This window comes from Chiloscyllium plagiosum, unplaced genomic scaffold (genome assembly GCF_037043375.1).
Source record: "Chiloscyllium plagiosum isolate Xiang-an unplaced genomic scaffold, Cpla_swu_hap1 HiC_scaffold_42, whole genome shotgun sequence".
In the NCBI taxonomy this organism is placed as follows: Eukaryota; Metazoa; Chordata; class Chondrichthyes; order Orectolobiformes; family Hemiscylliidae; genus Chiloscyllium; species Chiloscyllium plagiosum.
Genome location: NW_028270180.1, coordinates 91,779,236 through 91,851,324, shown reverse-complemented (window position 1 = coordinate 91,851,324; position 72,089 = coordinate 91,779,236). Strand labels below are relative to the sequence as shown.

General features: G+C 45.8%; 1 long non-coding RNA gene across 2 annotated transcripts; it reads left to right on the top strand.

Moving 5' to 3' along the window:
* The first annotated feature begins 32,954 nt into the window (after positions 1–32,954).
* On the top strand, positions 32,955–65,840 carry LOC148137995 (uncharacterized). 2 transcript variants are annotated; one of them, XR_015754105.1, is made up of 6 exons: positions 32,955–33,006; positions 33,645–33,751; positions 36,453–36,535; positions 40,368–40,454; positions 44,096–44,200; positions 61,395–65,840. It is a non-coding gene; the product is annotated as an uncharacterized LOC148137995 (long non-coding RNA). The 2 variants fall into 2 exon arrangements; XR_015754106.1 differs by lacking the exon at positions 44,096–44,200 and having other exon boundaries at positions 61,395–65,839.
* The last annotated feature ends 6,249 nt before the right edge of the window (positions 65,841–72,089 follow it).

Below are 72,089 nucleotides of genomic sequence, written 5' to 3'. Positions count from 1 at the left end.
GGACACGCACACACACAGCGAGGGAGGGACACGCACACACACAACGAGGGAGGGACAGGCACACACACAACGAGGGAGGGACAGGCACACACACAACGAGGGAGGGACAGGCACACACACAGCGAGGGAGGGACAGGCACACACACAGCGAGGGAGGGACACACACACACAGCGAGGGAGGGACAGGCACACACACAACGAGGGAGGGACAGGCACACACACAGCGAGGGAGGGACAGGCACATACACAGCGAGGGAGGGACACACACACACAGCGAGGGTGGGACACGCACACAGCGAGGGTGGGACACGCACACAGCGAGGGTGGGACACGCACACAGCGAGGGTGGGACACGCACACACACAGCGAGGGTGGGACACGCACACACACAGCCTGGGTGGGACACGCACACACACAGCGAGGGTGGGACACGCACACACACAGCGAGGGTGGGACACGCACACACATAGCGAGGGTGGGACACGCACACACACAGCGAGGGAGGGACAGGCACACACACAACGAGGGAGGGACAGGCACACACACAGCGAGGGAGGGACAGGCACACACACAGCGAGGGAGGGACACACACACACAGCGAGGGAGGGACAGGCACACACACAACGAGGGAGGGACAGGCACACACACAGCGAGGGAGGGACAGGCACACACACAGCGAGGGAGGGACACACACACACAGCGAGGGAGGGACAGGCACACACACAGCGAAGGAGGGACACACACACAGCGAAGGAGGGACACACACACAGCGAGGGAGGGACACACACACAGCGAGGGAGGGACACGCACACAGCGAGGGTGGGACACGCACACAGCGAGGGTGGGACACGCACACACACAGCTAGGGTGGGACACGCACACACACAGCGAGGGTGGGACACGCACTCACACAGCGAGGGTGGGACACGCACACACACAGCGAGGGTGGGACACGCACACACATAGCGAGGGTGGGACACGCACACACACAGCGAGGGTGGGACACGCACACACACAGCGAGGGTGGGACACGCACACACACAGCGAGGGAGGGACACGCACACACACAGCGAGGGTGGGACACGCACACACACAGCGAGGGTGGGACACGCACACACACAGCGAGGGTGGGACACGCACACACACAGCGAGGGTGGGACACGCACACACACAGCGAGGGTGGGACACGCACACACACAGCGAGGGTGGGACACGCACACACACAGCGAGGGTGGGACACGCACACACACAGCGAGGGTGGGACACGCACACACACGCAGAGGGAGGGACACACGCACACACAGTGAGGGAGGGACACACGCACACACAGCGAGGGAGGGACACACACACACACAGCGAGGGAGGGACACGCACACACACAGCGAGGGAGGGACACACACGCACACGCACAGCGAGGGAGGGACACACACGCACACACACAGCGAGGGAGGGACACACACACAGCGAGGGAGGGACACACACACAGCGAGGGAGGGACACACACACAGCGAGGGAGGGACACACACACAACGAGGGAGGGACACACACACAACGAGGGAGGGACACACACACACACAGCGAAGGAGGGACACACACACAACGAGGGAGGGACACACACACACAGCGAGGGAGGGACACACACACACACAGCGAGGGAGGGACACACACACACAACGAGGGAGGGACACACACACAACGAGGGAGGGACACGCACACACACAGCGAGGGAGGGACACGCACACACACAGCGAGGGAGGGACAGGCACACACACAGCGAGGGAGGGACACGCACACACACAACGAGGGAGGGACACGCACACACACAACGAGGGAGGGACACGCACACACACAACGAGGGAGGGACAGGCACACACACAACGAGGGAGGGACAGGCACACACACAGCGAGGGAGGGACACACACACACAGCGAGGGAGGGACAGGCACACACACAGCGAGGGAGGGACAGGCACACACACAACGAGGCAGGGAAACGCACACACACAACGAGGGAGGGACAGGCACACACACAACGAGGGAGGGACAGGCACACACACAGCGAGGGTGGGACACACACACAGCGAGGGTGGGACACACACACAGCGAGGGAGGGACACACACACAGCGAGGGAGGGAGACACACACAGCGAGGGAGGGACACACACACAGCGAGGGAGGGACACACACACAGCGAGGGAGGGACACGCACACAGCGAGGGAGGGACACGCACACAGCGAGGGAGGGACACGCACACAGCGAGGGAGGGACACGCACACAGCGAGGGAGGGACACGCACACAGCGAGGGAGGGAAACGCACACAGCGAGGGTGGGACACGCACACACACAGCGAGGGTGGGACACGCACACAGCGAGGGTGGGACACGCACACATCGAGGGTGGGACACGCACACACACAGCGAGTGTGGGACACGCACACACACAGCGAGGGTGGGACACGCACACACACAGCGAGGGTGGGACACGCACACACACAGCGAGGGTGGGACACGCACACACACACAGAGGGAGGGACACGCATACACACACAGAGGGAGGGACACACGCACACACAGTGAGGGAGGGACACACGCACACACAGCGAGGGAGGGACACACGCACACACAGCGAGGGAGGGACACACGCACACACAGCGAGGGAGGGACACACACACACAGCGAGGGAGTGACACACACACACAGCGAGGGAGGGACACACACACACAGCGAGAGAGTGACACACACTCACAGCGAGAGAGTGACACATACACACACACAGCATGAGGGACACGCACACGCACAGCGAGTGGGGACACTCAGACGCACAGTGAGTGGGGGACACGCACACACACAGCGAGTGGGGGACAAGCACACGCACAGCGAGGGAGGGACACACACACACACAGTGAGTGGGACACGCACACACTGCAAGAGTGAGAGACATGCACTCACAGCGAGGGAGGGACACACACACACACACAGCGAGGGAGGGACACACACACACACACAGCGAGGGAGGGACACACACATCGAGGGAGGGACACACACACACACACAGCGAGGGAGGGACACACACAGACAGCGAGGGAGGGACACGCACACACACAGCGAGGGAGGGACACACACACACAGACAGCGAGGGAGGGACACGCACACACACAGCGAGGGAGGGACACGCACACACACAGCGAGGGAGGGACACGCACACACACAGCGAGGGAGGGACACACACACACACAGCGAGGGAGGGACACACACACACACAGCGAGGGAGGGACACGCACACACACACACAGCGAGGGAGGAACACACACACACAGACAGCGAGGGAGGGACACGCACACACACAGCGAGGGAGGGACACGCACACACACAGCGAGGGAGGGACACGCACACACACAGCGAGGGAGGGACACGCACACACACAGCGAGGGAGGGACACGCACACACACACAGCGAGGGAGGGACACACACACAGCGAGGGAGGGACACACACACAGCGAGGGAGGGACACACACACACACACAGCGAGGGAGGGACACACACAGACAGCGAGGGAGGGACACGCACACACACAGCGAGGGAGGGACACGCACACACACAGCGAGGGAGGGACACGCACACACAACGAGGGAGGGACACGCACACACAACGAGGGAGGGACACTCACACACAGCGAGGGAGGGACAGGCACACACACAGCGAGGGAGGGACACGCACACACACAGCGAGGGAGGGACACGCACACACACAGCGAGGGAGGGACACGCACACACACAGCGAGGGAGGGACACACACACGGCGAGGGAAGGAGACACACACACACACAACGAGGGAGGGACACGCACACACACACACAGCGTGGGAGGGACAGGCACACACACAGCGAGGGAGGGACACACACACACAACGAGGGAGGGTCACGCACACACACAGCGAGGGAGGGACACGCACACAAACAGCGAGGGAGGGACACGCACACACACAGCGAGGGAGGGACACACACACGGCGAGGGAAGGAGACACACACACACACAACGAGGGAGGGACACGCACACACACACACAGCGTGGGAGGGACAGGCACACACACAGCGAGGGAGGGACACACACACACACAACGAGGGAGGGACACGCACACACACAGCGAGGGAGGGACACACACATACACACACACACACAACGAGGGAGGGACACGCACACACACACAGCGTGGGAGGGACAGGCACACACACAGCGAGGGAGGGACACGCACACACACACAACGAGGGAGGGACACGCACACACACACAGCGTGGGAGGGACAGGCACACACACAGCGAGGGAGGGACACGCACACACACAGCGAGGGAGGGACACGCACACACACAGCGAGGGAGGGACACGCACACAATCAGCGAGGGAGTGACACATACACACACACACACAGCATGAGGGACACACACACAGCAACAGCGACGCGCACACAGTGAGAGAGGGACATGCACACACACATACTCACACAGCGAGTGAGGGAACACAGACACACAGTGAGTGAGTGATACGCATATACACACACCCATACAGAGCGAGTGGAGGACACCCTCACACACTGCAATAGGGGCACACACACTAACAGCAAGAGGGACAGGCACACACACAGCGAGGGTAGGACATGTGCTCAGAAAGCGAGAGGGGACACATACACAGCGAGGGGATACACACACACAAAGTGAGGGAGGGAGACACGCAGACATACGCACACACAAACACACACACAGTGAGGGAGGGACATGCTCACACAGTGAGGAGAGTTACACACACACACAGCAAGGGAACGGGACACACATGCATACACACACACACAAACACAGAACAATGGAGGGACACGTGCACACACAGTGATGTGCCTACTCGGACGTGTAATCGTCCAGCTCTCACTCCAGTCTGCTCCCTCACAGGGTCACCGTCTCTGTGACTCCCATTTACAACTTGGCCTCGATCCTCAGTGCTGATTTATATTCTCCCAGGTCTGAGTCAGTCTCAAGCTCCTGCTCCAAGTTGTTCCCTCACACGGTCACTCCCTCTGTGACTCGGTGCTGGTTTCGAGCCTCCTGCTCTGCTTTTTATCCAAATCCAAGTCCCAGTCGGCCTTGACCCTCGCTGCTGATTTATATTCTCCCGCTCTGTGCTGCACTCGCTCAGGGTCTCTCCCCTTGTGACTCCCAGGTAATGGTCAGCATCAAGCCTGAGCTGAGATTTATAACATCCCATTCCGCACTGCTCTCTTACAGCATCGCCGCTGTGCCTGAGGACAGTGGGAAAGAGGAGGATTAGACAGAGCAGAGGGTGTTACAGTGATTGAGGGAGCTGTTGGGGATGGAACAGGTTATCTCGGGAGCTAGGCACACCTGCAGTAACTAAAGAACGTTACTGGAGCGAGAGTTGCAGACACCGAAGAAGGCAAAGGAAATAGAGAGATGGTGGCTTGTTCATGACGGAGCTTTGGAGAGTCTAAAGGGCTTCAAAGTTGGGGAGAAGACTTGTAGCTCGGGTGCTCATTGTTGTGGTTCTGTTCGCCGAGTTGGGAATTTGTGTTGCAGACGTTTCGTCCCCTGTCTAGGTGACATCCTCAGTGCTTGGGAGCCTCCTGTGAAGCCCTTCTGTGATGTTTCCTCTGGCAACTATAGTGATTTGTCTCTGCCGCTTCCGTTTGTCAGTTCAGCTCTCCGTTGCAGTGGCCGGTATATTGGGTTCAGGTCGATGTGCTTATTGATTGAAACTGTGGATGAGTGCCATGCCTCCAGGAATTCCCTGGCTGTTTGGCTTGTCCTATAATGGTAGAGTTGTCCCAGTCGAACTCACGTTGCTTGTCATCTGCATGTGTGGCTACTAGGGATAGCTGGTCATGTCGTTTCGTAGCTAGTTGGTGTTCATGGATGCGGATCGTTAGCTGTATTCCTGTTGGTCCTATGTAGTGTTTTGTGCAGTCCTTGCATGGGATTTTGTACACTACATTGGTTTTGCTCATGCTGGGTATCGGGTCCTTCGTCCTGGTGAGTTGTTGTCTGAGAGTGGCTGTTGGTTTGTGTGCTGTTATGAGTCCTAGTGGTCGCAGTAGTCTGGCTGTCAGTTCGGAGATGTCCTTGATGTAAGGTAGTGTGGCGAGTCCTTTGGGTCGTGGCATGTCTTCATTCCGTTGTCTTTCCCTGAGGCATCTGTGGATGAAATTGCGTGGAGTTTGACCCCACCCCGCAGCTCACCAATAGGATAAACAACACAGTGAGAAACCTACAAAAAAAGACGGACAGATAACCAGGTTTGACCGACAGAGAATGAAAACTGAAAGCAACAACACCCCCAGATTCTATGGACTACCTAAAGTGCACAAACCAGACATCCCACTCAGACCTATCGTATCACTACCCGGGACACCATCACACAAACTGGCTAAAGAACTACAGCAGAAACTGAAATACCTGATCAGTGGATTCAGCCACTCGACACAGTCAACACAGGAATTCTTGGACATCATCAGAAATATACACATAGACAAGGAAGAAACTATGGTCTCTTTCAATGTAACGGCACTGTTCACCTCTATCGACAAAACCCTAGCCAGAGAAACAATAGCCAACCTGCTGGACATACAGAACAGACAACAGGACGTTGAACCTATCAACAAAGACGGCATACTTAAACTACTGGACCTATGCCTCACAACACACTTCACATTCAACAACCAAATATATGAACAAATCAACGGCACACCCATGGGCTCACCCATCTCTGGACTCATAGCAGAAGCGGTAATGCAAAGATTAGAACAAACAGTCTTACCGCAAATTCAATCCAAACTCTGCGTCAGATATGTAGATGACACCTTTGCAATCATTAAAACACAGAAATAGAGAACACACACCGGATCATCAATGCCACACTCACAGGAATCCGATTCACGAGAGAGGAAGAAAAGGACAACCAACTCCCATTCCTAGACGTGATGGTACAGAGAACACCGAACGGAGAATTCACCACAAAGGTACACAGGAAAGCCACACACACAGACCGACTTCTGAACTACAAAAGCAACCACCCAACACACACAAAAGAAGTTGCATCAAGACACTGTTCAAAAGGGCCACAACACACTGCAGTACCCCAGAACTGCAAAAAGAGGAAGAAGAACACCGATACAATATATTCGCCAAAAACGGATACCCCGCAATTTCATTAGGGATTGTCTGTATGGATTTGCTAGACGACTGTCCTCTGAAATTGATCAGGGCCGTGCAGATGATGTGGTTTATATGGAGTTCATTAAGGTCTTTGACAAGGTCCCACACGGAACGCTGGTCCAAAAGGGAACAGCCCATGGGATCCAAGGCAAGTTGGCAAATTGGCTCCACAATTGGTGGAGGGTTGGTTTTGTGATTGAAAGCCATTGTCCAGCGAGTGTACCACAGGGACCTGTGCAGGAACCATCGCTGTTTATTATGGGCATTAATCACTCGGATGTGAAAGCAGAAGGTAACATTAGCAGGTTTGCGGATAACATGAAAGGTGAGGGTGTTGTCAACAGTGAGGGGGATGCACTCAGGCTGCAGTCTGATATCGATCAGATGATAAACTGAGCAGAGTAATGGCAGACAGAGTTTACTTCTGATCACTGTGAGGTAATGCACTATGGGAAGTCTAATCAGCAAATGATATACATCATGAATGGTAGGTCCTCCTGGAGTACTGAGGAACACAGGGACCTTGATGGGCAAGTTCCTGGATGTCTGAAGGTGTCAGCACAGGTAGACAGGGTGGGGAATACACCTAAACTGGGAGCAGGAGGGGGACCCACATCCTGGTGGGGAGCGTTGCTGGAGCTGCTTGAGAGGATTAAAACTCGTCTGGCAGGGCTGTGTGACCCCAAAGAGTCTTAAGGCCAGAAAGAAAGTTGAGGCTGGTACAAATGTTCAAGAGAGCAATATAAGTAGACAAGGCAGGCAAGAACATAGCAGACAATGAGGGAAAACTGGTGGATTAAACTGCAGTTATTTCAATGCAAAGGGCCAGACAGATAAGGCAGATGAACCCAGAGCGTGGATGGGAACATGGGATTGGGATACCATAGGTATGACAGAAACACAGCTGAGGGAGCAACAGGACCAGCAGCTCAATGTTTCAGAGACAGATGTTACAGGAAGGATTGAACAGGAGGCAAAACAGGAGGAGGGATGGTGGTTTTGATTGGGGGAAACATCCCAGCAATACCTAGAGGGAGTATTCATGCAGGATCGCCTAGTTAAGCGATATTAGTGCAACTGAGAAATAAAAATTGGTCATTAGTTTTCTACAGTCGGACTACAGCGATAGGCAATGGGAGATGAAGGAGCAAATATGTCAGGAGATTTCAGATATCCCTTAGAATAATAGGGTTGTAATGAAAGGGGATCTGAACCGTTCCAAACCTGGACTGGGATTGCTACTCAGTTAAGCATTTGGATGGAAGGAATTTGTTAAGTGTGTTCCGAAAACGCCCAGTCATTATGTAAGTGGCCCAACTGGAGAATGGGGCTAAACCTGACCTCCCCTTGGGAAACAAGGTCGGGAACGGGACTGAGGTGTTAGTGGGGGAGCACTTTGGAAAGTTACCAGAATTGTATTAGTTTGAAAATAACGATGGAAAAGGACAGGCCTGGTCCACAAGTTAAAGTTATTTAATAGAGCAAGATAGTATTAGACATGAATTTTTAAAGTAGATCTGGGGAGGCCATTTGCAGATAAAGGGAAGTCTGGCAAGTAGGAATATTTTAAAACCGAGATAAAAGGAGCGTTCAGCGCCAGCGTGTTCCTGTTAGTGTGCAGCTCAATGCTGACTGAATTTGGAAACACTGGCTGAGATTCGAGGCTGTGGTCAAGAAGAAAAAGGGGTCACATGTCAGATATAACTGGCTGACTCAGGGGAATCCCTTCAGGAGCATCGGGGCTGTAGAAATACACTTAGGATGGAAATCAGGAATGTAAAAAGGGGACACGAGATAGATTTGGCAGAGAAAGTTAAGGAGAATCCAAAGAGACTCTACAAGTGTATTAAGAGCAAAAGTAGAGCTAGGGACAAACCCAGTATCCTTAATGATCAATGAAGCCGACGATGTGTGAAACTACAAGATCCGAAACAAATATTTCACTTTGGAAATTACTGTGGATAAAGACTGGGGCGCTCTGCGAACGAAACAGTGGTTGGCCTGACTACTATTGGAATACTGTGTGCAATTCCGGTCTCAATGCCATCGGGAGGATGTCGTGGAACATGGAAGGATTCAGAAGAAATGACCAAAGATGTTGCCAGGGTTGGAGGGCTTGCGCTTCAGGGAAACGCCTGAATAGGCTGGGGCTGTTTTCACTTGAACATGGGAGGCTGAGGAGTTAACTGATTAAAGGTGTTTAAAATCATGATGGTCATCGACAGGGTCAATAGACAAGGTCATTTCGCCAGGCGAGGGAAACTTTTCAAAGGGATCTAAAGGACAACTGGCTCCCGCAGAGTGGATGGAATAAGCTGCCAGAGCAATAGTGGAGGCTGATAGAAATACATTTAAAAGGCATGTGGATGGGTGTATGAATAGCAAAGGTTCAGAGGGATATTGGCAAAATTGTGACAAATGTGACTAGAAACGCCATGCAGGAGTTGGTCCGAAGGGCCTGTTTCCGTGCTGTACATCTCTATGACTCAATGTCTTGAAATGAGTCCACATTATAGAAAAGGAGGTGCTGGAGGTTTTAAAACACAAAGGTAGATAAATCCCCAGGACCTGATCAAATGTATCTCAGGACATTATGGGAAACTGGTGAAGAAATTGTAGGGCCCCTCGCAGAGATACGTGTACCATAGAGACCTACGTGTGATAGGCTGGTGGACTGGAAGGTGGCATTGTGGACAGTGAAGAAGGATTTCTGAGATTACAAACGGATCCTGATGAAATGTGTGAATGGCTGAGAAACTATCGATTGAGTTCAATCTGAATAAATGCGAGGTAATGCATTTGGTACAACAAACACGGGCAGGACTTATACAATTAATGGCAAGACCTTCGGTAGTGTTGTAGAACAGAGGGGCCTCAGGGTTCAGCTACATAATTCTTTGAAGTTTGCAACATGGAGAGACAGGATAGTTTAAAAAAAGGTGCTTGCCTCACTTGCTTTCATTGCTCAGTCCTTTGGATACAGGAGTTGGGAAGTCGCATTGAGATTATACAGGCCATTGGTGAGTCCTCTTCTGGAATACTGTGTCCAGTTCTGGTCGCCCAGTTATAGGAAGGATATTATTAAGCTGGAAAGGGTCGGGAGGAGATTTACTGGGATGTGGGTTTTTTTTTTTAGATATTTTTATTAGAAATTTAACATTTTTACAAGTTTACAAAAATAAACAAAACTCTCAGATATAAACATTGATATACAATTAGCTCAAATATACAATAGCCAAAATTTGACAACAAAAAAAAACAAAACAAAACAAAACAACAAAAAAAAACCCAAAAAAAAACAACAAAAAAAAACAAACAGACAAAACTCAACTATCTACTAATCTAACCTACAACTAACCAGGGTGTATATTTAAGTCTCTTACATGCTCGGGATGTGTTAACATCAGATATGATAAAACCCGTATTCGTGCGGGATTCCTCCCCCGAGGGGCCGCGGACCAGCCAGGTTCGTAGTCTCAATTAAATAAAAGCCCTTGTTAGGATAGCCGAAATATCTGTATTTATGTAATTCAAAAAAGGCTGCCATATTTTATAAAATAATTCGGTCTTTCAGTGCACCATATTTGTAAGGAAGTCAAGGGGAATACATTCCATAATTAGTCTGTGCCAATTTGAAAGTCCAGGGGGGCCCTCCGCCACCCAGTTCATCAAAATATTTTTCCTTGCACAGAAAGAAAGAATAGAAAATAGTCTCTTCCCGTACGTGTCCAGGGAGGGAAAGTTCGAAAAGCCTAAGAGGAGAGATACGGGGTCCACTTTTATTTCCGTTCCTAAAATTTCTGTCAGGGTACTTGCTACTTTAGTCCAATATCCACGGATCTTATGACAGGTCCATAAGCAATGTACAAGAGTGCCCACCTCTATTTTGCATTTAGGACACATTGGAGATGCTCCTGCCTTAAATTTTGCCAATCGAACCGGTGCTATATGGGCCCTATGAAGTATCTTCAGCTGGATAGCCTGGGTTCTGTTACAAATAGTAATTCTTCTAGCATTTTCCCAGATATCATTCCACGTTTCTGTGGAGATTTCTAGTCCCAGATCCTGATCCCATGTTTTAAGCAGATTATCCATATCTCCCGATACTTCATCATGTAGTAAATGATAAATATTACTGACGGAAGATACCCCCACTGGTCGTAGGACACTACATTCTCTATCGGATTTATAAAGACTATCTAATAACGTAGTCTTCTTCTGTATAAAATCTCGAATTTGGAAGTATCGAAAGAGGTCTCCATTGGGTAATCCGAATTTCTGACGCAGCTGTCCGAAAGACATCAGGACCCCATCTTTAAATAAATCCCCAAGACATGAGATACCCCTGGCTCTCCAGAGTTTAAAAGTGGCATCTGTTAACCCCGGTTGGAATCCCCATGCTCCCACTATCGGTGCATAGGGGGATGTTTTATGTGAATTACCCTCATTTTGCCGCATTATATTCCAAGCCTTGATTGTATTCAGTATTATAGGGTTTTTACAGTGATCTGTAATGATTTTCCTCTTGTCTGAGAATAAAAGGTTAATAAGTGGGTATTTTACTTGAGAAGCCTCGATGTCCAACCAGATTGATTGTGGATCAGACAAGACCCAATCAGCTATATAACTTAATAGGGAACTTAATTGATATTTCCTAAAATCTGGGAAGTCCAATCCACCCCTTGCCTGTGGAAGCTGTAGCTTCTTCAGCTTAATGAGGGGTCGCCTATGGTTCTAGATAAAGGAACTCAGCCAGCCGTATAATTTACATAAAGCTGTCCTCGGCAGCATCACCGGAAGCATTCTCATAGGATATAGGAGACGGGGCAGGATATTCATTTTGATTAATGCTATTCTACCCAGCCAGGAAATTGGCAGGTCTCCCCATCGCTGGAGGTCCTGCCTTATCCTTTCCAATAAATACACAAAATTAGCCTTATACAACTGACCAAATACTGGAGTAATAAAAATGCCTAAATATAAGAAACCCTCCAGGGACCAGCGAAAGGGAAAAAGGGAACCGTCCGCTAAGCGGGGTATCACAGCAAGGCCACCCATTGGCATAGCTTCCGATTTTGAAAAATTAATTTTATAGCCTGAGAATGCACTAAATGTATTAATAACTTGGATTAAGCGAGGTATGGACATCAAAGGGTTACTGAGGAATAGAAGAACATCATCTGCATAAAGGGTAATTTTATGTTTACCTGTACCAATCCTTGGGGCCACTATGTTAGGATCAGCTCGTATAGCTTCTGCTAGTGGTTCAATTATTAGCGTGAATAACAATGGCGAGAGGGGACATCCCTGACGGCAGCCCCTACCCACACTGAAGCTATCCGAGCCTAATCCATTGGTAACCACAACTGCTTTGGGATCACTATACAATGTTGAGATCCATTTGGTAAACACCTGTCCAACACCAAACCTCTCCAATGTGTAAAACAAATATGACCATTCGACCCTATCAAATGCCTTTTCCGCGTCTAATGAAACCACTACTCCTGGTATCTTTCCCTGATGACAAGCTTGTACTGGGATGTGGTTTTGTACGAAAGGCTTCAGTATAAAGAAAGGCTGAATAGGTTGGTATTTTTCACTGAAACCTGAATGTTGACAGATGACCTCATAGAAGTTTATAAAATCATGAGGAGGATAGATAGAGTTAATGGGAGTTGCCTTTTCCCATGGACAGGGGAGTCTCAAGACAAGGCACTACATTTTTAAGTTAGAGGAGAGACATATAAAATTAAAGACATGAGAGGCACATTGTTACACAGAGGGTGGGTTGTGTGTGAAATGAACTTCCCAAGGAAGGGGTGAACATGGGGACAATTACCATGTTCAGAAGACATTTGGATTAATACAGGAATAGGAAAGTTTGAAGGGATATGATCCAGGAACAGGCAGGTGGAATGAGATCAGTTTTAGAGTATGGTTAGCGTTAACCAAACAGTGCGGTATAACTCTGACTATGATTATAATTTTGTGTCATCAATTAAGAAAGGCTGCAAGAGAAAGCCAGGGAACTACAGACTGATAAGCGAGACATCATGGTGGGTCAGTTGTTGGAGGTCATTCTGAGAGGTAGGCCTTACATGCATTTGGAAAGATAAGGCCTGTTTACGGACAGCCAGCATGGCTTTGTGCATGGGAAAACATGTCCCACAAACTTGACTGGAGTTTTCTCAAGATGTGACCAAAAAGATAGATGAAAGCAGAGCAACAGACATTGTTTCTGGCTTCCGCAAACCCTTGTTCAGGATGTAGCATGATACATTGGTTAGTAGGGGTAGATCACAAGGGATCAGGGAGAGCTTGCCAACTGGATACAAAATGGAATGACAGTGGGAGACAGAGGGTGGTGGGAGAGGGTTGTTGTTCAGGCTGGAGGCCTCTGACCAGCAGTGTGCTTTCAGGATTGGTGCTAGGACCACTGTTGTGCACCACTTTCATAAACAATTTGAGTGAAAATATTGGAGTCCCTGTTAATATGTTTATAGATACCAAGATTAGTGGAAAAGTGGGCAGGGAATATAGTTATCGAAGGGGATGTTAATCAACTGGGCCAAGGAATGAAAGATGGAGTTTAATTCAGGTGTTGGATTTAGTTCAGACAAACCAGGGAGGACTAACACGGGTAATGGTTGGGCCCTGGACAGTGTTGTAGAAAAGAGAGAGACCAAGGGGTGCAGTTACATTGTTCCTTGGACTGGCATCACAGGGCGACAGGGTGTTGAAAGCAGCAATTGGCACACTTGTCTTCATTGGTCAGAGCATTGAGTACATGAGTTGGAGATATTGGTAACACTGTCGTCAATATTTCTCCTGGGCAGAGGAGGCCACGGGGTGACCTTATAAAGGTTTATGAAACCATGTAGGGTCTAAGTAAGGTGAATTGCCAAGGGTAGGTGAGTCCAAAGCTAGAGGCATAAACGTGAGGTGAGAGCAAGGATTTGAAGAGGGAGCTGTGGGGCAACATTATCCACAGAGGATGGTGCCTAGACGGAACGGGCCACCAGAGGAAATGGTAAAAACAAGTACAATTACAACATGGAAAAGACACTCGGGCAGGTATGTGGAGAGGAGAAGGTTTGAAGGGATATGAGTCAAACACAGGCAAACGCGACTCATTCCATTTAGGAAACCTCGGCCGAAGAGTCATGCCGCACAGAAACACTCCCGATGTCTCCAGTTATTGGAGGAGGAGACTATCGCGACAAGGCATGTTGTAGAGACTGAAGCAAGTTACAGCGATAAGGATGGTCCTCTGGACTGGAGGTTTCAAATATGTAAAATAATTGTTGAGGGGGAGGAGATGACAGAGATAGGAACTGTTATAGGAGTTAGAATGATTGAAGACACTGGTCCTCAATAGAAGCCATAGATACAGTGTTGGAGAGGGAATAGGGAACAGAAAGATCCCAGGCAGCATTCCACCCTCTCGTGGAGGGCCTGCTTTGCCCTCAGTTGTTCTGATGCTCCCTAAGAAAGCACAGGCCTGGACTGATATCTGGGAACTCCTGATGCTGTCTCATTACAACAAAACTTGCAGCAGGCGTGGTGATTGAGCCTGGGGTGTATCTGTACTATGCTCCCCCTCCAGCAATTTCTCTATGTCATGTCTTGTTAGCTGATGTTTGGATCCCCCTTATTACTTTCTGCTCTGTGCACTGGAATGATCTTACCTGGCAGCAGGATTTATTGAAAACTCCCGACCTCCTTGACTTTGTCTTTCTGGCTGGCCAACCATCGTCCCAACCAGCAGTTGGAGAGCCTATTGAGACAGGAACTCCATGAGTACCTGTAGAAAACGCAGAAATAGGCAGAATGGGAAATTAGACTAATACTTTGAGGGTGACACATATAGAATGGCACTGAGCCCACAGAGATCTGGAAAAACCCAGTCTACATTCCTGACCTGTGCTGCCTCATCTCTCTGGAGTGGAGAATTCTGTTGGCTCATGATCTGGAGTAGCTTCAAGAGTGAGAGACGCTGACAGAGGCAGCAATTAGACCCACACAGTGAGGATACCACATGGAGAGGTACTGAGTCACATCACCAGAGTGCCAGGTCAAACAATTGTGCAGGAAGCAAGACTTTTGATTCATGTTGCACTGGGATATACAAACTGTGAGCAGGCGAAGTGATGGCCTAGTGGCATTATTGTGTGACAATTTATCCAGAAACTCAGCAAGTGTTCTCTGGACACAGGTCCAAATCCCAGCATTGCAAATGATTGAATGTGAAGTGAATGCTTCAAAAACGATGTAATTAAAAACCTGTAAGTGAATATTAAACAATTGCTGATGTTAAGAAAAATCCATCGGGTGCATTCCTGTCTTTAGTGAAGTAACCTAAGATGGGACTGGGATATCACAGGTATTCCAGAACAACAGCTGAGGGAGGGACAGGACAGGCAGCTCAATGTCCCAGGGGACAGATGCTGCAGGAAGGACAGAAGGGGAGCTGAGAGAGGAGGAGAGCTGCTGGTTCTGACTGGGTGAACCATCCCAGCAGGACTGAGAGAGGATATTCCTGCGGGACCGCCCAGTGACGCTGTGTCCGTGGGATTAATCAGTAACAATGGGTCTTCCCTTTCCTCTGATTGTTCTACAGACCCCGAGAGCCCCGCCCTCCTGCACCTTGACCTTCTCAAGATGGCGGCCCTGAGGCCCGCGCTCCCTCTTCCCTCAAACAAATGGCGGCCGTGACCCTGGGCCGCTTCCCTGATCAGAGACCGCCACCTCCTTACCCGGGCCTGGAGGGTCTTTATCGAGTTATTTTTAAACTTTATCCGGGATTTGTGAATTCTCTCCGCTCCTTTCTCCCAGCGAGACTCCCACACACCGGCTCTGAGCGCCGCTCTCTGAAGCCGATCGCAGCCGCTGCCAGAGAAAGCAGCTCCAAGTCTCTCTGTGTGTGACCTGACCAATGTGACACTGCGCATGCTCCACATGGAAACCAAACTGCGCGTGCGTCTGAGTTATCAGTGAGTTTATAGAGAATATTCATATCTGCACAGGATCATGGGTGAAATATTAGTCATTAACAATTGCTCTGTCGAGTTACAATCATTAAGATGCTTACTATGCAAATAGATTGTTCGTTCCAACTTAACCATACCGGCCAGGAGTTTGAAAATGTTTCTTACTCGAGTTGTGTAAACTGACCTGTGAATTATTCTCAGCTCGTCCCCCTACATTATTGCAAAATCACCCATGTGTTTATCTAACGATTGTTTAAATCTCCCTAATGTACGTTATCAGATTTACATCTCAACTATTTCTTAAAAATCTCACATTGATTCATGGGAGAGGTGTAATGCTCCACTATGTAGTGAGAATGACCAATCCAGCAAAATAGTTTGCTTTCTGACCAAGCCTGAAGCGTTCACTCCCCGAGAATGCTTTGGCCCCGGTCATCACTCACTCTGGTTGGCGGACCGGCCGCTGCTCGGTCCTCCTGTTCCGCCCCTTCCTCCCAATTGCGGAGTTGATTCAGGCGCGACTCAGCAGGCTGAGAGACAAGGGAAGTTAGAGTCGATGCCTTGTGATGTGAAAATATCCCGAATCTTGGATCGAGACGCCTGAGTTCATTTCACAGCTTGTTCGGGTGTGTGTAATGACAACTTTATTAAGAGAAAACAAGGGAAGGCAGGAACAGAGTAAAAACAATAGAACATGCACACAATGTGGTGGGGCTCTCAATGCTCTGGTGATTTTAGTCTTTACCATGTGTTTCAGGGCGCCAGGGCCTCCCAGTACAGACTATGCCACTCCTCCTTGTGCACAGCCAGATACCACGATTGTGGGGCAAAGTGATGTGGTGGGGTACAGATTCTGGATTAGTGGTGTTGGAAGAGCACAGCAGTTCAGGCAGCATCTGAGGAGCAGTAAAATCGACGTTTCGGGCAAAAGCCCTTCATCAGGATTAAAGGCAGAGAGCCTGAAGCGTAGAGGATGGGGGTGGGGAGAAAGTAGCATAGAGTACAATAGGTGAGTGGGGGAGGGGATGAAGGTGATAGGTCGGGGGCGGTCGGAGGATGGAGTGGTTGGTGGAAAAGAAGATAGGCAGGTAGGACAAGTCAGGGGGACAGTGCTGAGCTGGAAGTTTGGAACTGGGATGAGGTCGGGAAAGGGGAAATGAGGAAACTGTTGAAGTCCACATTGATGCCCTGGGGTTAAAGTGTTGCGAGGTGGAACATGACGCGTTCTTTCTCCAGGCGTCTGGTGGTGAGGGAGTGGTGGTGAGGGAGGCCCAGGGCCTCCATGTCCTCGGCAGAGTGGGAGGGAGAGTTGAAATGTGTGCCACAGGTCAATGGGGTTGATTGGTGTGGGTGTCCCGGAAATGTTCCCTAATGCGCTCTGCTAGGAGGTGTCCAGTCTCCCCAATGTAGAGGAGACGGCATCGGGAGCAACGGATACAATAAATGATATTAGTGGATGTGCAGGTAAAACTTTGATGGATGTGGAAGGCTCCTTTAGGGCCTTGGATAGAGGTGAGGGAGGAGGTGTGGGCGCAGGTTTTGTAATTCCTGCGGTGGCAGGGGAAGGTGCCAAGTTGGGAGGGTGGGTTGTAGGGGGCGTGGACGTGACCAGGTAGTCACAGAGGGAACGGTCTTTGCGGAAGGCAGAAAGGGGTGGGGAGGGAAATATATCCCTGGTGGTGGGGTCTGTTTGGAGGTGGCGGGAATGTCAGCGGATGATTTGGTTTATGTGAAGATTATTGGGATGGAAGGTGAGCACCAGGGGCGTTCTGTCCTTGTTACGGTTGAAGGGGTGGGGTCTAAGTGTGGAGGTGCGGGATGTGGACGAGATGCGTTGAGGGCATCTTTAACCACGTGGGAAGGGAAATTGCGGTCTCTAAAGAAGGAGGCTACCTGGTGTGTTCTGTGGTGGAACTGATCCTCCTGGGAGCTGATACGGCGGAGGCGGAGGATTTGGGAATACAGGATGGCAATTTTGCAAGAGGTAGGGTGGGAAGTGGTGTCATCCAGGTGGCTGTGGGAGTCGGTGGGTTTGTAAAAAATGTCAGTGTCAAGTCGGTCGTCACTAATGGAGATGGAGAGGTCCAGGAAGGGGAGAGTGGTATCAGAGATGGTCCAAGTAAATTTAAGATCAGGGTGGAATGTGTTGGTGAAGTTGATGAATTGCTCAACCTCCTCGAAGGAGCACGAGGTGGCGCCAATGCAGTCATCAATGTAGCGGAGGAAGACGTGGGGAGTGGTGCCGGTGTAATTACGGAAGATCAACTGTTCTACGTAGCCAACAAAGAGACAGGCATAGCTGGGGCCCATACGTGTGCCCATGGCTACTCCTTTGGTCTGGAGGAAGTGGGAGGATTCGAAGGAGAAATTGTTTAGGGTGAGGACCACATCGGCCAAACGAATGAGACTTTGGTGGAAGGGTATTGTTGGGGATGTCGGGAGAGGAAAAAACAGAGGGCTTGGAGGCCCTGGTCATGACGGATGGAGGTGTAGAGGGATTGGATATCCATGGTGAAGATGAGGCGTTGGGGGCCGGGGAAACTCAAGTCTTGGAGGAGGTGAAGAGCGTGGGTGGTGTCTCGAACGTATGTGGGGAGTTCCTGGACGAGGGGGGATAGGACAATGTCGAGGTAGGTAGAGATGAGTTCAGTGGGGCAGGAGCATGCTGAGACAATGGGTCAGCCAGGGTGGTCAGGCTTGTGGATCTTGGGAAGGAGGTAGAACCAGGCAGTGCGGGGTTCCCGGACTGTGAGGTTGGAAGCTGTGGGTGGGAGATCTCCTGAGGTGATGAGGTTCTATATGGTCTGGGAGATTATGGTTTGGTGAGGGGGGTGGGGTCATGGTCGAGGGGCGGTAGGAAGAGTTGTCCTCGAGTTGGGGTTTGGCTTCAGCGGTGTAGAGGTCAGTGTGCCAGACTACCACTGCACCCCCTTTATCTGCAGGCGAAATGGTGAGGTTGGGATTGGAGCAGAGGGATTGGAGGGCTGCGTGTTGTGAGGGTGAGAGGTTGGTGTGGGGGAGGGGTGTAGACAGGTTGAGGCGGTTAATGTCCCAGCGGCAGTTGGAAATGAAGAGGTCGAGGGCAGGTAATAGGCCAGTGCGTGGTGTCCAGGTGGATGCAGTGTGTTGGAGGTGGGCGAAGGGGTCCTCGGAAGGTGGGCAGGAGTCCTGATTGTGAAAGTAAGCTTGGAGACAGAGGCAACGGAAGAATTGTTCAACGTCACGGCATGTATTAAATTCATTGATGCGTGGACAGAGGGGATGAAGGTGAGGCCTTTGCTGATAACTGATCGTTCGTCCTCAGTGAGGGGAAGGTCTGGAGGGATGGTGAAAACTCGGCAGGGCTGGGAGCTGGGATCTGGTGTGAGTGTGGAGCTGGGAGTGGGGGCGGAGCCTGTAACTGGAGTGGGGGAAATGGAGGTGGAGTAATGAGCAGGGTTCCACCCCCATTCCCCCCACGCTGATGTCATCATCCTCGGAAAAATATTTCCATTGTCTACCTTTCTAATCCTCTGATCATCTTGTATGTCTCTATCAAATCCCCTCTAGCCTTATTCTTGCCAATGAGAAGAGTTTCAAGTCTCTCAGCCTTTCCTCACAAGACCTTCTCTCCAGACCAGGCAACGTTCTGGTAAATCTTCTCTGCACCTTTTCCAATGTTTCCAGATCCTTCTGAAAATATGGGCACCAGAACTGAACACAATATTCCAAGTGTGGCTGCACCAGCGTTTTGTATAGTTGCAGTATGGTATTTCAACTTCAGAACTCAATCCCTCCACGAATGAAACCTAACACACCGTTTGCCTTCTTAACAGCGCGATCAACCTGGGTGGCAACTTTCAGGGATCTATGTACATAGACTCAAAGATCCCTCTGCACACCACACTACCAAGAATTTTTCCATTGACCCAGTATTCAGCCTTCCTGTTATTCTTCTCAAAGTGCATCACCTCACATTTAGTTGCATTGAACTCTATTTGCCACATCTCAGCCCAATTCTGCAGTTTATCCAAGTCCCCTTGCAACCTGTAACATTCTTCTACACTGTCCACTACTACACTGACTTTAATGTCGTCTGCAAATTTCCTAATCCATTCACCTATACCTGCAGTGGTCCCAAAACAGATCCTGGTGGCACGTGTCTCGTAACTGGACTCCAGGCTGAATATTTTCCATCAACCACCACTCGCTGCCTTCTTTCAGAAAGCAAGTTTCTAATCCAAATTGCTAAATCACCCTCAATTCTATGCCTCTGCATTTTCTCCAACAGCCTACCATGTGGAACCTTGTCAAAGGCTTTACTTTTGTCCATGTATACCACGTCAAATGCCCTACCCTCATTTACAAGCTTGGTGACCTTCTCAAAAACCTCAATGAGGTTTGTGAGACATGACCTGCCCTTGGCAAAACCAAGTTGACTATCTGAAATCAAATTGATGTTTGCCAGATGATTATAAATCTTATCTCTTATAATCCTTTCCTAAACCATTCCTACAACAGAAGTAAGGCTCACTGGTCTATAATTACCTGGGTCATCTCTACACCCTTCTTGAACAAGGGCACAACATTTGCAATCTTCCAGTGCTCTGGTACCAAATATGCAGACAATGACAACTCAAATATCCAAGCCAAAGGCTATGCTACCTTCTCCCTAGCTTCCCAGAGAATCGTCGGTTAAATCCCATCCAGCCCAGGGCTCTTGTCTATTTTCACTCCTTCCAGCATTGATAACACCTGTTCGTAACTAACCTTGATAATTTCTAGTCTAATATTTCATACCTCATTCTCCTCCTCTACAATATTCTCCTTTTCCTGAGTGAAAACCGATGAGAAATGTTCATTTAGCATCTCTCCGATCTCCACAGGGTCAACACTTATCTTCCCATTCTGTCTGTGATTGGCCCTATTCCTACCCTAATCATCTTTTTTATTCCTCACATTCCTATAGAAAGCTTTCGGGTTCTCCTTTATTCTATTTGTTAAAGACTGCTCGTGTCCTCTCTTTGCTCTTCTTAACTCTCTCTTTAAATCCTTAGCTGATCTGTAATTCTCCATCGCCTCATCTGAACCATCTTACCTCATCAACACCTAAGCCTCCTTCTTCTTGGTAACAAGAGATGCAGTTTACGCAGTAAACCAAGGTTCCCTTACCTTATCACTTCCTCCAGCCTGACAGGGACATACCTATCAAGGACACGCAATATCTGTTCCTTAAACCAGCTCCACATTTCCATTGTCTGCAACCCCTGCATTTTGCTACCCCATTCTGTGCATCTAATTCTTGCCTAATAGCATTATAATTGCCCTTGCACCATCAATAACTCTTGACCTGTGGTATGTACTTATTCCTTTCCATCGCTAAACTAAACTTAACTGAATTATGGTCACTCTCTCCAAAGTGCTCACCTACAACTAAATCAAACACCTAGTCTGGTTCATTACCAAGGACCAGATCCAATGTGGCCTCCCCTTTGTCGGCCCTTCAACATATTGTGTCAGGAAACCTCCTGTACACATTGGATAAAAACCGATTCATCCAACGTATTAGAGTTATAGCATTCCAGTCAATTTTGGGGAAGTTGAAGCCCCCCATAATGACCACCCAGTTACTTTCACTCCTGTCCAGAATAATTTTGCTAATCCTCTCTTCCACCTCCCTGGAACTCTGCGGAGGCCGATTTTAAAAAAAACTCCAAGCAGTGTGACCTCTCCTCTTCTGTTTCTAACCTCAGCCCACGCTACCTCAGGAGACCAGTCCTCATCAAAAGTTCTCTCAGCCACCGTTATATTCTCCTCGACTAACATGACGTGTGGACCCATTGCAGAGCTTCAAACTCCATGAGGCAGCCATACTCTCTGACAGACAGACTCAGTCTGGAACCTCCTCTGTCCTTAAGACCTTATGCACTGCCTGTGCTCCTCCATTTCCCCTTTGCACATTCCCTTTCCAACCCACCCCACCTGCATCACTCCATGAATGGTGCTGTCAAGGGCAGAAGTCTGTGGAACAGCCTCCCTAACCTTCTCTATCCTCCTTTAAGATGTATTTTAAAATCATTCTCTTTAATCAACGTTTTGATCATCCACGAAGCACCTTAGGAGATTTGCCATTGTGAAAGATTCCATACAATGCAAGTAGTTGTTGTTATTGCTGTACATTAGGAGAAACGGGAAAGATGCATTCAAAATTCTAACAAGAAAGTCACTGACAGGTGTAGTGTGCAGGCCACCAAATAATAACATCACATTGGGATGGGCAATAAACAAAGAAATAACTATTGCCTGTAAAGATGGTACGGCTATGGGTGATTTTAATCTACTTGTAGATTGGTCGAACCAGCTCGGTCAGGGTAGTCTTGAGTTTATTCAGTGTATCCATGATAGTTTTTTTGACCAGGATGAAATGGAACTGACAAGGGAGCAATCGATCCAGCATCTGGCCTTGTGCAATAAGACAGGAATAATTAATGACCTCAGAGTTAGGGATCGTCTTGAAAGAAGTGATCACTGTATGGTTGAATTTAGAATACATATGGAGAGTGTAAAGATAAAATCTACTACCTGGGTCCTGTGCTTCAACACAGGGAACTACAATAGAATGAGGGAGAACCTGGATAAAGTAGACTGGAAACAAAGATTTTATGGTGGGACGGTTGATGAGCAGTGGAAGATTTTCAAAGGCACTTTACAAAGTGCTCAGCAATGGTATATTTCAGTGAAAAGGAAGGACTGTAGGAAAAGGCATACTCTGCGATGGGTTTCTAAGGAAAGCGATCAAATTGAAAGAAAAGGCATACAAAGTGGCCAAAAACAGTCTGAAACTAGAACTGGGAAAACTTTAAAGGTCAACAGAAAGCCACAGAAGAGCTATAAAGAAACGTAAGATAGAACATGAGAAAAATAAACTAGCACAGACTATAAAGACAGATAGCAAAATTTTACATTGAATGAGAAAAGAATGGTTAAAGTAAATGTTGGTCCTTTGGAAAATGAGAAGGAGCATTTAATTATGGGATATCACAGTGGAGGACACTAATATCTTGTCAATAATTAGCAAAGAGACAAAGATAGGTGATGATTTGGAAACTATCATCATTACGGAACAGCTAGTGTTGGACTGTTGGAGTTAATTGAGCTAATGACAGAAAAGTCTTCTGACCCTGATGGAATGCATCCCAGGGTACTAAAGAAGACGCCAGGAGAAATAGCAAATGCACTGGCAGTAATTTTCCAAAATTCACTGGACTCTGTGGCAGTCCCAGCAGATTGGAAAGCAGCAAAAGTGATGCCAAGTTTTTAAAAAGGTGGACAAAAGGTGGGGAATTATACACCAGTTAGCTTATTCTCTGTAGTGGGAAAGATGCTTGGGTCTATTATCAAGGAAGAAATAGCAGGGAATCTAAATAGAAATTGTCCCATTGGACAGACAGAGCATGGGTTCATGTCGGGCATGTCATGCTTCACAAATCTTTTGGAATTCTATGAAGACATTTTGAGCAAGGTGGACAACGGGGACCCAGTGGATGCGGTGTACCCGGATTTCCAAAAGGTCTTCAACAAGGTGCTGTGCAAGAGGCTGTTGCATAATATAAAGGCACATGGCGTTAGGAGTAGAGTATTAGCATGGATAGAAGATTGGTTGACTAACAGGAGGCAAAGTGTGGGGATAAATGAGTACTATTCTGGCTAATCAGTGACTAGTAGTGTGCCTCAGGGATCAGTGTTGGGACTGCGATTATTTAGAATTGATACAGATGATTTGGAGTTGGCGACCACATGTAGGGTGTCAAAGTTTGCATATGACACTAAGATGAGTAGCAGAACAAAGTGTGCGGAGGACTCTGAAACTTTGCAGAGGAACATAAATACATTGAGTGAGTGGTCAATGGTCTGGCATTTGGAATAGAATGTTCATAAATGTAAAGTCCGACTGTTTGGTTGAAGTAACATTAAAAAAGAGATTATTACTTGAATTTTAAAAAGTTGCATCATTTGCTATGCAGGGGCACCGGAGTAACCTTCTGCATGAAGGTTGGTCACCAGGTACAGCAATCAATTCAGAAAGCAAATGGAATTTTGGCCTTCATTGCTGAAGGGATTGTATTTAAAACCGGAGGTTATGTTCCAGCTGTATTGGGTGCTGGTGAGGTCACACCTGGAGTACTGCATGCAGTTTCTGTCTCCTTACTTGCTCAAGGATGTATCAGCTCTAGAGGGGGTGCAGAGGAGGTTAACTAGGTTGATTCCGCAGTTGACGGGGTTGGCTTAACAGAGACTGAGTAGATTGGGATTATATTCAGGATTTGTTTCTTCATCCATTTAAATGATTTGGATGTGAATAGAGGCGGTACAGTTAGTAAGTTTGCAGATGACACCAAAATTGGAGGTATTGTGGACAGTGATAAAGGTTGTCTCAGAATACAATGGGATATTGATCGATGGGCCAATGGGCTGCGGAGTGGCAGATAGGGTTTAATTTAGATAAATGTGAGGTGCTGCATTTTAGAAAGAAAAATCAGAGCAGCACTCACACTGAATTGTAAGGTCTTGGAGAGTCTTGCTGAACAAAGAGACCTTGGAGTGCATGTTCATGGTTCCTTGAAAGGAGAGTCACAGGTAGATAGGATAGTGAAGAAATTGTTTGGGATTCTTACCTTCGTTGGTCAGAGCATTGAGTAAAGGAGCTGTACAGGACATTGGTTAGGCCACTTTTGGAGTATGGTGTGCAATTCTGGTCTCCCTCTTATCAGAAAGAGGCACTGAAACATGGAAGGTTTGAGAATTGGTTTTTTAAGGATGTTGCCAGGGTTGGAGGATTTGAGTTGCAGGGAGAGGCATAATAGGCTGGGGCCATTTTCCCTGGAGTGTCATAGGCTGATGTGTGATGTTGAAGAGGTTTATAAAATCGTGAGGGGCATGGATAGCGTAAATAGACAAGGTGTTTACCCTGGGGTCGTGGAGCCCAGAACTAGAGGATATAGGTTTAGGGTGAGAGGGGAAAATTCAAAAGGAGCCTAAAGGGCAACCAAAATTGTAACATTTAAAAGGCATTTCAATAGGAAGGGTTCAGAGGGATGTCAGTCAAGTGCTGGCAAATGGGAATAGTTTAGGTTAGAATATCTGGTTTGCATGGATGGGCTGGACTGAAGGTTGGACTGATTTTGTGATAGACATCTCTGACTGTGGGATCATAAAAGTGAACACGGCTCTGATTCACCTCTGGGCTCCTTGATGTCCACTTGTTCGTTATCTAGCTTCCTCAGTCTCACATGAGTGTATTTTTGCCATGTTTAGTATTTTACTACTACGTTCACAGAGCTTTTTGTAAATGGATTGTCCACTGCTGCCTGACTCTTGACCGTATGCTGCTCCATTATCAGGTTATTTTTTCCACAATATCTTTGACAGTCAAGAATTCTTTTTTCCAATAGTGAGTGGATTTTTCTTCCATTTCTGACAGTCAAATTCTGCACCATTTTCATTCCCTATAATTCATATTGCATTCCCTGAAACATCATGTGTATTTCTCCTTCCACAGATACCAGTGATCATTGCCAAAGCCCTGTTGCCTGTGGAGAGGGTGATGTTTGACTTCCTTGTACAGCTGCAGTTTGAATGGTGAAGGCGCTCCCACAACGTGGTTGGGTAAGAGACATTACAGATTATTCACTCAGCGATAGTGAAAAGTAGAAGATATCTGTACAAATCAACAAGGTTTTAATTTCACAAAAATATTGAGAACTTTTGACATAAGGCCACAGCTGGAGAATATTATGTCCAGTGACCAAAACCATTGCCAAATTAGCAATTTTTCAGGAATGCCTTAAAGGAAGAAAGCAGATCTTAGAGGGTGGGAATTCCAGACCATGTTGCCTTGGAATCTATAGACACAGTCACACAGCTGAACTCAAAAATAAACACATCATTGGGAATCTAAACTAAAATGAGTTATTGAGATATGAAAGGGTGTGTGGTGCAGGAAGATAGGAATGATTACAGCCAGGAATTAAGTCAAGGGTGTGAAAGTAAATTATTGTTGCTTATAAATGGGAGCCTTTTGATGGATCAGCAAGTTCTGGTACACGTGAGCACTTGGGTGGTAGAGTTTTCAATATTCTGGAGATTATAGGGAGGGTGATTGTGGGATGCCGGCCAGGAGTGGGTTTGGATAATGAAATCTAGAGTTAACAAAATGAATGAGAGTTTCAGTAAAAAAGCTGAGACTGTGGTGAGGTCAGGTGAGATCACTGAAGTCGAAATAATGGTCTTGGAGTGGGACTGGGTTATCATCCTCACCTCCCCTCTGGAATTCAGCTGTTTGTCAGTTTGTGAATCAAGTCTGTAACAAGATCAGGAGCTGAGTGGCCCTGGCAGAACCCAAACTGGGTGTCACAGAAGGTTATTGCTGAGCAGCTGCGTGACAGCACTGTTGATGACACCTTCCATCACTTCACTGCTGAGCGAGTGTCGATTGATGGAGGGAAATTGGCTGGGTTGGCTCTGTCCTGAGTTTTTGTGCTGGAACATCCCTGAGAAATGTTCCACAATGTCAGTAGGTGCCAGTGCTGGACTTGTCTTGGGCAGTAAGTTCTGGAGCACAGCCATCAGTATTATTGCCACAATGTTGGTAGGGCCGACAGCCTTTACACTACTTCTCCGTTTCTTGATCTGATTTGAAATAAGTTTTCAACCAAGTTGATTCACATCTGTGATGTCAGGGACCAATGTAGAAGACTCATCCACTTGGTACTGCTGGCTGAAGATTGCTGCAAATGCTGTTGTCTTGTCTGTTGCATGGATGTGTGAGACCCCTCCATCAGTAAGGGTGGGGATATCTGTGATGCTTCCTGCAGTGAGTTGTTTAATTGTCCATCAACATTCCTGACTAGGTGTGGCAGAACTGCAGAGCTCAGATCTGATCCATTGGTTGTTGAATCATATAGTTCTATTTGGTGTTGCTTGCACTGTAGCTTCACCAGTTTGGCACCACATTTTTAGGTATGCCTGGTATTGCTCCTGACATGCCCAGCAGAACTCTCCATTGAACTAGGGTTTATCCCCAGGCTTGATGTTAATGGTTGAATGGGGGATATACCAGGCCATGAGATTTCAGATTGGGCTGGAGTACAGTTCTGCTACTGCTGTTGGCCCACAGTGAGACAGACGTTGCAGGGTCAAGAGGGCTGATTGTGTTGTTGTATTTTCCAGTGCATTGGTAGATGTAATGTGGTCCATCAAGTTTCATTCCTTTGTTGAGACTGTGCAGTGATTAATACAATGAGTGATTTGGTGGGAGTGTTGAGTGTTGTCAGGAATGCAACTTTTAAAATAAGGTTTTGTGATTTACACATGAAAGAAATGAAACTATCATGGTATTCAAACAGATGAAAGACTCAACAGACAATCAAGGTATTTTTCAATGGAAAATTTCAGTTACATCACACTATAAATTTTTGCTATACATTCTGTGCCTTAGAACTGTGCCCTCCACAATCACCTGATGAAGGAGCGGTGCTTCGATAGCTAGTGTACTTCCAATTACACCTGGTGGACTATAACCTGGTGTTGTGTGATTCTTAGAACATTACAGCACGACTAACAGGACCGCATGGAAACAGGTTCAGTCCAGTTAATCAATACATTCGGAAGGATTTCCTCCAAGGTTGATGACACAATATTAGTCAAAACCGTCAACTTCAACCTGCAATGTTGCTGTTAACAAAAACTTCAGGCTGGCACAAAGCTCCCCACCCCACTGCAATGTGGTAACTGGACACGGCCCAGGAACTGGAACTGGGACATTTGTGGACCGTGATCTCAAAGGAAGCGAGCAAACACAATTCTGACAGATTAGTCCTCAAAGATGAGTAGCAGGTTTGAGACAAGGCAGGTGGTATGCCGCCTTGCACTTAGCTTAATTGCATTTCTTATTTACAGTCGTGTTTTGCAAAGTATAAAGAACTGTGTTTTTTTTCATGGTTGGGGAGTTTTATCCTCGTTGATCACAGTTGCTGCCTCTCGCTCCTCAAGTCAAATCATAGGATGTATAATAAAACAATAAACTGCAGGTGCTGGAGATCTAAACCCCAGAAACAAAGTGCTGGAGAAACTTATCAGTTCTGAGGGCATCAGTGAAGAGAAAAAATGTTACATTTCAACTTCACTGACTCTTCATCTGAAAGGACAAAAGGTCATGAGACTTTGAACTTACAATGTTTTATTCCCCTCAGATATGCTGCTGGACCTGCGGTTCTCCAACATTGTGCTTTTTATATTGAACTTTATTTACAAAACAGATTGGAAAATACTAATCTGCAAAAGTGAAAAGTTCATTGTAAACCTGAGCATAGTGTCTACACTTGAGTTACAGAAGCACACCTCAGTTTAAAAACAAGATTTAACTCAAAATAACATTCCATCTGAAAATTAGCCAAGTTACACCAGTAATAAAGCTCATCCACCCAATGAGGCACTTCAGAACAACATCCTGCAGTGTTGCACACAGCCACCTTTACCAAAGAATGATCACATGTCACAAAATTGAAGGCCAAGAGCATGTCTCTTTAAAGGAGCTGAAGTCAAACTCAATTTCTGGAAGGATTTTTATTAAACCTGATTGAACATTTAAATCTCAGAGCATAATCTTTGCTTTTTTTAAACAAAGTTTGTGGGAAAGATCCCACATCTTACTAAAGGTTCAGTTCAGTCTGATACATAGAGCCAAAGGTCAAACAAACATCACACTTTCCATTCACTTCTACAAATTGTTTGTAAAATCATGTCACGTTAAAGAACTGGACAATAAATGTCATTGTATGCAATAAGAGTGAAGCCTGTGACAGCAGATTTAGCTTTGGAAGGCAGTGTGTGCGCTTTCTAAATTCTGGGAGCACTTTGGGAGACTGCTCCCAGATGGTGATAGTGAGCATATCTGGAATGCACCGTTTAGATTTGGGAATCCTTGGGAGACAATCTGTGGTTTCAGTAGTACTTGGCTTGTGTTGGTGTACAGTAAGCAATTTAAAAAGTTACTTATGCATTGTTGGTGACTACCCGAATGGTATTTAAATCTGCCAGGTTTCCTTTCATAGTGTGAATGCATCTATTGTAAATATTTGGAATATTTCAGAACTGCCCAGTGCTTGGCAAATTCAGGGGGGACAAAAAAATCACATTTGATAATTTGAAATTAAGAATCCAAGAGGACTTAACCACTGAAGTATTCAATTCAAATAGTTAAATGGAATGCTCACATTTAAAATACCTGTTATCCATAGGAATGGATGGACTGACAGAATTGGGATCAAATTCCTGGCTGGGGAGTGTGAAATGTGCTTTGATAAAGTCACCTGCATTTACCAACAATAATTTGGCAAGCTCGGAAATTTAAAAAACAATACGAGCTTCATTGCTGCTCCAGTCGGGTCCCAAGCTCTGTGAAAAAAATAACAATGTTCAGGTTTATTGCATACACTCTGAAACACGTGTTCCTTCTACAGATCCTGCAAGTTTCCCCAATGAGCATAGTCCATCCAAATGATGTTGCTAACTTTGGCCAACTCATTTCTTTCCGAGCCTCTATAACCTGAAGAGTGACCAGAAGCAATTACTCCAACATATGTGTCAACATTACTGAGGAGGATTTTTTCCTTCAGCATTGACTTCCATGTATTCAGTGCCCAGAAAAGATAAAAAGCTTGTTACCTTTTATAGAGCAATGATTCAATGGAAGTAAAACGCTAACCTTTTCTTGCTTAATAATCAAGCTGCCTAAATTGTAAAAATGAACACTTCTTAATAGTTCACGAGATCATAACGAAATATTTTGTGCAAAACAAATCACATGATACATAGTTATTCAGATAACAAAACAAGTTTGTTCATTGAAGAACCCAGAGGAAAAGGTCATGAAACAATGTGAGTTCAAAGTTTGTGCGAAGATTTGTAGCTCGGGTGCTCGTTGCTGTGGTTCCAGCTCGGCGAACAGAACCACAGCAACAATGTGAGTTTGATATACCTCAATCATCATTTCAAGTGCATTGTCTGCATAAATTCTCCTTTTCTCCTCGAAGTATTTAACGTCTTGAATAATTGAGAGAATGAAGTCACAGTTGTACAACACAAAATCAGACCCTTCAGTCCAACTTGCCCATGCTGATCAGATATCCAAAATTAATCTAGTCCTATTTGCCAGCATTTGTTCCATATCCATCTTAAACCCTTTCTACTGATTATCAGTTTATTTTTCTTTATCAACACTTGAAATACTGACTTTTTTGTCTCCCAACATTGGTTAAAGAAATCATTCATTCAAGTTAGTTTTGTAATCTTTCACAAAGAAACAAGTGAGAACAACATATAGCTGAGTGCAAAACAAAATACTGCAGCTGCGCGATACCTGGGAACACGCTAAAGGTGAGGCACTGATATTGCACAAGTTTGTCAGCATGGTTTCAATTACTGACAATCATTTAGTAATGTCTTAGCCTTCACATAGTTAAGGTAAATGTGAGATATCTGAATTTCATGAATTGGTTCCTATTGAACTTTGATCAACAAAAAATATTCTTGGTTTAATCTACTCAAAGAAGAAAGTGACGACCAAAGAAGCTGGACATCAGTATGGAAAAGTGTCATGCTGGAAAAGCACAGCAAGTCAGGCAGCATCCGAGAAGCAGGAGAGTTAATGTTTCGGGCATAAGCCCTTCATCAGGAAACACAGGCTTCAGAAAAATAACTGGCATAGACTTATGCCAATACATACGTAGAAGGGTCAGAACATGTTACTATCAGATTAGAGACTAATTTCAGATTTGGTACCATTCAGTGCAACATTTCAGTATGATATTTACATATGTACCTAAAAGAGAAGTTGTCTAAAATTACAAGCTCTAGAATGATTATAGGATTAAACCTGGAAATAAAGCTGGTGAACAAGAATGGCAAAGTAAAGTCCCATCAGTATCGCCTTGGGCAGTGTCAAGTAAGAATTTGAGAGCAGAGTTGCCACTTTGGTGTAATCTTCAGTCTGGCCAAATTGCAGCAAAAAGCTGTTCAATTTTATCTGCAAATTATTGAATGCAAAATCCTCCTTGCACAATAATGAGGCAGCATTTTGGGATGTCATTTTTAAAATATATTATTTTCAAAGTTACTCACAATTAAGAGTGATCATTCGGTGCTGTCTGCATAACTCAGTATGAAAATGAATTAACAGAAAAAAAAAACGTTATAACCCAAATTCAGAGTCACAAATTCATTGATTATTGCGTGGGTCCAGCATTTATAAGTAATCTATTTTTTAAAAATAAATACAGATACATTTACTAACTATATTGGAGTACAATCAAGTTTCTTACTGAACAGTGACAGGATTGGACAGAGTCCGCATGGATTTAAGAGAAGGGAATCATACTTAGCAAATCTACTGAAAGAACCTACAGAGTCGAATATTAAAGTAAGAAATTGCAGGACATTTAGAAAAGCTTATCATTAAAACATGATAGACTGGGGTTTGTGAAAGAGAAACTATATTTGACAAATTTGCGACTGTTCATTGAGGAGATAACAGGCAGGGCTGATAAAGGGTAATCCAATTATGTTCTGTGTTTGGATTTTAAAAATGCAAATGATAAGGTGCTACATAAAAGTTAATTGCACAATTTAGGAGCTCATGGTATCGGGGTAATGTATTAGCATGGACTGAGGATTGGTTAACCACACTGGCTGTTGCTGAGTCCTCACTTGGAGTACTGTATATAATGTTAGCTCCCATATTTAATAAAGGTTAAACCAACATCGGAGACCATTCAAAAAAGATTCAATTAGATGTTTCGAGGATGAAAGTGTTGACCTATCAAGAATAGATAAGCAGGAGTGATCTTATGGAAACAAGATTCTGAGGAGCTTGACAGAGTAGATGTTGACTAGATTTTCTAGCACCAGTGAAGTCTCAAACCAGGGGACATTACATAAGGGAACATTCATTTTAGAAAAAAATGGCTAGTGAATGGCTAGAATTTTCTCGCCCAAACAATTGTGAAAGTTAAATGTGGGAGGGGAATGGTTGGGTTACTCTTCAGAGGGTTATTCTGGCTTGTTGGGCTGAAGGGCCTGTTTCCACACAGTAGGGAATCTATGATTCTATCTCAAATTATTTTAAAAGAGGGCAGATAGATTTTTGAAATATTGAGCAGTTGAAGGCTATGTGGATCAAACATAAAAGAGGTGTTGAGGTCTGGGTTGGCCAAGCCATGATCTGATAGAATGGGGGAACAAGCTGAAGGCAATGAATGCATTACTCCTGCTCCGATTCCTTGAGGCTCTGTTTCATGTTTTTTTTTATCTCCAAAGAAGAGCGTGATAGAATGTGCTAAAGATCTCAGATGTTGTGAAAATGGGCAGTTTATGTACTGATTCAGATGGCATTGATTCATCAATCACAGCTATACAGTCATGAGTAGGAAGGCAATTCCCTCCATGAATAAAGGGAATCTACTGCAGATCTCACAAAAAGGGAATTCTTACCCGCAGCAAACTCTCCCATCACATTACCCAACATATCAGCTAAAGCAGGACACACTGTGCATGCTGTAGCCAACAAAGTGACTCCCGGGTGATTGATGTCAGCACCGGACCAATGAAAGGACGGTGGGCGGAGTTGGAGGACCTAACGGGCGGTTGGTCCTCCAACCAATCAAAGTGAATGAAGGGCGGAGCTAAACTAAACCATGTGATCACCCTCACGGGCGGCGCACAGTCGCTGTAATGAATGCTCGGCAAGTTATGGAGAGAAAGGATACGGTAAGGAAAGAAATAAACAGGGAAACGGGATAAAAACTGTATTGCCATGAGCGGAGAGGTTTTACAAACAAATTGTGCACGTCGGAAAATACAAATTTGAACGTCCCAGTCCCGTGTTTGCAGTAAATGGGGAATTGCCTCAGCGCGGCTGCAGGCCTGAGTGAGCGCCGCCATCTTTATTCGGGACAACGATTCACTGGACACGTGCGCGACCGCCATCTTTGTAGGGGGCAAGGTGCAGCCAGGCGCATGTGCAGCCTTTCTCCAGTTTCGAGTCATTGGGGTCATAGCAGCCAATCCTGCTCTGATTCACCTCTGGGCTCCCTCATCACCACTTTGTCAATATCTAGCTTCCTCAGTCTCGAACCATGGGTGTATTTCTGGTCTGTTTACTACTGTATTATGACTTTTGTAGACCCTTTGTAAAGGAGTTTTTCACTGAGGCCCAGCCCCTGACCATGTGCTGCTCTATTGTCAGATTACTTTTCTCTTGAATATTTTTGACAGTCAAGAATTCTTTTTTCCAATAAGCAAGTATATTTTGCTTCCATTTCTGACTATCAAATTCTGCATCATTTTCATTCCCTGTAATCCATTTTGCACTTCCTGAAACATCAACTGTGTTTCTCCTTCCATAGATACCAGTGATCAATGCCAAAGCCCTGTTGCTTGTGGAGAGGGTGATGTTTGACTTTCTTGTTCAGCTGCAGTTTGTGTGGTGAAGGTGCTCCTATAATGTGGTTGGGTAAGTGGCATTATAGATTATTCATTCAGCAACAATGATGATTTGAAAATAATGTCCAAATCAACCAACAGTTTGCATATTTATTATCATGCTTATAATTTCACAAAAATACTATTGAGAACTTTAGATGGCGATATTAAGTCAGGTGACCAAAAGCATTGCCAAAAAGCAGGTTTTCAGGGATGTCTTAAAGGTGGAAAGCAGACCTGTGAGGTTTTGGCTGCGAATTTCAGACTATGCTGCTTCAGCAACTGTACAAACAGCCACACAGGTGAAGTAATGAATTAACAAATGGTTGGGAGTCTCGAAGAAAATGGGTTGTCGAGGTGTCAAAATGTGTGTGGTGCAGGGAGCTAGGGATTATAACAGCCAGGAATTAAATCAAGTGTGAGAATTTTAAATTGAGGGATATTGGCCAGGTGCTGGCAGGTGAGACACGATTGGGTTAGGGTATCTGGTCAGCATGGACGGGTTGGACCAAAGGGTCTGTTTCCTTGCTGTACATCTCTATGGCTGTATGCTGTTGATTATAATTAGTAGCCTTTTGATGAATCAACAAGCAGAGATTTAGACTTTCCTGAGATTACAGGGAGGTTGAATTTGGGAAGCTGGCCCTGAGTGTGTTTGGAAAATGAAGTCTGGAGATAACACAAGGTGGATGAATGTATATGAGCTTGAGACAAGGGTGGAATCAGCTAGAAATAGTGGTCTTGGAATGGGACTGAGTTATCACACTCATGTCACTTCTGGGATTCAGCTGGTTGCCAGATTGTGAATCAGGGCGGTAACACCATCGGGAGCTGAGTGGCCGTGGTGGTGCCTAAAATGAGTGTCACTCAGCTGACTGTTGCTGAGCAGCGACTGCTTGGTAGCCCTGTTGATGACATTTTCCAAAACTTTACTGCTGATCGAATGTGGACTGATAGAGGGAAATTGGCTGGGTTGGATTGCCCTCTGTTTTTGTGTTGAACATCCCTGGGCAATGTTTCACATTATCGGTAGATGCTTTGTGGGTGGCAAGTTCTGGAGCACAAGCCATCTGTATTATTGCCAGAATATTGGCAGGGCCCGTAGCCTTTGCACTACTTAACCATTTCTTGATGTTATTCAAACTCAACTGAACTGGCTTAGAACTCACATCTGTGATGTTGGAAACCACTGGAGAAGGCTGAGATGGATCATCCCACTTTGCACTTCTGGCTGAAGATTGCTGCAAATGCTGTCATCATATCTGTTGCATGGATATGTGAGGCCCCTCCATCAGTAAAGGTGGAGATATCTGTGATCCTTCCTCCAGTGAGTTGTTTAATTGTCCATCCCCGTTCACAACTGGGTGTGGCAGAAGTGCAGAGCTCCGATCTGTTCCATTGGATGTAGGATCACTTAGCTCTGTTGCTTGCGACTGATGCTGTTTGATATGCAGGTAGTTCTGTTTGATAGCTTCACCAGGTTGGCACTTCATTTTTAAGTCTGCCTGGTGCTGCTCATGGCATGCCCTCCTTTACTGTCCATTGTGATGGGTGAGAGCAGGATTTACAAACCCATGAGATTACAGTTTGTGCTGGAGTACAGTTCTGCTGCTGTTGATGTCCCACAGTTCCTCATAGATACCCAGTTTGAGATCCTACATCTCTTCAAAGTCTGTCCCATTCAGAACGGTGATAGTGTCACACAACACAATGGAGGTTTTTCTCAAATTTAAGGCAAGACTTTGTCTCCAAAAGGAATGTGTGATGGTCGCTCGTACTGATACTGTCATGGACATATGTATCTGCCGCTGGTCAATTCATAACAATGAGATCAAGTATGTTTTACACTCTTATTGGTTCCCTCACCACTAGCTGCAGACTCAGTTGAGCAGCTATATCCTTTAGGACCTGGCCAGCTCAGTCAGTAATTCTGTTGCAGAGCTCGTCTTGATTATGGACATTGAAATCCTGTACCCGGAGTACGTTTGACACCATTTTACTTCCTCAGTGCTTCCTCCAAATGATGTTCAACATGAAGAAGACCTGATCCGTCAGCCAAGGGAGGACGGGACGTGGTAATCGGCAGGAGCCATGAGACTTCCTGGTCTCCGGAGCCAATGCTGTGTACTGGCAAATCCTCCCTGTCTGTACACCACTGTGCCACCACCTCTGCCTGGTCTGTCCTGCCGGTGGACAGGACATATCCAGAGATTTCAGGAGAAAGTGAAGTCTGCAGATGCTGGAGATCAGAGTCAAAAGTCTGGTGCTGGAAAAGCACAGCAGGTCAGGCTGATGAAGGGCTTAGTCTCGAAACGTCGATTCTCCTGCTCCTCGGATGCTGCCTGACCTGTTGTGCTTTTCCAGCACCACACTCTCGATATCGAGGGATGGTGATGGTGGTGCCTGGTCATTTGTTTGTAAGGGATGATTCCATGAGCATGACTATGTCAGGTTGTTCCTTGACTAGTCTGTGAGACAGCTCTCCACATTTTGGCACCAAAAACCATATGTTAGTGAGGAGGACGTTGCACCATCGAGAGGGCTGATTCTGTGGTTGTAATTTCTGGTGCCTTGGTCCATCCGGTTTCATTCCTGTGTTGAGACTTTGCAATGATTCGTACAGTGAGTAGCTGGCTGGGCCGCTGTCAGTTTGGCAGGATTTTTTTCGCCATTGACAATGGTTTCATGGAGATCAGAAGATTCCTAATACATTTTTTTTTTCTTGAATTCAGATTTCACCATCTGCCAAGACGGGATTCGAACCAGGACTTCAGTCGTTTGTTTTAATATTCCGGATAAAAGCTAAATACATCAGGTTTGTTCACTCATTTTAAATATCACTAACCCTGGTTTTGTTTCTTTGTAAAACACTGTCCATCATCCTGTCTCCTTCATCCTCCCCTCCAACAATGAGTGAGGAGCACATGGAATTTCTTTGTCACTAAGACTGAGATAATCCGATCTGCTGCTTCTCTCCCTCCCACGAGCCCACTGAGCCAAACTGCCTCGCGTGGTATTCCTGGTTTTTATCCTAAACCTACATCTTTCTCCAGTCTCTTGTCAAGCCTTATCAGAGCTCACCTTGACCCTTTACCCTAATCTCGGTAAACTCACTTTCCAACTCTCTTTCCTCCGCTGCCGCCTCATCACTCCCCTTCACCAATTCATAGATATTGTTCCTTGTTCTGTCTGTTGGTCTTTTTTGGTTATGTCCTTCTCTCCCATTCTGTGAAAAACTAATATTTGACCTCACCGTTGTTGGAAAATCCTGCTCCATCTCCACTCTCCCTTTGCTTTCTGAATTCCTTGCATTTGGTGTCCCTCAACGATCTAACCTTGGTCTCTCCTGTATCTCACAGACATAGTGCCAGGAGGTGATATCATCCAAAAACACTGTGTTAGGTTTGACATGTACACTGACGATACCCAGCTCTCCCTCCCCATCATCCCTCTCCATTACTCCACTGTTACTCAGTTACCAAACTGCTTACCACATTGCCACTACTCGATTAGCTGCAATTTCCTCCAATGAAACATTGTCACGGTTAAACCCATTGCCTTACCTTTACCTTTCTGCTGAGACCCTCCCTCTCACTGGGAACTCTCCGAGGCAGAACGACACTCTTCACAATATTGCTGTTATATCTGACCCCAAGGTGACCTTCTGATCAGACATCCATACAATCACAACACCAGGAATTCCAATCTCTTAAACATTGCTTTTCTCCACCTCACCCCAGCTCCATTGCCACTGAAACCCCTTACCCGCGTCTGTGTCGCCTTAAACTTGAATCCAAAACAGAACTCTTGATTCCATGACTCAGAATCTGGTTTCAGACTCCCCTCTCAGTATTTACGCTCAGACACATCCTCTCAGTATTTATTCTGTCAAACCCCTTAAGAATCCCATCTGTCTCAATGAGATCACCTCTCTTGCCCCAAAATCCAGTGAGTAGAGTCCCAACCTTTCCAGCCTTTATTTAAAGGATAATCCCTCCAAACCAGGGATCATCTAATTGAATCTTCCTTGAAATGTCTCCAATAAAGTGACACATTTCCTTATCTAAAGGGACCAAAACTGCTCTCATTACTGCAAATATGGTGGTGTCACCAGCACTTCCACATGTTACTCTCGGGTATATACTCCAAACTCTCATACCGAAAACCTTTGAAACAAAACGTTCCATTCCCCTTCCTGGTTCCCTGTTGTAACTGTGTGGTAGCTTTCTGTGTTTCCTGAACAATTACCCCTGGTCCCTTTGTGGTGTAGCCTTCTACAGTTTCTACCATTTAAATAGTACTTTGTTCTTTTATTATCTCCTCCAAAATGAGCAACTTCCCATTTTCCCAAGTTACACCCCATCTGGCAACTTGTTGCCCCCTTCTCCTGAGCATCTCTCTTTTCATAATCCTCTTAGACCTTTGCAGTTATGCCTTTTCGAGGAGATATTCCCCCCTTCCCATTCGTCCAAACATTTACTGGGAGCACTGGGCAGTGGGAAGCAGACAGAGTTGCTATCTTTTTAGGGATACGCTTTGGAGTGATTAGGAGGAGCTTCCTACCCATTGGTCAGGATGGAGACAACTTGCCCATCGTTAGGCATTAGCCTTTCACACCCATGTCTTATTGATGAGGCAGAGCGGCAGCACGGAACGAAAGAAAAGAAAGTCATTCTTGTTCCCCATATCTTACTGACGCTTGGGTCATTTTCTCCAATGTGTCAAAGAACTGTTGGGTTCAGTCACATAAGATCTCAAGTTGGAATCTCCTAGAAACCCACAGATTTCCCCCTGAGTTGACTGCTGATGTCCTCAAGGGTCATATGTACAGTAATCCTGGGCCACGAGGAGGGGATGGTGTGAGTTTCTAACTTGAACTGAGAGTGACAGATTTTGTAAACTTGTATTACAGGATATTATACGTGGACATTCAGATGGTAATCTCAGTAAATGTTAATAGACAATAGATAAATGTATGGTTATCCACTTTGGTGGCAAGAACAGGAAGGCAGATTATTACCTCAATGGAATCAATTTAGGCAAAGTGGCAGTACAGAGAGACCTGGGTGTTCTTGTACACCAGTCAATGAAGGCAAGCATGCAGGTATAGCAGGTAGTGAAGAAGGCTAATCGCATGCTGGCCTTCATAATAAGAGGAATTGAGTATAGAAGCAATGAGGTGCTTCTGCAGCTGTACAGGGCCCTGGTGAGACCACACCTGGAGTACTGTGTGCAGTTCTGGTCTCCAAATTTGAGGAAAGATATTCTGGCTATTGAGGGAGTGCAGCGTAGGTTCACAAGGTCAATTCCTGGAATGGCGGGATTACCTTACACTGAAAGACTGAAGCGACTGGGCTTGGATACCCTTGAGTTTAGAAGACTGAGAGGAGATCTGATTGAGACATATAAGATTATGAAAGGATTGGACACTCTGGCAGCAGGAAACATGTTTCCGCTGATGGGTGAGTGCCGAACCAGAGGACACAGCTTAAAAATGTGGGGTAGACCATTTAGGACAGAGATGAGGAGAAACTTCTTCACCCAGAGAGTGGTGGCTGTGTGGAATGCTCTGCCCCAGAGGGCAGTGGAGGCCCAGTCTCTGGATTCATTTAAGAAAGAGTTGATAGAGCTCTCAAGGATAGTGTGATCAAGGGTTATGGAGATAAGGCAGGAACAGGATACTGATTAGGAATGATCAGCCATGATCATATTGAATGGCAGTGCAGGCTTGAAGGGCTGAATGGCCTACTCCTGCACCTATCGTCTATTGTCTATTCAATGTGTCATGTAATCCTTTTATGATGACCTGTTGAGTGTAAGGTTTATTATTCGAATGTGTAATTTTTGTGTAAGGATGCCTCAGAGAGAGCAGAATAATCTTAAAGGGGACAATAACCATTTTTTTTGGGGGGGAGCTGTTGTTTATTGGTATCAATGACATTGGAATAGAGGAGTTCACATTGTTGGATCATTTGAATCTCTTGTGGGGTAGAATTGAAATCCATCAGAAGGATGGATTGTCCCGGCACTGGAAAGGAAGAGTTGCTAGTGCTATTCAGGAGGCATTAAAATAGTGAAGGAATGTGGGTAAACCAAAAGAGAAAGTGAGGAAAGAGCTAAGTCTGAGGCTGGTACAGTTCAGATGTCAAACAGTCAAGGCAGGCAAAGGCATGGCAGAGAACGAGGTAGGACTGAGCAGTTACACTGCATTTATTTCAATGCAGGAGGCCGGATAGGTCGGGCAGATGAGCTCAGGGCATAATTTTGAACATGGCACTGGGATATTATAGCAATTACAGAGACATGACTCAGGGATGGATAGGACTAGCAGCTTAATGTTCCGGTGTATAGATGCTATAGCAAAGATAGAAAGGGGGCAACAGAGCAGGGGGATGAGGTATTTTTGATTAGGGATAACATTACAGCTGGGCTTCAAGAGGGTATTCCTGGGAGTATATCCAGGCAAGTTGTACAGGTGGAACTGAGAAATAAGGGATGATCTTCTTACTGGGATTGTACTATTGACCCCTCCTCACCCCTTCCCCAATAGTTAGCGGGGAATTGAGAAGCAAATTTACAAAGACATCACTTATCTGTAAGAATAGTGTGGTTGTATACAAGACTTGACCTTTTTTATTCATTCACAGGATGAGGGTGTCACTGGCTGTGTCCAAAGGGCAGTAAAGAGTTAACCACATTGCTGTGGGTCTGGAGTCACATGTAGGCCAGACCAGGTAAGGATGGCAGATTACTTCCCTGAAGAATATTAGTGAATCTGATGGGGTTTTTTTTCGCAACAATCGACAATGGATTCATAGTCTTTCATCGATTCCTAATTCCAAATTTTTTATCGAATTCACATTCCACCATCTGCCGTGGCAGGATTCACACCCAGGGCTCCAGAACGTTATCTGGGTATCTGGATTATCCGTTTAGCCAAAATATCACTAGGCCATTTGGCAGGGTGAGTGACTGAGGTATCCGTAGGACAGCACATCAGCACCAAAATTCCCATGGTCTCTGCGGACCATAGAAAGGGCTGGGGAGGGAAATATATTCCTGGTGGTGGGATCTGACGGTAGATAGCGTAAAAGTCGCTTTATCTGGTGATAAGTGGGGTGGCAAGTGAGGACCGGTGGATTATATTCTTCTTGTGGTCGGAGGGGTGGTGTAAAGGTGAAGGTGCAGGAAGTGGAGGATATGCATTGAAGGGCATTGTTGATCACGTGGAAGGGAGATGTGGTGCTTGAAGTAGGAAACCTTTCTGCGATGTCCTGGAGTGGAATTGCTTCTCTTGGGAGCACATATGGCAGAAGCAGAGGAATTGAGAGTACAGGATCACGTTTTTACTGAATATACTCGAGGGTAATCAGGAGAGCAAAAAGGGGACATGACATATCTCTAGGAAATAGTTTAAGGAGAATCCAAAGAGATTTTTCAAATACATTAAGGATAAAATAATAACCAGACAGAGAATAGGACACCTTAAAGATCAAGAAGGCCATCTATGGAACAACAGGAAGTGGGAGAGATACTATGCTATTCTGTTCTAGAGAGTTTGGACAAATAATAGTGATTACTTGAAAAGTGTCCATATTACAGAGGAGGTGGTACTGGATGTCTTAAATCGTAGCAAGGTGTATCCCAGAAACTTGTGGAAAGCTAGGAAAGTGATAGCAGTGCCCCTCCCTGAGATATTTATATCATCGTTTATGACAGGTGAGGTGTTGGAAGATATGTACCATTATTTAAAAAAGTAGTAAGGAAAGGCCAGGGAGCAAGAGGACAGTCATCCTGACGTCAGTGGCAGGCAAGTTGTTGGAAGGGATTCTGAGGGATAGGATTTACATGTATTTGCAAAGACGAGGAATGATTAGTGATAGTCAACGTGGCTTTGGGTGTGGGAAATTCTCTCTCTCTCTAACATTGAGTTTTTTTGAAGGCAGACTGTGGACGTTGTCTATATGGATACTGAGCAGACTGGTTAGCAAGGTTATATAACATTGAATGTTGGGAGAACCAGACATTTGGATACAAAACTGGCTTGAAGGTAGGCGGCGGAGGGTTGATTTGTGGACTGAAGGCCTGTGAGCAGCAGTGTGCTGCAGGAATGGATATGGAGTCCTTAAACAAATGACTTGGATGTGAATATGAGGTATGGTCAGTAGGTTTACAGAAGACACCAAAATTGGAGGTGTAGTGGACAGTGAAGAAGGTCAGTTCAGAATACAACGGGATCTTGATCAGATGGGCCAATGGAGCAAGGAATAGCAGATGGAGTTCAATTTAGATAAATGTGAGCTGTTGCATTTTGGAAAGGCAAATCGGGGCAGGACGTATGCACTTAATGGTAAAATCCTGGGGAGTGTTGCTGAACAAAGAAACCATGGTGTGCAGGTTCATTGTTCCTTGAAAGTGGTGTTGCAGGTAGGAAGGCTAGTGAAGGTGGCGTTTTGTACACTTAAATTTTTTGGTCAATACATTGAATACAGAAGCTGGGACATCATATTGTGGCTGGGCAGGACATTGATTAAGCCATTCAGGAATTCTGTTTTAAGTTCAAAATTCCCTGTTTTGGGAAGGGTGTTGTGAATCTTGAAAGAGTTCAGACAAGATTTACAACAATTTTGCCAGGGTTGGAGGAATTGAGCTAAAGGGAGAGGCTGAATAGGGTGGGGTTAATTTCCCTGGAGTGTCAAAGACTGAGAGGTGATTTTACGGAGATTTATAAAATCACGAGGGGCATGGATATGGTGAACAGCCGGAGTCTTTTCCCCCCAGGTTAGATGGGTCCAAAACAAGAGCACATGGGCTTAAGTTGAGAGGGCAAAAATTTAAAAGGGATCTAAGGGGCCACGTGTTCAAGCTGAGCATGGTGTATGTGTGGAATGAGCTGCCAGATGAAGTAGTGGAGGCTGATAGAATTACAAATTTAAAATGCATCCGATTGGGGACATGAATAGGAATGGTTTCGAATGATACGGACCAATAGCTGGCAAACGGGACTCCATTAGTTTAGGATTCCTAGTTGGCATGGACCAATTGGACCAAAGGTCTGTTTCTGTGCTGTACATCTCTGACACTAATAAATGAAAATAACATGTGTTCCTCTTTTGTGGAGGGCTAGCAGAAGCACAGATAATTATCCTTGGAGCTGAGAAGGTTAAGCAATGATTTCGACCAGGTGCAGATTTGTTTCCAAGGTATTTAATTTGCAGTGGGAGAGAGGAATTCTAAACAACGTCACAATTTTAGTAACTATTTTCAAGTAATTGACAACTAATGCAGGGTGAATATGTGAACATTATTTTATTCAGTAAATTCTGAGCAGCTGGGACAGTCTGAATGGCAGCTGGACACAGATTCAGCAGTTATTCATAAACAGATTTGGAATTTAACTTTTTAAGCAAAGGTTTGGGGGGCTAAGGGCAAATGGGAGGGGAGTAGGGACAGATTTGCAGCATCTCCAGAGGGAGAGAGTATAGCCCCAATGGGCTGAATAGCCCCCAGCCCCATGCTCTGTGATACTGCCCCATTCACTGTGAATGATGAAGCTCATCCCAGGGCAGAGAGGGAGGATACCACCACTCACCTCACCCTCACAATGGGCCTCAGGTGATTGATGTCAGCGCAGGCCAATAGGAGGCAGAGGGTGGGACTTGTACACGAGGCAGTACCAGTTTATCTTCCAACCAATCGGAGTGAACGAGGGTATCCTTAAGGCGGGAATTAAAGAAAGGCACATGTAGCAGAGATTTGAGAAACTGGAGGAGATTAGAGATAGGGAGCGTTCTGTGGCTGGAGAGGAATTATATAAATAAGGAAGAATTGTGAGGCTGGATGAGGTGACAGTGATCGGGAGAGTTGTGAGGATGAGGAATTTGGAGATAGTGAGAATTAGAGTCCTATAGTTATACCTGTGGTCCAACCAGTCCATGCCGACCATAATTCCAAACTGAACTAATTGTACCTGCCTCCGTTTAGTCCACATCCATCCAAATATTTCCTATTTATGTACTTATCTGAATGTCTTTTAAATATTGTAATTGTATTCACAACTATCACTTCCTCTGGAAGTTCATTCCACACGTGTAATTTTTTTTAAAAAAACCCTAATGTCTTTTCTCAAATCTTTCTCATCTCTTCTCAAAATGAATGCACCCGAATTTTGAATTCCCCTCTCTCCCGGCCATTCACCTTTATCTACACTCTTCACAATTGCATAAACCTTTTAATAAGGTCACCCCTCAACCTCTTAAACTCCAGTGAAAAAAGTCCCAGCCTCTCCTGATAACACAATCCCTCCATTACCATTAACATTCCAGTAAATCTCTTCTGAACCTGCTCCGATTTAATGATATCCTTCCTATAACAGCACAACCAGAACTGGGTTTAGAATTCCAGAAGAGGCCTCCCCAACATCCTGTACAACCTCAACATAACGTCCCAACTCCTATACTCAAAGGTGTGAACAATGAAGGTAAGTGTGCTTGAACACCGTCTTAACCACCCTGTCTACATGTAACACGAACTTCAAAGACATGAAGCCCTCGGTCTCTTTGTTCCATATCACTACTTAACGACTTACTTTTAATGAGTGTAAGTCCTGCCTTCGTTTGTTTTATCAAGATGTAATATTTTGCATTTACTCCAATCCAAACCTCCTTTGAGTATAAAGGCAGTAGGAGTATAATTAAGAGGGAAATCAGGAGGCAAAAAGGGGACCGTGAGATAGCTTTGGAAGATAGGGTTAAGGATAATCCAAAGGGCTTTTATAAATACATGAAGAACAAAAGGCTAACTAGGGAGAAAATACAGACCCTCAAAGATCAGCAAGGCAGCCGTTGTGTGGAGCTGCAGGTGATGGGCGAGATAGGAAACAAGTATTTTGCATCAGTGTTTACTGTGATGAAGTACATGGGAGATATAGAATGTGGGGAAATAAATGGTGACATCTTGAAAAAAAGTCTATATTACAGAGGAGAAGGTGCTGGATGAGTGGCTAAGGAGCTGGTGCAGAGGAAAAGGATTCACATTTTTGGATCATTGTGATCAACTCTGGAGTAGAGTTGACCTGCGTAAGAAGGATGGATTGTACCTGATTTGGAAGGTGTCTAATATCGAGGCAGGGAGATTTGTTAATGCTACTCGGGAGGCAGTAAACCAGCGAGGAGTAGGTGTGATCGCAAATAGATAGTGAGAAAAGAGGTATCTCTGAGGCTGGTACAGTTCAGAAGGCAAATAGTCATTGCAGGCAAGGTCAAGGCACAGAACAATGTGGGATTTAACAGTTACACTGCACTTATTTCAATGCAAGAGGCCTGACAGGGAAGGCAAATGAGCTCAGGGTATGGTTTTGAACATGACACTGGGATATCATGCGTATTATAGAAAGGACTGGCAGCTTAATGTTTCCGGGTATAGATACTATAGGAAGAATAGAAAGGAGGACAAGAGGAGGGGGAGTGGCATTTTTGATTAGGGACAGCATTATGGTTGTGCTTAGGGAGGACATTCCTGGGAGTACGTCCAGTGAAGTTATTTGGGTGGAACTGGGAAATAAGGAAGGGATGATCTCCTTATTGGGGTTGTCTGCGTGGGTTTCATCTGGGTGCTCTGGTTTCCTCCCACAGTGCAAAGATATGCTGGGTAGGTTCGATTATCCTGGCTGAATTGCCCACATGTTCAGGGATGTGCAGGTTGGGTGGATTATCCAGGCTGAATTGCCCACAGAGTTCAGGGATGTGTAGGTTGGGTGGATTATCCAGGCTGAATTGCCCACAGTGTTCAGGGATGTGCAGGTTGATGGCCCTGGGAAATGCAACGTTGCAGGGGGAGGTTAGGTGGCTCTGAGGGTCAGTGTCGATGTGATGAGATGAATGGTCTTATTCCACACTGTCGGGATTCTCTGATAATTCTACTAGTTTTAAAATAGTTACAGAAAATAATAGACCAGATCTAAAAGTTAAGGTTCTAAATTAGACAAAGGCCAATTTTCACAGCACAAGGCAAGCACTTTCAAAATTTGTTTGCGCGAGGTTATTCCCAGGGAAAGAGACGGCTGGAAAGTGGGAACATAAGAGCATAAGGAATAAGAGCAGGAGTAAGCCATCTGGCCCCTCAAGCCTGCTCTGCCATCCACAAGATCAGGGCTGATCTATTCATGGCCTCAGCTCCACATTCCTGCTCTCTCACCATAACCCTTAATTCTTTTCCCGTTCACAAATCTACATTTTGCCTCAAAGGCATTCAAGTTGATAACGTCAAATGCTGCATGGGAATTCCACAGATTCACAACCCTTTGCCTGAAGAAGCTCCGCCTGAACTCAGTCCTAAATCTGCTCCCCTTATTTTGAGGTTATGCTCTAGTTTCACCCATCCACAGTGGAAATAACCTCCCTGCTTCTATCTTATCTACTTCCTTCAAAGTTTTATTTTTTCCTCTCCAACCTCCCATTCTTCTAAATTACAATGACTATAGAACCAGTTTTCTCAATCTCTCCACATACGCCAACCCACTCAACTCCCAACTCAAGCTAGTGAACCTCCTGTGCCAGTACATCCTTGCTAATGTAAGGGGACCAAATCTGTACACAGTACTCCAGGTGTGACCTCCCCAGCACCCTGTACAGCTGCAGCATAACCATCCCTCTAGCAATGAAGGACAATATTCCCTTCACTGCCTTAATTACCTGCTGCGACTGCAAACCAACTTCCTGTGATTCATGCACAAGGACACCCAGCTCTCTCTGTACAGCAGCCTGCTGCATGTTTTCACCATTTCGTCATCAGTTTGCTGTTAGTCCAACCAAAATGGATGACCTCACATATCCCAACATTGTCCTCCATCCACCAGATCCTTACCCACTCACTTAACCTATCTGTATCCCTGTGCAGACTGACAGTGGCCTCTGCAGACATTGCTCTACCTCATCTTTGTATCAAATGTGAACTCTGACACCGTACACTTGGTCCTCAACTCCAAAACACTTGTGTAAATTATAAACAGTGTAGTGCCAACACTAATCCAAACGCCCGTTTATCCCCATTCTTTACTTTTTGTTGGTTAACCGATCCTGTATCAATGATAATACATTACCCATAATGCTGTGCATCTTTACCTTATGCAGCAGCCGTTTGTGCGGCAACTTGTTGAATACCGTCTGGAAATCCAGATCCACCGAGTCCGCCTTGTCCAACGCACTCGTCGTATCCTCAAATAATTCCAGTAAATGCGTTATACATGACCTGCCATTCATGAATCCATGCTGTGTCTGCTCGAGACAATTTCAACCCAGATATCTCACCACCACTTGCTTGAGAGATTCAAGCATTTTCTCCACTAAAGAAGTTACGCTAACGCGTCCTTTTTGAAAAATAGTGGCACAGCATTTGCAGCTTCCATTCTGTCAAAACCATCCCAGAATCCAACAAATTTTAGTGAATTATTACGAGTTGTATTAGCTATTCCACCCGCCCCCCCGCCATCGCTTTTTTTTTTCCTGGGATGCATTCCATCAAGGCCAGGAGACCCATCTACCTTTAGGCTGTTATCTTTCCCAAAATTACCTCTTTACTGAGAATGATTGCTTCTCTGTCATCATCTGCCATTGCCTCCAAAGGCCTGCGATGATGAGAGTACATAGACAGTATTTTCCTGTTAAAGCCAAGGCTGGTAGGTATAGAGAATGCTGCCTGTCGAGAGAAGTTGAAGGCCTGGTCAAGAAAATGAAGGAGGGATATGGCAGCTACAGACAGCTGGGTTTGTGTGACTCCCTAGAGGAGTGTAGGGGCTTGGATGCTGCCTGAACTGCTTTGCTCTTCCAGCACCACTAATCCAGAATCTGGTTTCCAGCATCTGCAGTCATTGTTTTTACCCCGCAGTCGGAGTATACTCGAGGTAAACCACGAGGGCAAAAAGGGGACATGAGATAGCTTTAGGAAATAGGTTTAAGGAGAATCCACAGTGATTGTACAAATGCACTAAGGACAAACAAGTAACCAGGCAGAGAATAGGTACCCGCAAAAATTATCAAGGCTGTCTGTGGAACCGCAGGAGGTGGCAGAGATTCTATATGAGATTCTTTTACTGAAAGAGGATGTGGCAGCTAGAGTGTTTGGAGAAATAAATTGTGATAACGTGATAAGTATCCATATTACAGAGGAGGGGGTTCTGGATATCTTAAATAGTAGCAAGGTGGATAAATCCCTGGGACCTGCTCAGGTGTAACCCAGAACTTTGTGGGAATCTAGGGAAGTGTTTGCTGGACCCCTTGCTGAGATATTTGTGTCATTGATAGTCACAGGTGAGGTGCTGGAAGATGGGCGCAATTATTTGAGAAAGGTGGGAAGGAAAGGCCAGGGAACAATAGACCAATGAGCCTGAAATCAGTGGCAGAGAAGTTGTTGGATGTGATTCTCAGGGACATGATTTACATGTAATCGGAAAGGCAAGAAGTGATGAGGGAGAGGCAGCATGGCTTTGTAGATGGAAGTCACTAACTTGGACTCTAGGAAGACACAAGGTTCTACATAACAGACTGCTTAGCCAGTTTGAGACTGTAGAATACAGGGAGGACTAGATATTTAGAAACAGAATTGTCTAGAAGGTATGGAGATGTATAACATGGAAACAGACCCTTCAGTCCGTACCGTCCATGCCAACAACTTACCCAACCCAACAACTGTGTGAGAAATATGCTGTCAGGATGGGTGCTGGGTCCACTGCTTTTTGTCATTTATATCAATGATTTCTAGGTGAATATACGAGGTATGGTTAGTAGGTTTACACTAGACACCAAAATTGGAGGTGAAATTGACAGTGAAGAAGTTTACCTCAGTACAATGGGACTTCAATCAAATGGGCTAAGGAGGGGCAGATGGGTTTAATTTGGATAAATATGAGGTTCTGCATTTTGGAAAAGCAAATTAGACCAGGGCTTGTACACTTAATGAGGAGGTCCTGGGGAGTGTTGCTGAACAAAGAGACCTTGGAATGCAGGTTCACACTTCCTTGAAAGTGGAATCTTAGGTAGGCTAGTGAAGAGGGTGTTTTGTATTGAGTATAGGAGTTGCGACATTATTTTGGGGCTGTACAGGGCATTGATTCAGCTACTTCTCGAATTCTGCTTTCAGTCCTGGTCTCCCCGCTATAGGAATGATGTTGTGAAACTTGAAATGATTCAGAAAAGATGCACAAAGATGTTGCCAGGGTTGAGAGTTTGAGATATAGGGAGAGGCTGAATTGGCTGGGGCTGTTTTCCCTGGGGCATGGGATGCTGAGAGGTGACCTCAGTGGTTGATACACTCGTGAGAGACATGGTTAGGGTGAACAGCCAGGGTCTTTTTCCCACATTCGGTGGGTCCAAAACCAGAGAGCACAGGCTTAAGGTGTGAGGGAAAAGATTTAAAAGCGATGTGAGGGGCAATGTTTTCAAGCTGAACATGGTATGTGTATGGAATGAGCTGCCAGAGAAAGTGTGGAGGCTGGTACAATTGAAACATTTAAAAGGCATCTGATTGGATATGTGATCAGGCATGATTGAGAAGGATATGAGCCAAGTCCTGGCAAATGGGATGAGATTAATTTAGGATATCTGGTGGGCATGGACAAGTTGGACCAAGGGGTCTGTTTCTGTGCTGTACATTTCTATGACACTAAAAATTTAAAATTAAGATCGGTTTCTATTTTATGGAGAGTTAGCAGAAGGTCAGAAAATTCTCCTTGGAGCTGAGAAGGTTAAGCAGTGATTTCAACGAGGAGCAGAATTGTTTCCAGGAAATTTAATTTACAGAGACAGCATGAGAAATTATTAACATTGTCACAATTTTTATGAACTACTTTCAGGTAACTGGCAAATAATGCAGGGTAAAAACGTGAAGATTATTTTACTCAGTAAGTTCTGAGCATCTGGAACAGTTTGATTGACAGCTGGATGCAGATTCAGTTGTTGTTGTCAAAACAAATTTGCAATTTTCCTTTTTTAAAGGAAGGATTTGGAGGGCTATGTCCAAATGGAAGGTGAGTTGGGACTGACTGGCACCATCTCCAGAGGGAGAGTGTACAGCCCCATTGGGCTGAATAGCCCCCAGCCCCTGTGCTCTGAGATACTGTCCCATTCACTGTGAATTATGAAGCTCATCACAGGGCAGAGCCATAGACATGTACAGCATGAAAACACACTCTTTGGTTAAACTGGTCTATGCTGACCAGATATCCCAACCTAATCTAGTCCCATTTGCCAACACTTGGCACATATCTCTCTAATCTCTTACTATTCATATACCCAACCAGATGCCAAATGGTATAATTGTACCAACCTCCTCCACATCCCGAGAGAAGATTCCATCCACGCACCAACTCCAGTGTGAAAGGAATTGCCCCTCAGATCCATTTTAAATCTTTCCCTTCTCATCTTAAACCTATGCCCTCTCGCTCTGGACTCCTCCATCCCAGGGAAGAGACCTTGTCTATTTATCCTACCCATGCCCCTCATTATTTAATAAACCTTTGAGGTCACCCCTCAGCCTCTGATGCACCTGGGAGGATCCCACCACTTATGTCACAATGGAGCCTGGCTGATTGACACAGCTTCAGACCAATAGGACATGTGGCGTGATCCTCCAGCCTATAGAAGTGAATGAGGGCTGGGTCCAGCGGGCCAATACCTGACCATGAGCTTTGCAGGTGCAGTGTCACTGTGAGGGGGGGGGGGGGAGGGGTCTCAATGAGTGTGAAGGGACTGGGAGAGAGATGGAGTTAGTGTGGACTGGGAGGGTTGATAAACACTGTTTCAGTCTGCTGGACCTGAAAGAAATACTTGGGGTAAATTAAAACCAAAAGAACTGCGGATGCTGTAAATCACACACAACAACCTCAAGGTACTGGAAAAGCTCCACAGATCTGACAGCATCTGTGAAGAGAAATCAGTTCGCATTTTGGATCCGGTGACGCTTCCTCAGGTACTGATATTACTGAGAAAAAACTATGCAGAAGGTAGAGGTTAAGGAGTAAATGATAGGTGGGGATAAAGTCCAAAGAGAGAGAGATCGGAGCAGTTGGACAAAGGAGTGGATATCAACCTGGCTGGGGGAGGGTAAATAGCTGTTTATGGGGACTGTTAGTGGTTATCCATAGGTAGTGTGTAATAACAGGCTATGTAATACCAAGGCCTGGTATGTGGGGTAGGGGACAAAGAAACTAGAACGTGGGAGAGTTCAGGACCTAAAATTATTGAATTTGATGTTGAAGCCAGAGGATTGCAGGGTCCCCGAGTGGGAGATGAGGTGTTGTTCTTCCAGCTTGTGTTAAAGTGTGGCGCTGGAAAAACACAGCAATTCAGGCAGCATCCAAAGAACAGGAGAATCGACATATTGGGCATATAAGCACTTCATCAGAAATGTGGGAGTGGGGGAAGCGGGCTGAGAGATAAATAGGGAGGTGTGTGTGGGGTTGGGAGGAAGGGAGCTAGGAAGAGACTAGGTAGATGTAGATGGGGTAGTAAAAACAATGACTGCAGATGCTGGAAACCAGATTCTGGATTAGTGGTGCTGGAAGAGCACAGCAGTTCAGGCAGCATCCAAGGAGCTTTGAAATCGGCGTTTCGGGCAAAAACCCTTCCTGATGAAGGTTTTTTGCCCGAAACGTCGATTTCAAAGCTCCTTGAATGCTGCCTGAACTGTTGTGCTCTTCCAGCACCACTAATCCAGTAGATGGGGTAGTGGTGAGAGGGTGGAATGGATAATTGGGAACGATGATGGACAGGTGGGACAGTTCAAGAGGCCAGTGCCGAGTTGGAGGGTTGAATCTGTGATGAGGTGGGGGAGAGGAGATGAGGAAACCTTGATGCGATGTGGTTGAAAGGTCCCAAGGTGGAAGATGAGGTGTTCTTCCTCCAGGCGTTGGGTGGCTCGGATTTGGGAGTGGATGACACCCAGGAATTGCCTGTCCTTGACAGCGTGGCGGCAGAGGGGGGTAGCTGAAGTGGTTGGCCACAGGGCGGTGGGGTTGGTTGGTGCATGTTCCCTGAAATGTTCCACAAGTTGGCATCCTGACTCCTCACTGTAGAGGAGACCACATCGAGAGCAAAGGACACAAAAGGTGAGGTGTTTGGATGTGCAGGAAAATCTCGGTTGGATGTGGGAGGGGTGGGAAGGGAAATATGTCTCTGGTGGTGAGATTTGATTGTAGTTGGTGGAAATGGCAGACGATGATGCATTGTACCTGGGTGGAAGGTGAGGACTAGGGGGATTCCATCCTTGTTGCAGTTGGAGGTGTGGGTGCCAAGGGCATTGGTGGGGGAAGTGGAGGAGATACACGGGAGGGGAAATTGCAGTCCTTGAAATCGGAGGCCATTTGGTATGTTCTGAAGTGTTCTCCCAGCTTGCATCAAGCTTCACTGGAACACCGCAGTAAGCATGAGACAGAGATGTTGGCCTGGGAACAGCCTTGTGTGTTAAGGTGGGGGGCAACTGGATGATCCGGGTTTTTTTTTTGCAACAGAACGAAGATCATCAGCCGCCATTTCACCACCGCTACTGAGATGCTGTCAGGTTCCTGCCTCCTCCATTAACAGCTTTCCGCCCTCCCAGCCGGATCGTTATCCACTCTTCTGTCTTTCCAAACGTTCCAATCTCTCTTTGGGATCTGTCCCCACCTATTATTTACTCTTTAACCCCTATCTCCTATAGTCCAAAGATGTGCAGGTTAGGAGAATTGGCCCAGCCAAATTTCCCATAGTGTTCAGGGATGTGCATTAGTCCGGGGAAATGGTGAGTAATAGGGTAGGGGAATGGGTCTGGGTGGGTGTGGAATTGTTGGGCCGAAGGGCCTGTTTCCTGTGGGGATTCTAATTTTCCCAGCTGCCATCGGTTCTGAGGAAGGGTCACTGGACTCGTGATGACCCTTGGTGTGTGCAGGAGGAGGAAACGGGAAAGGGGGGAGTGGCAGCAGAAACTGGATGAAATGTATCAGTGTAGACTGGGAAGGTTTAATTACACTCTGTGCAGGTCGTTACTCTGAATTAGAAACTCTTGGTCCCACGTTTGCAGCAAAGGGGAAGATGGCTTGGGCCTCAGGCAGTGAGAGGTGCTGGGTTATGGCTGCCATCTTTATCTGGGGCCAAGGTACAGCAAGGAGCATGCACATGTCCTCTTCCTGGGTGGGGGCGGTGCGATTTGAAGAGGAGCATCCAACACCTACCAAAAGAAGTGTTTGCCTTCACTATTCATCTTGCACTGACTATGAGCTTTGTTTTGTGAATTCATTATATAGGATATTAATTGAGAATAATTGAGACTGGGATCTCAAAAGCAAGTTTCTACAGTCCACAGAGTCATCAGGATCTGAATATCATTGGCATTTAACTGTGAAAGGAGAAAGTTTGTCTGTTCTGTCTGTGAGAAAATATCTTCAATATTTTTGTCAAGCCAAAAGCAGAACGATGTTCAGGTTCATGGTTGCATCACCCTTTGGGTATGTGTTTAATTCTTGGTCCTGCAGCTGTGGAAGGAGGTATTGGCCTGAGAGAGAGCACAGATTTATCCATATTACACCTCATCTCTTTGCAAGAACTGTCAGATTTAGTCTCAATCATCCACTTTATAATGTTAATCTGTAAATTCCCGACTTCCAATTCTCTGCAAATTTCTCATTGAAATTCCTTGTGGACTCAAATTCCAGCACCATTTCAGGTGGGATGTTCCAGATTCTGACAACTGTCTGTTCATTCAGAAACTGCTGAAGTCCATTTTGACTCTGAGGTTCCAAAGGGCTGAAGTGAAAGATGAGATGCTGTTCCTGAGCTCCCATTGAGATGCATTGGAACAGTACAGGAGGCTGAGGGCAGTGTCAGTGTGAGCAGACAATGAAAATGACACGGCTGCACTGTGAGGGCTGCTTGGATCAATGAGAGTGTTTTGGAGTTGGATGTAAACAGAGTGAGATGAGACAGGGAGAATGTGAAGCTGAAACTCCGTTTTACTTCAGGCTATTCAGAAATTCACAGTCCCAATGGGAATAGCCAACTTGTCAGTGATACCTGCGGCGTATTTAAGTTTTTAAAAGTACGACATATCAGCTTAACTAAAGATTTTTTTTATTATAATGGGCATGTTTGAAGTGAAGGAAGGTTGCTCACTCATTTAAATTCTCTTAGTGGGAGTAACTAGATGAATGTAGTGAGATGTTGTTACAAGAGCCCTCAGATCTGTGGTGTGCTCCTCTCGCACAATGTGGGACATAAGGGATGCTTCCAGTGTCCCTTACGGCTATGTGTGCAGGCAGTGTGCCCACCTGTCGCTACTGAGAAACTGTTTTTCAGACCTGGAACTGAGAGTGGACTCACTGTGGAGCAATACTGAGAATGTTATGGACAGCATGGTTAATGAGTTAGTCACACTGCAGGTGAGAGTTACACAGGCAGAAAGGGAATGTGTGACCATCAGATCAAGTAAAAGGCTCAGGAAGGAAATGCAGGACTCCCCAGCGGTTATTCCCTTCTCATACAGATACTATGCACCACTTGGAATTCTATAAAGGGGGCAACAGGTGGGGTGGCCTCTCAGGGGAAATCAGCAACAGCCAGGTTCATGACACTGCTCCACTGCACAGAACAGGAGGAGGGAGAATGGCATAGCTGTCGTGACAGGGGATCCAGTAGACAGGCGTGTCTGTGGCCACAGACATGAATCCAAACAGTGGAATTGAACCCAGGTCCCTTTATTGATAAGTGCACAGACCAATAAAGGTCAGTGTCCCAAATGCAACCTTCAGCACTTGACCACCCTGAAGCTCCATTTTCCAGGGACTGTGCACTTGTTCTGAGCCCTTCAGAGGGATTGAAGGGGACAGGGGAAAAACAGGAGCAAGGTTGTGTTGCAGATCTATAAAATAACTGTCTCTCTCGCCTCTCGGTTTCTCCCCCCGCCTCGGTCGCCCACACCCCTCGTGCCTCCTCCCCACCACAGGGAAAAGACCTTGTGTATTTACTCTATCCATGCCCCTACTGATTTTATAAACCTCTATAAGGTCACCCATCAGCATCTAATGCTCCAGGGAAAACAGTGTATTCAGCCTCTCCCTGTAGCTCAAATCCTCCAACCCTGGCAACATGCTTGTAATTCTTTTCTGACCCCTTTCACGTTTCACAATATTGTTTTGATAGGAAGGAGACCAGAATTGCATGCAATATTCCAAGATTGACCTAACCAATGTCCTGTAGAGCCGCAATATGACCTCCCAACTCCTATACTCAGTGCTTTGACCGATAAAGGAAAGCATACTAAACACCTACTTCACTATCCTATCTACCTGCGATTCTGCTTTCATGGAGCTATGAACCTGCATTCCAAGGTCTCTTTGTTCAGGAGCACTCCCGAGGACCTTACCATTAAGTGTATACACCCTGCTAATATTTGCTTTTCCAATATGCAGCACCTCACATTTATCTAAATTAAACTCTTTCTGCCAGTCCTCAGCACATTCGACCCTCTGATCAAGATCCTGTTGTAATCTGAGGTAATCCTCTTCACTGTCCACTACACCTGCAATTTTGGTGTCATCTTACTAACAATACTTCCTATATTCACATCCAAATCATTTATATAAATGATGAAAATTAGTGGATCCAGCGCCAATACTTTGTGACACCCCACTGGTCACAGGTCTCCAATCTGAAAAGCAACCTTCCACCACCACCCTCTGTCTTCTACCTTTGAGCCAGTTTTGTATCCAAATGGCTAGTTTTCTCTATCTTCCTTGAGATCTAACCTTGCTAACCAGTCTCCCATGGGGAACCTTGTTGAACACCTTACTGAAATCCATGTAGATCGTTTACACCGCTTTGCCCTCATCAATCCTCTTTGTTACTTCTTCTAAAAAATTGACTCATGTTCATGAGAGGTGATTTCTCACACTCAAAGCAGTTATTAATATCCCCGACTTAACTGTACATTGGGGTCTGCGTCACACAATTATAGGTGTTAATATTCTGGATAAAGTTCACGTACACCAGCTTTGTGTTAGTGACTGTGTATTGAGTCTTGTTAATAACACCAATGCCGGTTAGTTCCTTTTGAAAGGCAGTCCCTTCCGTTCTGCTTGTCTCCTCCAACCCCACCGTAGACAGTAAGTGGGAGGAGCTCATCCAGTTTCCATGTGAGTGAAATAGAGAAAATCTTCCCTTCATTCCATTAGCCCACCAGGAAATAGTGGTAGTGTCCTTACCTCTGAACCACGAGGTTTGGGTTCAAAGTTGAGTAACAGCATCTTTGAAGAGGCTGTTTGGAAAACATGCCCAAGCTTCCAGCTGTCCCTGCCTGAGCCTCCAAATAGAACCTTCCTGTAGTTTCTCTCCTGTCAGACTCTCCCATTGCTCAGTTTGTCCAGGATCCCCTCCTGTTGCTGCACTGCTCCTGTCCCTCACTGAGCTGCCCATCCCCACAGTGTCCTCCACATTCATTCATTGTTTACCATCCTATTGTCCCAGTACTCCAGTCCTCTAGCCCCGCCCCCTCCACCCTATTGGGCAGCAACTGCTGTCAATCACCCAGGGTCCTGTGTGATCTGGAGCATGCTCTGTAGGAGGGGCAACCAGTGCACGGGCGCAGTGCTGGCCAATTGTTGGCGTATGTGCAGGGCGGGTCAGTGCCAGGGAGGCTGTGGGTGTGTGGGATTAATCTGTCATTTGGCAGCGCACTCCTTTCCTCCTCTGGGAACAGGACCGAGGGGAATGGTCCCAGCCCTGGTATCGTGACAAGTGGTCGGCGTATCAGTGGGGTGAGCATTTTGCAGAAAGTTATCAGAACTCGTGTGAAGATTCAGGAATGTTATGGAAAGGATCAAGGATGGGCCTGCAATTAAAGTTCTAATTTGGTTCATTTTAGTTCAACCAGATATGATTTGGCCAGTGTGTGCAGGATGGTTCTTATCAGAGGGTCGGTGTGGGGAAAATAAATAAGAGATTCCAGATTGGGAAAAAAAAATCAGTTTGGGTCTGACCAGGAAGGAAACCCTGGGAGGTGGGAGGAGGATTCACCAACACCCAGGAGGCTCTGATTCAGAGTAATAGACTTGATTAGATTAGATTTCCTACAGTGTGGCAACAGGCCCTTCGGCCCAACCAGTCCACACTGACCGTCGGAAGAGTAACCCACCCATTTCCCAAGGCCGATTCACCTGACTTGAGCATCTTTGGATTGTGGGAGGAAACCGCAGCACCCGGAGGAAACCCACGCAGACACGGGGAGAATGTGCAAACTCCACACAGACAGTCACCCAAGGCTGGAATCGAACCTGGGACCCTAATGCTTTGGGGCAGCAGTGCCATCGTGCCACCCCCTTTTTTTTGGTTCTTAGCCTGCAGGCAGGAGCTAGGAAGCTGAATCCAAGGAGAGGAGAGAGAGTGTGAGAACTGGGTGTGGAGGAAAGGAGTGAGGAGATTGGTTTGGTCTTCAGTTAACGAGAGAGAAATTGTGAGACTGAGATTTAAAGCTTTGGGGCAACAAGGAAACTACAATTTAATACTATCATTGTCTTATAAAGATCTTGTTTTCTCTGTACGGCACTGAAATGGTGGATTTGCGGATGAGAAATTCAAATTGAACTTCATGTTCAGTTTTGATAGTTACTTGATCCGTGCCGATCTGGATATCATTGACCTTTTCATGTGGAAGGAAAGGTGTGTATTCTGTCCGTGGGTGAATATTTCAAATATCACTGTGACTGGAAAAAAATACTGAGACACAGCCAAGTCCATGTTATCGTGGTGACTGTGGAGAGAGATTTTGTTTATTTTTAAAAGTCTGAAAAACATGGCACATTTTCCAGGAACAATTAAGCTACAGATTTGTTTTGTATGAGGACAAGGTTTTAATTAACCATGCAACCAGAAAGAGACCAGGATACCTGCACCATGGAACAAACGATGAAAACGGGATTGTTGTAAAGGAGTTAATTATCGATCATGGCTTGTAATCCATTGGCGTTGTCACGTCGGTTCCAGCGCCTTTGGGAAATAGTGGAAATGTGATGAATTTAATGTAGGTTTCAGTTATTAAACGGGAAAAAGTGCAGAAGAAATTTACAAGGATTTTTGCCAGGGCTCAGGGGTCTGAGTTATAGGAAGAGGTTGGACAAGCAAGGATTTTTTTTTTGTTTAGAGCAGAGGAAACAGGGGGGGGGGGGAATCTTTTCTCGAAGTGTATAAGACAATGAGAGGCATGGGTAAGGTGAATGCACTCAGTCTTTTGCCCAGGGAATCAAGGACTGGAGGGCATCAGTTTAAGGTTATAGGAGAAAGAATGAAAGGGAACCTGAGGAGCAACTGTTTTACACAGAGGGTGGTATGTATATGGACTGAGCTGCCAGTGGAAGTGGTTGAGGTGGGTACATTAATAACATGTAAAAAATATTTGGACAAATGCATGGATAGCAAAGGGTCAGAAGCAGATGGGCCAAGTGCAGGAAAATGTGGTTCACGTGATGGGCATTTTGGCGGGCATGGGACAGTTTGGGCCAAAGGGCCAGCCTCTGCTATAGGATGCTCTGACTCCAAGTATATTTGCTATTTCTCCTGCTATCTCTGGTAGCACCCTGGGATGTATTTCATCTGAGCAAGGAGACGTGTCCACCTTTAGCTCCATTAGCTTGCCCAGTTCTAACACTTTTGTGATGATGGTTGTTTCTTGCTCCTCACCTTCCTTTGTCTCTTTATCAATGACTGGCATGTTCTTCATATCCTCCACTGTGAAGACTGACTGCTGTGTACTCATATTCCTGAACCCTGCTGGATAGGAATAATTAGGTGCAGAACTCTGAGAGGTCTTCTTTGAGTCTTTATTGATGAGACATGGCAGGTACCTTGATAGTGTACATGCAAAACACCTCCAGGCAGCATCAGGTAACCCCCCCGCCTGTCCGACGTGCCACTCCCATTCTTATACCTTTGTGGTTTTGAATGGAGGCTGTCTCTCAATATTATTTCCATAGCAACGGCAGTTAAAAAGTCGAGTTCAGCTCAACACTTTGTGGTTAAACCACATACCCCTCCCCCACACCCCTGTGGCTCAGTCAGGTATCTGACAGGCACTTCAGTTTCAGTGGGGCTGTCTGTCAGCATACTGATGTTGAAGAACTGGTGTTGGACTGGGGTAGGCAAAGTTTAAAAACCACACATCACCAAGTTGTACTTCCAAATAAACCTGTTGGACTATAAGCTTTTGCAGTGTGCTGTGAGTTTGAACTTGATCAGGATTATCTCTATGGTAACAGTTAAGTCCTTCAACAATTACAGAGGCCATATGTTCCCCACATAATAGGTTTCCCTCTAGCAGTGTAAACTGCTATTCTGGCCTGGGGATAGTTACTCAATCCCATCTAGCTTTCTGTGGATCTTTAAAGTTTTTCTAGTCTCCTAGATTCTCCTTGGTCTTTGCCAATTTGTATGCTTTCTATTTCAATTTGATAAACTCCCTTATTTCCTTAGCCACCCATGACAGATTACTTCTTTTCCTACAGTCCTTTGTTTTCACTGATATATACTTTTGCTGAGCAGTTTGAAAATTGTTTTGATATTCCTCCACTGTCTGTCAACTGTCCCACCCTAAAGTCTTTGCTTCCAGTCTACATTAGCCAACTCCTGCCTCATCCTATTGTAGTCTCCTTTGTTTAAGCACAGGATCTTGGGATTGGATTTAATCTTCCCGCTTTCCAACTGTATTCTAAATTCAATCATACTTATCACAAGTCTTTTATCAGATTATGAGGTGAGGCGATGTTACCTGGGTATTTTGGTTTTCATTGTCAGAGAACTTGGCTTAGTAATAAAGTACAGGATAGATATTCACAACAGAGTATTCTGGACAGTGTGAATGTACTGCACAGTCTAAAACCATAAATCACTGTCTCCCCTCCATTCACATGATTTGGAGATGCCGGTGTTGGACTGGGGTGTACAAAATTTTTAAAATCACACAACGCCAGGTTATAGTCCCTCAGGTTAAATTGGAAGCACACTAGATTTCGGAGTGTCTCTCCTTCATCATGATCCAATTAAACCTGTTGGACTATAACCTATTGTGTGATTTTTAACTCACCTCAATTTAAAATTGCAAAATCATTATCTCCCACATGCTTCCTCACTATCTAATCCACCTGACTATCCTGCTTTTTCCGAAAATCTCCTTTGGTGAAGGTAGTGAGTTTTGGATTCAGCTTTCCAGTTATTACCGTAAAAAGATAAGCCCTGGGCCCAGGAGAGGCAATGCAGCCCTTCGAACCAGCTCCACCATTTAAGACCATGATGATTGAGCTCACCTCGGTCTCAGCTGGATTTTTCCCACCTGCTCCCTCTCTCGCCCTTCATCTCATTGCAAATTTAACATCTGCATCTCTTCAGTAAATTTGCTCATTGTCCTGGCAACCACTGCATTTTGAATAGGCAATTCCACAGATTCACAGTACATTGAGATAGGTACATTCTTCTTCATGAGAATAGAATAGATTCCCTACAGTGCAGAAACAGGGTATTCGTCCATGGAGTCCACACCAACCCTATAATGAGCATCCCATTCAGACTCACCCATTCCCTGTGTTTCCCATGGTTAATGGCTTAACCTGCACAGGCATGGTCACTGTGGGAATTTAGCATCGCCAATCCACTTAAACTGCACATCTTTGGACTAAGAGATGAAACTGGAGCACCCAAAGGAAACTCGCACAGACACAGGGAGAACGTGTAAACTCCACACAGTCGCCTAAGGTTGGAACCAAATCCAGGTCCCTGACGCTGAGAGTCAGCAATGCTAACCATTGATCCAACTCTGCTTAAAATCATCTCCTATTAACTACCCCACACCCCAGTTGGCTGAGTCTATATTCCTTATATCAGATAATCAGGTTGTGGAAGCAGATGTATCAGTAAAACCCAGTGACAGTCCATATGTTCTGTGTGTCTGAATGGGGATCCTATACACAACACCCTCCAGCCTACACTTTTCAATCACTTTCCAGAGACAGGGTTCCAGTGGCTTCATGGGGACTACAACTCCCACAGTCCGTGAAGCAGGGCCCACACGTGTGTGGGGAAACCCGGCACTGTACATGTACAGAATGTGGGCAGGTTTTGGAGCATGTGCTTTGGGTAAGTATACTTTGTAGAAAGTATTTCACACTGTGATTGGCTGGAGGAGGAATGTATCTGCTTATAGTATTGATCTGTTGGGGGATCAAAGTGTCACCACACCCATGGAGGACCATTCTCTATCCCCAATTCATTGTAATGTTGGGAATCAACTAATGGGAAACAAAGAAGGATCTGCCCCATTCTCCCAGACTGAAGTTTCTTCTGTCCAGGATCTGCCACCTCCCTTTCTGTTTCCTTTTGTCTCATTCTGCAGTTACATTACTGACTTGCAGCAACTGAAGGGAAAGGAAGTGAACTCAGAAAGGGTGCAGAGTCTAACCAGGGATGAGAAGTGGTGGCATGGATCTGTTTATCAGTAACTCCATGAGAATGTACATTAGGGGTACATTAGGGGGCAGCAGAGTCAGAATGGTGGGAGAGAGTAAGTGGGCTGGAGGGTTACAGCTTTTGGGGAAGAAAGGGGAAAAATATTCCAGAGCAACTAGAATTGTCTGTTCTGAATTTCTAACCTGTACATATTCCTTTATACAGGGTGCTAGATGGTGAAGATTTGCAGACTGAAATCTCAAAATCATGTGCAGATCGTGATTAAGTTAACCAGCATTTGAAGATCCAAAGATAGAGACTCACTCGGCCAAAATCCTGCAACACTCTCCATCCCAGCATTGTCGGTCTCTCTGCACCAAATGGACTGTGAATGGTATGAGACAGCAGCTCACTACCATCTTCTCAAGGGTAACTAGAGATGGGGACTAAATGCTGGCTGAGCCAGTGATCCCCATATCCTGGAAATGGGTTCTATCTCTAGTTGCTGAATCCCGGTTGATGTTAATACAGGATGAAGAGGGACACTGAGTGGTGCATCCTCCAGGAGGCAGCACCATCACATTTCCCCCGCCTACAACCGCACTGCAACCTTCCCACCATCAAAATCAACATTAAGCCATTTTGCTTTTGGTTAATCAGCCGCAGTAAACCACCCGTGTAACCAATTGAATATTTATAAACAAGGCCCATGACGGGCAAAGCAAACCATTGCAAGTGACAGAGTGAGAAGGGACTAAATCAAAGGAGAGTTGGGGGTGAGGGAGCAGCGACAGAGATAAAGCACTGTATCCCCTGTGGTGCCTACCTCTATCTGAAGGCATCAAGAGCATTGATGCACACCACATGCTCCTTCTCCAAGGACACCTTGCTGTGTAGCCTTTATCCTCAATCATAGAATAGAATCCCGACAGTGTGGAAGGAGAGCATTGGCCAATCAAGCCCCACCGACCGTCTGAAGAACATCACGCCCAGAGCACTCTATCACTGTAACACTGAATTTCCCATGGCTGGTCCACCTAGTCTGCACAATCCTGGACACTGTGGACAATTCAGCACGACTGGTCCGCCTAACCTGCATATCTTTGGGCTGTGGGAGGAAACCAGAGCACCTGGAGGGGACCACATTATCATGGGGAGAATGTGGGAACTCCACATTGACCAAGGCTGGTCTCCAACCTTGTACGTGGTGCTGTGAAGCAGCCGTGCTACGATCATAATTTAAATCGAAATAGATGATCATTGCTTATTGTCACATTGCTGTTTGTGGAGACTAACTGCCCAGAGAGACACCCTGGGGTTCAGAAAGTGGCAATATAAATTCTGTCAACTCCAGCCCAGTTAATGTGATTAAAAATCACAACATCAGTACTCCAGCAGTGTCATCATGTACAATGTCCAGTCCTGACTCTGATGGACAGTAATATCAGAATCAGAGTCCAGCAGTGATGTGTGAACTCTACCCCACATGGAGCAGGTGGATGACCACTTACTAGACTCAGTTGCGTTGAAAACTCAGCAAATCCCTTGTCACACAAAGAGGTGAATGCTTCATATCCAGTGTGAACCCGCTGGGGTCTCAGGGGGTGGGATGAATCACTGAATCCCTTCCCACACACCGAGCATCTGAATGGCCTCTCCTCTGTGTGGGCTCACTGGGGTCTTGGGGCAGGATGAATCTTTGAATCCCTTCTCACACACTGAGCATCTGAATGGCCTCTCCCCCTCTGTGGGCTCACTGGGGTCTCAGGGGCAGGATGAATCACTGAATCCCTTCTCACGCACTGAGCATCTGAATGGCCTCTCCCCTTGTATGGGTTCACTGGGGTCTCAGGGCAGGATGAATCTTTGAATCCCTTCTCACACACTGAGCATCTGAATGGCCTCTCCCCGTCTGTGGGCTCACTGGGGTTCAGGGGCAGGATGAATCACTGAATCCCTTCTCACGCACTGAGCATCTGAATGGCCTCTCCCCCTGTGTGGGTTCACTGGGGTCTAAGGGGGCAAGGTGAATCACTGAATCCCTTTTCATACACTGACCATCTGAATGGCCTCTCCCCTGTATGAGCTTGCTGGGGTCTCAGGGGGCAGGATGAATCACTGTCATCTCTCACACACATCCATCTGAATGGCCTCTCCCCTGTGTGGGCTCGCTGGGGTCTCAGGGGGCAGGATGAATCACTGAATCCCCCTCACACACTGACCATCTGAATGGCCTCTCCCCCTGTGTGGGCTCGCTGGGGTCTCAGGGGGCAGGATGAATCACTGAATCCCCCTCACACACTGAGCATCTGAATGGCCTCTCCTCCGCGTGGGCTCACTGGGGACTCAGCAGCTGGTACATTTGAGTGAATCTCTCCCCACGCTGGGAGCAAGTGAATGGCCTTTCCCCAGAGTGAGCTTGCTGGTGTTTCAGCAGGTCACTGAGTGAATCCTTTCCCACACACTGAGCAGGTGAATGAGCTCTCCCCGATGGGAATGCACTGATGTCTCTGCGGGTGGGAGATTTGAATGAATACTTTCTCACACATTGAGTAGGTGCAGGGTCTAAATCCACTGTGCCATCTCTGGTGCCTTAGCAGATTGTAGGATCGAGTAAACCCTTTCCCATACATGAGGCAGGTGAGCAGCCTCTTTGCAGTGTGACTGTGTCGGTGAGTGTCTTACTGGGAGGGTAGGTAAATTCCTTCCCACAATCCCCATGTTTGCATACCCTCGCCCTGGTCCAGTCATAATGGTGTCTTCCCAGATCACATGACTGGTTATATATTCGACCACATGTGAAACATGGGAATGATTTCTCTGGGCTGGGAATGCTGCTTTCCCCTTCCTTATTAACGATAAGGATCAGGACCTGCAGAATTGGATGACTCTGCAGTTGATGTGATGTTAATGTTTCCCATCTGGGAACTCTCACTCTCTGTAAAACAATTTTTCCCTATCATTACTACAACTCCCAAAACCAGTTTTCCCATCAGTTCTCCTGAACTTATAAATTTGGACTAATGCAATGACCTCAGTAATGTGCCTTTCTCTCACTTGTTTCTGAAAGTAAATTAGGACCATTTTGAATAACTTTGCACACTTTACCAGAAGAACCTACACCTATTCTTTCATTTAAAAGTTTTAACCCATGAGAAATTTATTACCTGCTCCAATGACAGTTATAATGGTCTGACCACTTCTACGGAGCCAGTGCAGGTCAATTCTAACAGCTATCAATAAATTGTGCCAGAACAGGATGTCCCACAACAGGAAGTGCTCTGACACTCAATGCCCTTGAGTTGTATTTTTTTCTTAAAGCCCCATCATGCATCTGGCAATACAATTGAAGATATTTTATACAGTAACCTTACAGTCTCAATTGCCAGTTCCAGTCCATGAAGCAGCCAGTTACATGCACCAGTGACTTGAATTCTGACGACAGCATTTCCCTGGCAGGGGAGATTGAAGAGCATGAAACTGTCTTCTCTGGAGTATCTAAGAAACACTTGAAATGAACAAAATTCTTCAAGAGCTCGATAGGACAGATACAGGAAGGATGTGCTCCCAGGCTGGTATATCTGGAATGAAATCAGCACTAACTGTGGTTTCTTTACCCAGCATCCTCTTTAGCTGTATAAATGTTTAAGATATATTTGCTGCTCTAATTCCACTCTCTTGATCACTCCCGTTTGTAACTGCTGTAGTGTTGGGGGCCATGCAAATTGATAACATTTGATTCAATCCATCCCAAAACCCCTCTGTGTCTGTGTCTCACTTTTGTTCACCGAGACCGTCATTCAATCTGACCCCTTCACAATCCCTGCTCTGATATTTCCTTAGAGGGCTCAGAATAAAATGTTCACACAAGGACAAAAGGAGGCTGATGGGCTCATCACCTCACTGAATGCCATTCTTTACCTTTACCCCATAAACCTTCCCATTCGTCCTCTTCCAATAACTGTTCAATTGAATTCTCTTCATTGTACCTGACTCACCACACTTTTTGGCAGTGCATTCCTGACCATAAACTTTCTCTGCATGAAATTGTTTTGTCTCATGTCACATGCGCTTCCTTTGTCAATCCCTTTACATCGGTGCCTCCTCATTATTGATTCTACCATGCATGCGAATAGTTTGTCCTAATCAACTCTCACTGGATCCCTCTTGGAGGTATCTTTACCCAGTATCCCCCGGGATGGTGAATATCATCTCTTCCTGTCACAGGAGACCAGTGCGAGACCATTCAGGTGCTCTCACTGTAGGATTGGGTTCAGTACACCATCCAGCCTCACTGTACTCCAGTGAGAGGCCATTCACCTGCTCTAAGCGTGGGAAGCAGTTCACTCAGATATCCAGCTTGATGAAACACCGGTGAGTTCACAAGTAACCACAGTGATTGGATTTGTTTTGTTTGTTCATGGGATCACGGCATCACTTACTGGGGCAGCATTTGTCATCCATTCTGACTGCCCAGGAGATGGTTCAGAGTCAACCACATTATTCAGGGTCTGGATTCACATGTCGGTTGGACCAGGTCAGAATAAACAGTTTCCCAGACCCAATGACATGAAGAGTTGTTTTCTGGTCTATTATCCTATTTCAGAAATAATAATGAATACTTTTTGCAGTTGAATTAAAAGTGAAAGACCAAAATGGGTTTTAGTCTGATTGAGCACGTCCTCCTATTTTCTCAGTTGTTATTGACAGTCTCATTCCCCTCGCACCAGAACCTGTTCCAGAGAGTGTTACAGAAAAGGCAGAATGGTCAGCTGCAGCTGGTCACCTGACTGATCACTGAACCCAGAGGTTCACTCTCCACAGATGCTGCCAGATCTGCTGACTTTTTCCAGCAATGTCTGTTTTTATTCCTGATTTCCCAGCATTTGCAGATGGTTAGTTTTTCAATATTGATCTTGTCTGTTGCAGAGGAGTTTATTAATGAGTTTGGAGGGTTTTGGAAATTGCAAGTTAAGCCACAAATCAGCCATGATCATCCTGAATGGCAGAGAAGGGTTGAGGGGCTGAATGGCCTCCTCCTGTTCCAATGAAAGTTGTCCATCTGCAGCTTGTGGTAACATTTCCCCTCACTGTTCACATCACATCCATGTCTAACACACTGTTACTGACTGAACAAACCTCCTGTGTTTGAGTTAAACCTGCTAATGTTCAGTGGCTCCCTCTCCTGCCTCTCGGATTTAACTCTCATCATGGAATGCTGTCTCGTATTACTGCGGGAATGCCCACAAAGGGCTCAGCCTGGATTCTGTATCCCCTGAGACCCACAAACCCGGTTTATTTCCTTCTTCCTCTTTCATTCTGGCTATTGAACACTCAGTTTCAATCCAATCTCCTGTCATGATCTTCAAAATGTCCATGTGGGTGGACTAGAGGCAGCTGGGATTTAATGAAGAGAAGTGGGGATTAGGCAGAAGAATGAGGAGAGCTGACAGCAAAGGCAGTTCTCATTGTAACGGCAGAGTTTCTCCATGACCCAGTGAGTGGTGAGGCACCTGAGATTGTGGGGGAGGCAGATTTGGGATCAGGGATTTGGAAAAGCACTCAGACACTGACTGACCTGTCCATCTGATTGTTAACTCAGACAAAAATACACAAAGAAAGAGGCACATTTAGATAGCACCTTTGATGACCTGGGGCAATGAAACATGCTTCAAACCCAATGATTTCAGCCTCAAATCTCTGAAAATACAGACACAAAGCTTCCTACTTGAACCAGGTTGTCTCTCCAGCGTCCTTTTTTCTTGAGAATAGAGTTTTAAGCTGTGTAGCCATTCCTGGTGATTATAACCTCTGTGTCCTTGTAAGATGTATGACTGAACCTTTATTTTCCTGTTCCCTGTGAGCGACATCAGCAGCAGAAACAGGTCCTGACCTGTGTGGGTTTCGGGTGGAGTATTTATATTTACAAATTCATTCTCACCCTCACGTACAGTGTGAAATTGCTGTAAAACAGAAGGAAAGGAGTGAGAGAGCACCCACAGAAACACAAAGGCAGCATGTGTACCTGAGCTGAATGAACCTGGCATGAGGAAAACGTGTCGACAATCACAACTAATTAGAATTACAGGATCTCTGAGGTGCACAAAGAGACTATTCGGTCCATCGAGTCTGCAATGACCCTACCTCCATAACCCCACATTTACCATGGTTAGCCCAACCCACCTAACCTACACACTACAGGCCATGTTAGCACGGCTAATCCAGCAAACCTGCACATCTGTGGGAGGGTCACATATTATGTCTAAGTGCTCAGGATTGTGGATGAAGGCTCACAAATACTTGACTCTGACACAAATGCTCTGTTTTTTTTTCAAAATAAAATCTGGGGGAAACTGTAACTGGAAAGATTTCTGATTATCTCAGGAGGAAGAGAATTCAAAACTCGTGCCATTGACCCAGGGGGCACAGTGATAGTTACAGATGTCTGGGAACCATCAGAAATGTAACAGGTTGTGAGCAAGGTGGGGGTGAGACAAGGACAAAAAGACATTCTGTCACACGGGGGAAGGCAGGAGAAATTAAACAGCAGAAATGGTAGTCCCTCAAGGCCACAGGGAATGGAGTTAGGGCTGGGAAAGAAACAAGGTGAGCAGCTGCCAAAGAAATACTTTGAAAAAACAGATTATAACAACATAGATGACAGAGTTCACAGTCTGAAATTGTTGCTGTCATTGGTGAGTACAGAACGCTGTAAAGCCTGGATCGTTCTATTACAGCCAACACATACAGGATGGACAAAGTGGCCTCGATCTGTGCTGTAACTTACTGACAAATTTATTCTGACGTTTTGAATTCAGGTCGGCTGATATTCATAAATTCTCAAATTGGACTTGAGTTTAATATTCTGGAGAAATGTCAAATAAATCGCAATGATCCCATTCTGCAGACTTTAGTCCATAGCCCTGCATGTTCTAGCGTTTCAGTTACATCCATGTCCTTTTATTCTAATGTGATGCCGACTACTGCCTCTACCACCCCATCAGTGAGTTCCTGCTCCCCACCATCCACTCCCCTTCTTTCTGAGAATTAGTTTCAATCTAAAACCTCCAGTTTCTGACCTCTCTGTTATGAATAGCTCCTTCCTAGCCATTCGATCTGGATTCCTCAGCATCTTATCACTTCAATTAAATCTCAGCTCATCCTCCTCGGAAAACATCCCCAATTTATCCAACCTTTCCTCAGAGCCGACATTCTCCAATCATGGAAACATTCTGATCAATCTCCTCTGTACTCTCTCTGGTGAGAACACATCAACGTGGGGACTAGGAGTGAGTGCAGTACTTTAACCATAGATTAACTGGTGTTCCTGACATTTCCCGTGTCACCTCCGTGTTCTTGTGGTTGTCGCTGATACAAGAAGTGTCCTGGTTTTCCCACATGGAACTGGATGTGCACTCCATGGGGCTGGGATTCCCTACCATTTGTTAACTAATCCTAAATTAACTCCAGATTAAAACAAGATTATCAGATACCCAACAATCAACTTGTTCCATTATTCTCAAGTCAATTTAAAAATTATTACTATCTAAATACCACAGGCTTTAATTTGCTGAACAAGTATTCAGATGTATTCTCTGTTCGAATCACTTGAAGATTATTACCTTCAGCTACATTTGGTGAATTGAACACTGATTGTAAATATATGAATATCAAATGGATTTGAGTTTGATGATAATTAATCTAGTCTGACATTCGTGTTGATTAATATCAATATAAACAGCAATAGGGTTGATTCATACCTGCCCTCTGGGCAATTAGGCATGGGCAGTAAATGCTGCCGGGTCAGCGACACCCTTATCTTGTGAATGAATAAAGGAAAATAAAAGTCTCTACCCAGTGTGAATCTGCACATGTTCAACGATGTTGTGAACATTTCCAAAACTAAGTTCTCTATATGCAAAAAACATTATGAACTGCCAATACCATTGTTCATTACTTGGTGTGAATAAGAGAAAAAAAATCCTTCAACTTGTGGTTATGAGTAAATTCACTGGTGTCTCAGCAGGATGGATGCCTGAGTGAATCCCTTACACCCCCCCCCCCCCCACACACACACACACAATAGACAATAGCTGCAGGAGTAGGCCATTCAGCCCTTCGAGCCTGCACCGCCATTCAATATAATCATGGCTGATCATTCCTAATCAGTATCCTGTTCCTGCCATATCGCCATAACCCTTGATTCCACTATCTTTGAGAGCTCTATCCAACTCTTTCTTAAATGAATCCAGAGAGTGGGCCTCCACTGCCCTCTGGGGCAGAGCATTCCACACAGCCACCACTCTCTGGGTGAAGAAGTTTCTCCTCATCTCTGTCCTAAATGGTCTACCCCGTATTTTTAAGCAGTGTCCTTTGGTTCGGCACTCACCCATCAGTGGAAATATGTTTCCTACTGCCAGAGTGTCCAATCCTTTCATAATCTTATACGTCTCAATCAGATCCCCTCTCAGTCATCGAAACTGAAGGGAATACAAGGCTAGTCGCTTCAGTCTTTCAGTGTAAGGTAATCCCACCATTCCAGGAATTGACCTCGTGAATCTACGCTGCACTCCCTCAATAGCTAGAATGTCTTTTCTCAAATTTGGAGACCAGAACTGCACACAGTACTCCAGGTGTGGTCTCACCAGGGCTCTGTACAGCTGCAGAAGCACCTCTTTGCTTCTATACTCAATTCTTCTTGTTATGAAGGCCAGCATGCTGTTAGCCTTCTTCACTACCTGCTGTACCTGCATGCTGGCCTTCATTGACTGGTGTACAAGAACACCCAGATCTCTCTGTACTGCCCCTTTACATAAATTGATTCCATTGAGGTAGTAATCTGCCTTCTTGTTCTTGCCACCAAAGTGGATAACCATACATTTATCCACATTAAACTGCATCTGCCATGCATCTGCCAACTCACTTATCTTGTCCAGGTCACCCTGTAATCTCCTAACATCCTCATCACATTTCACCCTGCCACCCAGCTTTGTATCATCAGCAAGTTTGCTAATGTTATTGCTGATACCATCTTCTATACCATTAACATATATTGTAAAAAGCTGCGGTCCCAGCACGGATCTCTGCAGTACCCCGCTGGTCACTGCCTGCCATTCCGAAATGGAGCCGTTTATCACTACCCTTTGTTTCCTATTAGCCAACCAATTTTCAATCCAATCTAGTACTTTGCCCCCAAAACCATGCGCCCTAATTTTACTCACTAACCTCCTGTGTGGGACTTTATCAAAAGCTTTCTGAAAGTCCAGGTACACTACATCTACTGGATCTCCCTCGTCCAACACACACACACACACAGAGCAGGTGAACAGCTTCTCCCCAGACTGTCTGGTTTGGCTCGTTTCCAGGTGGGAATTGGTAAATAATTCCCTTCTGGCATTCCCCACATTTCCAGAGTCTGTCCCTAGTGTGGCTGCACTAGTGTTTTCATTTCAGATAAATGCTGGCAGACTGTTATACACACCGTTAGCACCACCCCACCCACCGCTCCCCCTCCCTCCTCCCAGAACCCAGTATAAAGCAGTAAACATTATCTCCTGCTGTGGAGGGACAGCCTGTATTGGTTTGAGTAGGAACACTGAGCAGATTTACCTCAATGACAATTTAATCGGTGACCAGATCAAGTTAAGTAGGTCCAAATAAAATGCATTATAGCACAGAAAGAGGCCCATCAAATCCAAGCTGGCTCTCTGTAGCAGAATCCAACATTCTCATTCCCCATCCGTCCCCCAAACTCTGAGATTTTATTTCCCTCAGACCTGATATAATTGTTTTTATCAATCATTAATCTTCTCTGCTTGCACCACCGTAATAGGCAGCATGCTCTGCAATATTTCCAGCCAATACAGCAGAGACACTTACTCATCTCCCACTTTCTCAAAACCTCACATCTGGTCTTAATTCTTGTGCCATCACCTATCGAATACAGATATTTTTGTCTGCTATATCTAGGTGTTATAATCTTATACAGCTTTATCAAAAATATATTCAACTTGTTTACTTCAAAGAAAATCGCAATTTCTTCAAATCAATTCAGTGACTGCATTTTCTTCATCAGTGAACTATTCCAGTAAGTCTGTACGCCACACTCTGAAGATCACTCATATCCTTCCTTGTTGATGCCTATTCTGTTCCACAAATCCAGACGAGACAAGTTTTCTGCACAACAGCAGTAGCTTTATTATCGGACAGCCGGCGAGAGTTTCAAAGTGTCTCTAAAGTAGCCGAGTGTCTACTTGTAGAGACTCTTCTTCACGAATCTCTGCCTAACCCACAGAGACAGTATATTTAATAGGAATTAGACAAAGGCATATCAGCCACATGGGCGATTGTCAACAGATAGTTTAAAGTAGGTAATTATGACTTTACAAAGCTTGATGAATGGCGATGTCCTGTGATAACGTGTGATGGATTACAGAAACTGATTATCGTATTGTTCATGTTTATGTGTTAATGGGACGAGATTAAGGCAGAAGGGTTCTTCCTTCAGTAAATGGGGGATTCACTTACATATGCTAATATGGAGGGGAGGTAAGACAATGGGAGCGGGAGGCAGTTTAACAGGGTTGTGCCCAGGGCTCTCAGTCTTGTCTGGAAAAGGCAAATTCCTCTGTCTGGGATTACGGGGGAGTCCACATTTTTTCCTGCAATACGTTCTATTTCGAAGGTACAGTCCGCCTCCCCCTACTGAGGTGTTCTGTCTGTGTTGAAAGAGTACAGGCCTTGTACTCTGACAATACAGCAGTAAGACTTTTGGCAGGAGAATGTTTAACCCTTGAGTCGCCAATGCATCCTGAAAGAAAGCAAAGTAAGGAACAGGTCCCTCTGTGGTATTTTAACTTTCTCACCCTGACCAGGAATCTGGTGACCAAAATTAGATGCAATGATTGACTGTGACCTAAC